A 72,089-nucleotide genomic window follows, 5' to 3' on the forward strand; every position below is an offset into this window, starting at 1 on the left:
TTGTCATTGATGTCAGCACCTACTAAAACACTAGCACTTTGGAGATCCAGCAACATTCACCGGCAAGCAAGTAACTATTGCATAGTTACCGGCATCTGGTACACCGGCAAGATATAATGATCACCGACACTTGGAATGGCATGGAAGACACTTGGTAATATCAAAGACATTGTGTGGAAATCTTGTCTTAATGAATTGATCATTGGTATATTCATATTTGCATATTTGGTGTTACCAGCAAATAGGTCTAGGGTTACACCGGCAGGTTTATCTTTTCCAGATCAGCACGACACACTATGAAGATGATTAATTATTATTGTAAATGCATTAAGCTAACATGTTGAATCGGTTCTTGCATCGGATATTGTATTGTTTGTAAAATATTTTTATTGTAATATCTTGTAGAGCCGACCTACTAAAATTGGTCCTAGGTTATGGTATAAATGTAAGATCTTATTTGTAAGATCAAATGTGGAATGCGAAAAAGGATTTTGTGAAGGTATATGCAAGAATAAGTAGAGCTATACATGCAGACATCATTTGAAGATTGAAGGAGGGTTTTTGTGAAGACAATCAAAACTACACCGATACTGAATCCAGCATATGAAGATGCTATTTTGTGCAGTTTATTCTTATTGGATTTAACCATCCAATTGTAGTCAGTGTGACTCCCATTTGTGTTTGAGCAATGAGCTCTAGGCGCTTGGCCTTTCTGCATGTGCAGACCCCATTTATGTACACTTACTATCTGTAGTAGTATCATCTGATTGTGGGTAAGGTTTTCCACCATGGTTTTTCCCCTTACAGGGTTTCCACATACAAATATTGGTGTTATGTGTTGTGGATGACTTTGTGTTTATGTTTCATGCACTAATCCTTACCGGCATAGCAATTAACTGTAAAACTGTCTGCCGACATACTTAACTAGTTTACCGGTATTAACCATTAAGTTGGTTAAGTTGTTTTTGGTTTAAATTTATTTGACAACTGATTCACCCCCCCCCCCTCTCAGTTGTCTTCGGGACCTAACAATGTGACAATGATTAGGATAGGGTTAGGCTAATTAGAAGGAGTTAGAAGAATCTAGAAGGGATTTAGGCATGCAAGTGGATTTTGTAGGAGAATGCAAGTGGGAGGAATTTTGGGATTTTCAATTAAAATAAAATCATTTATTTCAATTAAATGGTGTAATTTGCATTTGGATAGATATTTAAATAAATATTAATTTATTTAAATGTGAATGTGAATTTTGGATTTAAATAAATCTTAATTTATTTACATGAGAAAAAGGAAGATAAAGCATTTAAATGCTTGAAGACTTTGAAGGAAACCATTAAAGGCTTAAGAAGACTCTAGAAATAAGCCATTAAGTTTGAAGACTCTAAGGGAAACCATTAAAGTCTTAAGAAGACTTTAAGGGAAGCCATTAAGTTTGAAGACTTTAAGGGAAACCATTAAAGGCTTAAGAAGACTATAGAAGGAAGCCATTGAGTTTGAAGACTTTAAGGGAAACCATTAAGTTTGAAGAATTTAAGGGAAACCATTAAAGGCTTAAGAAGACTATAGAAGGAAGCCATTGAGTTTGAAGACTTTAAGGGAAACCATTAAGTTTGAAGAATTTAAGGGAAACCATTAAAGGTTTCAAGTGGGTGAGGATAAATAGGATTTTAAATAAATAATTTATTTAAAATAGTTGTGCAACTTGCATTTGTAGGAAAATGCAAGTGGGTGGAGGATAAAGGTGATTTAAATAAATATTAATTTATTTAAATGTGAGAGATGGGATTTTGGGGGTTTCAAATAAATATTAATTTATTTAAATGTGAGAGAAGATTTAATTAAACAAATATGATTTATTTATTTAATTAATGGTCTGAATTTGGTTAAGTGAATTAAATCAAATAAATTGAATAATTTATTTAATTAATAGGAGAAGAGGGTTAAGATGAATTAATTAAATATTAATTCAATTAATTATTGATTTATGGTTAAATAATCAAATAAATACTAAATATTCATTTAATTAAGTGGACAAATTTATGTGACTACACACTGCACTTAGGAAATTGTGATATAATTTCTAAGCCGACATGAAATCTAAATGTCTATATAATGACATTATGATTATCTATTTCACATAAGATGATTTGATTTGAAGATAGAAGTGTTAAGTTGATGAAGGCATTGCAGAATATGTTGGTGATGCAGTTTTGAGTGCGCAGAAGAGGATCTATTCAAGCAAGTTGTGCTACTTTTAGATCACACAACTTGTTGTTTTCTAATCACTACAACAATCAAATCCCCTAACCGGGTAAGCTCTAACAAGATTCATTGTACAAATCCTTTAACAAGGTGATCCATTAGTTTGGATTATGAAATCCTCTACTGAGGTTACTCCTAATAAGGTACTACCTTTAACACGGTGTAGCTCCTAATAGAGCTTTGGGATCTTTAACAGGATTCGCTCCTAGCAGAGCACTTTTGTAAACCTTAATCGGTCAGTTACCTATTACTGTAGATAGTTAACTTGTGAGTCCCATCTCACCGTGGTTTTTCCCATTTGGGTTTTCCACGTATAAACACTTGTGTTATGGTGGATGTTTTACTTATTGTGGATGCATTAATATCATTTTGGATTACATGCATAGTGTTTAGTAAACTTATTAAGTATATCTATCGATCAATTTTTAAAGTAGTATTGTTTTTGTTGTCGTTGATTCACCCCCCCCTCTCAATGCTTTATAAGTCTATCAATTGGTATTAAAGCCTAACTTCTTTTAGTCTTAATTGCTTGGAAGGAAACCCTAAATCCACCATGGGGATATGAGCTACTTTGAGATGGATAGAGTGCTTGAAGCTACCAAGGAAGAGCTTGAAACCCTAAGGGTCAGATTTAAAGCTTCACAAGTCAAAAGGAGAGAGTTGACTGAACAACTATTAGAAATATTTGATAATAGTTCCTAAGATGAAGCTAACATTGATGCATTGGCTGAAGAACTTGAAAATTTGAACGGTGAAAAGCTAAATCTGAGAAGAGAGTTAGAATCCCTAACTATCCGCATGAGCCAGGAGTTGGAAGCTAGGAGGGCAGCTGAAGACCTTGTCAAAGAAAGAGATCATGAGATTGTTAAGATCAAACAAGAGAATGCAACCTTGTATGAGCATTGGCATGTTGAAAAAGAAGAAAAAGAGGCTTTGCAGCTAGATCTTGAAATGGAATCATCCCTAAGAGAGACTCTTACAAAACACAATGAAGATCTTACCAAAGATCTCACTGAGGCTAATAGAAAGCTGAAAAAGTTCAATAAATGTTCTACCATGCTGAATGAGAAGATCTAATCACAAAGGATGAAAGGTGATACATTTGGACTAGGCTTTAACACATCTGAGAAAGGAGAGTCTTCTGGTACAAAGAGAAACATTCACAAGGACAAAACTACTCCTAAGGCTAACAAGCCTACCGGTAAGAAAGTTTTTAAACCTATTTGCTTTGTTTGTCATTAACCTAGAGATACTGCAAATGTGTGTAGAAACAGACCCAATGAGACTACAGGCTACAATGCAAATACTAGGTATGTATCTAGGAGATTTGAAGGTCATTGGTTTACATGCAAAATGTATGAACATAGATCAGTTGAATGCAGATATGGAGAAAATAATCCAGTACCTCACATGAATCCAAGACATAATGGTAACTAGAGGAGAACCTATGATAACCAGGGTAACATGAACTGGCAGAAACCCTATGTCAACCGATTTAGTCCATTTGAGATAGAAAAGGTAACTAATGTCATTTGCACCATTTGTAACAATTATGGTCATGTGGCTATGAATTGTAGATGGAGAACTGGAAGAGGTAATGCAGGACCTTGAAGATCATCTGGAATGGCATGCTATCATTGTCATAAACTGGGACACATGGCGAAGTTCTGTAGAACTAGGAAGAACAAACTGGTTAATCATTTTGTAGATCAGAAAGGTAAATAAAAGGTAAATATTAAGGAAACCAGAGAAGATATGAACTGAATCTGGAAAAAAAAGAGTGATAATATACCTGTAGAAGAACCTAATCCTTCACCCAGTGTGGAGAATCCTGCACCGGTGAATTGAGCCTTTCAACAAGGCTAAGGGGAGTATAGTGGTAAATCTACTTCCCGACCCCTTAAAAGATGAGTGGTAAGAGAGTTTGCATTTTGATTTATTATGTGTGAAATCTTGATATCTTTTGTCAATCAATTTTTTGAAAGTTTATCAACTGGTTTTTACACCTGTTAATATTGTATGCATTGTTAAGTAATGTTGAAGTGTTAAGTTGTTGAAGGCATTGCAAAATATGTTGGTGATGTAGTTTTGAGTGCGCAGAAGAGGATCTATTCAAGCAAGTTGTGTTACTTCTAGATCACACCACCTATTGTTTTCTAATCACTACAACAGTCAAATCCCCTAACCAGGTAAGATCTAACAAGCTTCATTGTACAAATCCTTTAACAAGGTGATCCATTAGTTTGGATTCTGAAATCCTCTACTATGCTTTCTCCTAACAGGGTACTAGCTTTAACGGGGTATAGCTCCTAACAGAGCTTTGGGATCTTTAACAAGATTCACACCTAGCAGAGCACTTTTGTAGACCTTAACCGATCAGTTACCTATTACTGCAGATAGTTAACTTGTGAGCCCCATCTCACCATGGTTTTTCCCATTTGGGTTTTCCATGTATAAACACTTGTGTTATGGTGGATGCTTTACTTATTATGGATCCATTAATATCATTATTAGGTACATCTACCAGTCAGTGTTTAAAGTAGTATTGTTTTTGTTGTCACTGATTCACCCCCCCCCCCCCCTCGATTCTTTATAAGTCTATCAATGCCCTAGTCCCTAGAAACAAGGATCTAGATTTGAGACTAAGTCTACACCCATGTGTTCCGTCGGTCCCAAAATTCATGCATTCACCAAATTTCTATACCTACACCAACAACTTGAAAAATGGTGTCTAGGTGGCTATATAGGGATTTGCCTTAGTAAAACCCCTTGTTTTGGTGGTTTCCACGTCCAAAAATAGTTGCCAATGTATTGAAAATGTCTATGCAAGAATCTTGTGTGTATGCAAGATCCTAAATAAACAAGAAAGTAGATCTAGAGTTTTACCCTACACTTTGGAGAGCAAACCCTAAATGATTGTAAATATAAATGCTTCAAATCAGAAATGAAATAATAGATCTAAAGAATGATTACAAATATGAAAATGAATATTATGAAGCTCATACAAATACATGAAAATAACATGAAACCATACCAAACCCTAAGGGAGAGGTACAATCCAATCAACAGTCAGTGATCTCCTATGATTCTTCATTGTCTTCAAAGCTCCTAATTGATGTAGACTTGATAAATAATTGATGAATTCTTTATTTCTTGATTGTAGACTCCACATAACCTGTAATTTCACTTCATAAGAGGCTCCTTCAATTGCTTGTAAATGGATCCCTCAAATGAGGAAAGGAAAGGCTATATGTATGAAACACCAACTTTGTTTTGATCCATAGGCCGACTTAGAAATTATTATTTTCACCAATTTATTGTATTTAAACATTAAAATACTGCCAAAATATGCTCTCGAAATTCAGGGAGAAAAAGTTGGGACTAGGTAGTCTAACTACCTAGTCTGACCAACTTTTTGCCAAATTTTTTAGGAAGCAATATATTGTGATTTTAAAGTCAATTCTATGAGTATATGGTAATTTGAGATGTCTAGATATGAGAAATTGGACCTTGAAAGTCGAAATAGGACATAATTAGGGCTTTTGATGAAATAATTAATTGAAAGAATAAAATATAACAGGGCATATTTAGGGTTAAGGGTCCAATTTTATGATATGTAGAGTGATAAAAGAAGACTTTAGATTTAATTTAATTAATTAATTAAATGCTTAAAGAGAATTTGAAATGCAAGATGCGAAGACACTGAGGCGGGTGCTAACCTAAGCATGGAATTGTACCACCCAATTAAGGGTGTACAATTTACGACGCTACACTTCTTAAAGAATAATGCATATTTGGGCATATGTCCCCATAAATTTGGCTTCCACTATACCTTCCACCATTGCATAGGATCCTAAACTATTACCAATTTTTGCTAATGTCTCAATAGACCAATATTCTATAGGAAGGTTGTAAAGTCGGATCCCTATCAAGTTTGCACTAACTTTATACTTCCATGGATCAAAATTAGGGCTCCAATCTATAATATAAACTTTATACCCATTGACAGGATATAAGGGCTTTTGGCAATAAATTTCCTTTTATCTTTACTACTTCTAAATTCAATTAGAAAAAAATCCATTCGCCAAGTTTCGAATTGATGTTCCTCTCCCCAATTTTCTATTCCTTATTTTCTAAATTCACTAATATCAAGCCATTCACTTCCCCATTTAAGAATCATACCAACTTATTTTAATCTCTCTAATATACATTTACTTTAGGGGTTTTGGATATTAATGATTTTTTTTAAACATAAATTAGGGTTTGGATCATTAACAAGGTTTTTTGTTTGATGGATGTTTGGATTATTCTTATATTTGACTCTCTAATGCATGGAGGATCTACCCCAAATTTTACCTCTACTATTTCTAAGATTATTTCCTCTCCAATTATTCAGAGATTCTATATTATTATTTTGTCATAATTTCTCATTTCGCCTTCTCTTGTTATAAAAAGGTTTCCAATAGAAATTTTGCTTGAATTTGCTTTGGTTTTTCCATCTATTCCTATCCTAAGGAAATTACTTCCTAGGATTATGCTTGAACCAATTCCTATTTCAATCTTCTTGAGTCTATAGCCTCTTATACTCTAGTTTCAAGGAATATGGTTCCTTCAAATGTTCTTTGTCTGTGTTCACACTTGTCAACCCATTGGCCATTTTCATACACCCATTATGGGATATGATTTGTCTCTGCTACGAGTTCTTCTAGAGATTTTCCATTTTTCTATTCTTCTTCCATCATTCTGTATCCCCATCTTCTCCTGGGTTCTCCATTCTCCTTCATGCCTTCGCATTGTATGCACAAATCCTCTATTCTTCACCCAACATATCCAGCCCTCTCCCACCTCTACTCTCGCTACCACTCCATTACACTGTGGCATTAATAAATATTATGGGTATTTTATAGCGATTTTAATTTTTTTGTGTAAAAATATATAAATATATATTTTAAATAAAAGGAGAAGATTTAAATAGGCATAGTATATTCTAGACTAACTAGAATTGGGTCTTCAATAATAGCATTTTTTACTTTAGAAAAATATTTTGTGTTGTGGTTTTCATTAATTATTAGGATCTTATTTGAATATGGTGTTAAGAGGATTCCTAATTTAAACTTTTTGTGATAAAATTTGTTAAAAAGTTAATATAAAGCTCCTTTTTCTCTTCTTGGCAATATATTTTTTAGGATAGATTTAAATAGTTATGGTTAAATAGATATCCCCTATTATAAAATAAATATAAAATATTTGGTATTTAATGAATTTCCATATTCCCTACACCTTTCGATAATATTTCCTAAGTCAATGTAATGCCTTGCTAATGAACCTTTGAAGAAACAAGCCAAGAAACCTAGATAAAAAAAATTGTGAAATATTCAAAAAGATCTATAAAAACTTCAATTCCAAAGATAAAACACAACATGTCACACTTGCATGAAAAAATGCACCACAAGTGTAACAAGAGACCATAATACACAATTACAAATACACAATATGACACCATTTCATAAGAAAGGCGACAATAGAAAAATACTAACAAATGCCAAACCACTCACAGTGGTGAAATGACAATAGAGAAAAAAGAATGACTCCTCAACAATGATTAGCACATGCCATGATTGTAGATTCTCTCATAAAATTATTTTAGGATGGGATGAAGGAATAATCAACATCCAATTTATATCTAAATAGGCTGACCAACTAGATCCAAAGTAGTCTTGACACATGTAGGAGTTTGCTAGCTCAAACTACAAACATACATCATATTGTAACTCAACTATACACAAGTGGGAGGATGAGGTCTCTAAATTTTATCCAAGCATATGGGAAGGATTTTGACACCTTGGGGATGACCAAGAAAGAGTTCCAATCTTTACAATACTTCAAAATACTTTACAAGTCTTCTCTCAGCAAACTCTACCATCTCTTTGGTAATAGGTGCAACTCTCAACCTCCTACAAACAAGGATACACAATTTTATAGAATTTACAATGCAACCAAGCATTGGATATATAAATTTACCCCCTTAGATGTTCCCCAAATGCTTTAATACCTAATGAACAAGTTCCACCCATCTCAAGCCTCCAAAACCCATTGGCAAACAATTGAGGACATTGGTGCCCCATGTGAACTTGAGTGCTCAACTAGGACACTAGCACACTAGAGGGACACTAACATGGCATTATAGAATCATCTAGCCATGATCGTATCTTTTTTTTATGCTAGTGTCCAATTTTTATGCTAGCATCTTTGAAGATTGCCACCCACATTGCCATCCAAAAGACATGTATCTATCTTGACTAGTGAGCTTCTCAACTGAAGCAATTGGTCAATAGGATGTCATGAATACATTGGACTATACCAAACCCATAAATCTTTAGGAATATGAAAATACTAGAAAGAATCAAGGAAGAAGCAAGAAGAATGACTCCCCTAGATATTAGATGTCATCTAAATATCAAAGGGGAGAATGACTTCACCAACATCATAAACTCCTTCACCTAATTTGACACTCAATAATTCACCAAAAATAAGGAATCAATTAATAGTTTTTGTGGTTTCAAGAACCACCAAAAACTAACTTCTCCATACTTGGCCATTTTTTCCCAAAACTCAACCAAATTGAAACTAGAGACACCCAATAATCTCATCTATATGATGAATCTCTAAAAATGCCTTAAATTTTCTTATTTTGGCCCTATTAGTGGTTCCAAAGCCACTAGGAATTCCATTAACCCTTTCATGAGGACTAGGAACAAGAACACATCCAAGGTTTAATGATTCTAGTTATAGTTATTGGCATTGATGGAGATTCCTAAAAGCAACAAAATCTTTGACCAACCATTATTTGGTCATTTTAGCTCCAAATTTCCCCTAATTTGATAGGGAGAGGGCCATTAAATGTTTATTCTACAACATAAAAAATTTAGCATACCTCATGCTTAGTGAATATTTGGGTTTTATGACAATAAGTATTTATGATAAGCACATGGGAGAAGAATACACAACTAGCAACATATTTTAACATGGTGAACCTTGTGAAATTTATTTGACGAGTTATTATCAAAGGGTATAGAACCTATGGGATAGAAAAATACAAAATCATATATTAAAAGGTGAGGTGGAAACAACAATAATAAAATAATTTGACTTGAAAGTGGGCATAGGACACTAAAAAACCACAAGATGGGCACAAAAACCAAATAACCCTAGCGTATTTTATATGTACTCAATACACAAAGTGATGATCACCATATAAGAGAATGCAAGGCTAATGAATAAAATACAAGTTGTCACACTATTAACTTATGAGAAAGGTAAAACATAAACAGATATAACATTGTTTGGGGATTGACCATGGTGTAAAATAAGGCCTCACATGGTAGAAAGATCTAAGAGACAACAAATAACGAATAGAAAAATAGTTGCAAGAAATATAGTGTAACTAAGAAAAAATGAAATAATTTTTTGATGGCTCATCCAAGGGCAACTCGAATCAAGTGGTTGGGGGTGGTATCATTAGATATATAAAATACAATATGGTTCTTTCCTACGTGGCTAATCTTGGAATCCAAACCTCAAACTTTGCTAAGGTGGTGGTGGCCTTCTATGACATATCTCTCACTAAGGACAAATATTTTCAGAAGATCATTATTGAAAGGGACTCCAAAAATGTAGTCATGATTCTTTATGGTGAATCGTTCCCAAGTTGGCTTGTGAAAGATCCCATTCTTAAATTTTATCTCATCTATTAACCATTAGAAATGTCAGACTCTTCCCACAGGGAGGTGAATAAGTAAGATGATAGGTTGGCTAATTTTGGACCCTACACCAATTCTATTTAACTATGGACTACCTTGGATGAGCTCCTAGGAGATCTTTGTGTCACAATATAGGATAGCATACTTACACAAGTGTGGTGTAAGTATTTGAGGACTTCCATTTTAATCATTTCCTTCTCCATCGCTTTCTATAGTCATCACATGACCAGGAGATAACCTTTCACTTTATGGAAAATGACTATCTTTCAAAATACCATTGTTGTTTGTCCTATTTCAATTTTATACTTGTATTATCCTTTTTTGGTCACTATCATTACTATTTTTATGAGAATTAGCCTACCATGGATGGAGATCTCATCCAAACTAAGCATAATAATTGTGATAATTAAATTATAAAAGATGAATTTATTTTGTTTGTTATTAAAAAGGGTAAACTTTCCACCTATGTTGAGGGTATGAAAGGCTTTGATCCCTCTCTCTCTAATCAATTTTCCCATTACTATAATGAAGGGAAGGTTTGTATTGAATGGTTCCTTTCAATGTTTTTGTGGAGCTTTCTATAACTAGTATTAGGCTTTCAATGGAAGGAGTGGTTTTCCCTAAAAAACCCAAAGGAAATTACAAAGAGGACTTCAAGACATTCTTGGAGGCTGGTGAGAGAATCTCTTGGTTGAAAAGTGGGTTCAATAGGGAAGACCTCCCAAAGTGAATGGAAGTATGTTGTGTGGGTCCTAATGAAATATATCACTCTCAATCCGATCCTATGTCTAAGTTGGAAAAAGTAATTCCCCTTCATCAAGGATTAATTCTCAAGCTTTACAATTTTTATTTTTCTTTGTTCCTTGCTAATGGCCCTAATATGAACTCTACTAGATCCCTTTCAAACTCTACCCCGGTTATGGAGTTGTCAAATTCCCTAAAGAATAATTGTAGAGGTGCCTTCATATTTTCTATGGTTATCCCCTTTCGAAACTGCTAACTACCTAGGTCAATCCCCAACATATTGCTAAATTAAAAGTATTGAGTCTCATACCCAACCCTAGAAAAAGAAAATTATCAAAGGGCCTATCATTAAGGATGCCATCTTTGAGGACTCTTCTTCTTCTTAGACTATTAGATCTGAATGGAACCTAGATAAATCCCTCCCAAATATTGCTATGAATACCCTTAATCCTTCTTTGTTGAGCTTATATTCTCCTCCCCCTCCCTTATTTTGTTCCCTAGTATTTGGGAGATTTAAGTTAACAAACTTTGCATTGTATATAACAAGAAAAAATAAATCAATCGATGGTTCCTAGCCCAAATTCACACTACCCAAAGGAAAACTAATATGCTAGAGGATTTGGTTGAGGCAAAGGTGAGGTTTGGGAATTGGTCTATAGAGTATAAAGATAATAGAGTCTGGACTATTCTAATGACCTAGTGGACAGACTCATGAGATGGGACAATTTGGATGCAGAGGTAAAAGTCTTAAGTGTGAAGGTGGTCTGAAAGGAAGAAAGAAAGGAAATGATAAGGGTTATCTTTTCTATCTAGAGAAATTAGGAAACACTGAGAAGAAATTTGGAAGAGATTGTGGCTTTTAGTAGGGCCATGGTGAGCAAAATGTTGGCTTCCATCTAGGTTCTACAAGAAAAGATTGAACAAATATATGCCAAGAGGAAGTGATCAATAGAGATTGGAGTTGGTACTACTTTGGAGCTATCTAGTTAATTATTAAGGCTAACTTGAAGTCCCTTGATAAGGGTATGATTAAAAGACTCTCTTTTCAAGAGAAAATAAAGGATCTTATCCAAGAGTGGCAAGATATTAAACCCCCACTCTATAGACCATTTGTTTGTGTCTACTAGGGGGTAGTTTTTTGGTGCTGGTCATATTTAGTCTATTGTTGCTTAGTGTTTGGTCTTAGTTTTGGTCTTTTTCTAGTTCTAGTTTTTGAGTCGTATTTTCTCATTTTAATTATGGATTCTCTCACTTCTCGTGAGACCCCTTTCATCTACCTTTTAATTTATATGTAAGGGTATGAGCCCTCTCCCACTTTATCTGATCAAAACTTAGACAAAATAAAGCCTAGAACACACATCTAGTTCAATATAGAAAAACCCAAAATACCATGGTTTACAAATAAAATAGAAGAAATATTTTTAAATAAATGTAGAATAATGTTTGATACTTTCATAATCTAAATTATTCCACACATATAATTATCCTTATTCCTATACAATACAAGGTATCTCCAAAATACAAAAGGATATTTAAAGGGGTATTCTTTGCATAGGTCAAGGAAAATTTCTCCTATCTTGATAAATATATAGTCAATCATAAGTTTTCTAAGTCATCTAGAAATTATGGTAATGTTTGAATCAACAAAAAAAATGATGGCTAGATATTAGATCTAACAAACACCTCCCAAATTTAAAAAACCTTATAGATCTAGCCTTTGATGCCAACTAGGACATGACAAAATAAAATTATATTGTATTATATACTATGAAATCAGTGGTGTGCTATTATTTACTCTACCAATCACAAAAATACAATTACAATACAAATTCACAATGATAAAGCTCAATATAATCCATTATTTCTATTGAGTTTTCTTAATTATTTATATTTTTGTTTACTCCAAGAAAGGAGCTTACTATTTTTTAATAGAAGATCTAAACTTTTAGATATTCAAAGTAAACCAACTAAAGGCTATGAACCTCTCTAATCTAATGAAATATTTGACTATGGATATAGCTACTCAAAGTCAAGAAGGACTAATATAAAGTACAAATATGAGAGCAAGAGGTGAGTATATAGGACCCACAATTCTAATCAAAGGATGTGATATAATCATATTATGTAAAAGATGTATAGTTATGAGAGCAAGAGGTGGGTATTTAGGAAATGCTTCTAAGAAATGTGAATGAATAATAAAGTTAGGATAAAGGACATGTAGCCACATATGTGTAGTATATTTCTACCAAAAAAGAAAATTACAAGTCACTTGAGGCAAGTACAACCTACCAAAGTGATTATCTTATTCTACGTGCATATAAGACAATAAGATAAATAATTGAATTCAAGAAAATTTGGCACAAACAAAATGAAAATGTTTTTGTTCTATATAAATTGCATATATTTATACTTAAATAGAAATCATGTTATTGTATAGGAAAAATACCTATTTATGCTTTAACTTCTCTTTTTTATGATACATTAAATGGATCTTAATCATGGTCTTAGCACCTAATTTAGTTTTTTAGTGCACCCACTCATTCTATCTCTAAATCTCACTATAGCATGCCAATTTCACTTTAGAATAGTTTTGGATTATTTCATAGTACTTTTAACTTACTAGATTGGGTTCCACTTGTGGTATTTTGAAATAGACAAAATTACATGCTTATCTTTGTCTTCTAGTTTCAAATATGGAATATCCACCTTTCAACGATGACAATATCATAATATAATTATAACATGTTTTTGATTAAGATAAAATGGACTTTACAAGGACTGGAAACCCAACTCCAAAAACAAAAAAAAACAAAAAAAGTAACAAAACAGTCCAGAGCCAATAGCCAAACATAGACAAACAAGGGAAACACCCCACAAAGCCCGACTAAAAAACAACATTAAAGCCCTGGGAAAATCTACAAAAAACTAAGCAGGAGCATTATGACTTGTTAGTGACCTTTCACAAAAAATTAATTATGTGTATAATTATAACTTGTTAGTGACCTTTCAAAAAAAAGTTAATTATGTGTATAAAAATTTGTATTCAAGAACATTATCCTAAGTCATTTTATAGACTAAAATATCGTCACAAAATTGGGATTTCATAGCACAAATTTACATTACTCACTAAATTAATATCAACTTAGTCACAACTTAATCAACAACTATTATTTTAAGTATGTTACAACCCCATTTAAACTTTCAAGATGTAAATATTCACACCCATCTTTTTTTATAATATGCATACATTTAACTTTGAATTAGTAATGTATCTATTTTCCAAGTATGTACTACAAAATGATGCACAGATCATGTAAGTAATAAAACTAACAAAAACATTAATTGTCCCTTGTTTTGACAAGAAGAGACATGAGGGGAGAGAGAAAAGAGATGTCTCCACTTGACTGCATTGTTACATTTATACATAATTATTTTGATAGAAAAATAATTTAACCAAAGCATCAAAACAAATTTGCTCCAGATGAAAGAAACCAGAGCTTAATGGAGCGACCCAAGTCGTCGACCATCCATTGCACCCAAATTTTGAGCAAATCCCTAAATGGTCTCGAGCATCTCAAGAGAAAACACACGGTTAGACACACTCCTCACAAATTACCCAAAAATGTGTTGCCCATTTGGAGGAATTGATTATGTGTTGCATTGATGTTTTGTCATTGATATCAACACTAGTTGTTTGGATGATTTACCCACACCCTTATGGTCCTAGTAGGTTGAGTAGTTTCTGGTTGGTTTGGATCTGGCATGATCTGGTATAGTCTAGTATGATATGGTTATGGAATTGGCTTATTCATGATACTCATGTTCATATTCAGTTAGTTAGTTTTGGTCTGGTGATCGAATGCTATCCTTCTTGTTTGGAAGCTTGGCTTGTGGTTCCGGCGAGGGTTTCATCGGTAGAGATTTTGATGAAGATCTTTGATGAATTGCATAAGTGGTGTTAGTGCAGCTTCTGGTATAGATTCGGGATGTTGATGGTGATTATGTTCGAGACTTGGCAAATGGAGATCATTGCCTTAGCGTGTGGACCTATATTGGGTCCCGATTGATCTAGGTTATGGAACGACTTAATGTAATGTGTGGATTGGACCTCTCAATGTGTTTCTAAAATGTCTTATGTGTTTGATATTGTTTGCTTAGTCTAAGGCCAGCATGTTTTGTAATTATGTAAATGGTTTATTGTCTGGTGGTTGACCTGATTGTTTATGGTTGAGGGTTTGTATATATATGATGTAAGATCTTATTGTAGAAAAATAGGATATAGGAATGGGATATGAATATGTAATATGCAAATAATGTAATATTATTCAAGTAGAGGATTTGGTCGATCTTTAGAGATCGAATTGGGTTTATGTAAAAGGATATAGTCCTCCGGTATTGAGCTAAATTGGAGCTATACTCAAGCATAGGAGATGCTATCTTTGCAGATCATTCATTCTTCCAGATTGTAGTATGGATTTCTATGTAGTAAGTGAGACTCCTTTTGTGATAAGCAGTGCACTCTAGGTTGTTGGCCTTTTTGTAAGTGTAGGCCCCTCAATTGTAATTCACATACTTATTGCAGAAGTATTATCTGACTATGGGTAGGCTTCCCATAATGGTTTTTCCCTTTACGAAGTTTTCCACGTATAAATTTTGGTGTCATGTGGATGGTATTTATTCTCTTATTATTGTTTATGCTTAATTGGTTTAACTACTATTCTAGTATTTGGTTTAATCATTCTGGTATTAATGTTTTGGGTTTCGGTATTAAAGTTTTAATTGCTAAATGTTCTGGTAATATGTGACAACTGATTCACCCCACCCCACCCCCCTCTCAGTTGTCTTCCGATTATTTGAATCGTCTAACAATTAGTATCAAAGCTCTAGTCCTCTCTGCAGAAAGCTTAACTTCTTGAGGAAGATCCTATGGCGACTAACAGTTCAAGTTCATTCTGTTCATCTGGAGCTATCTTTCAGAGAGATATTCCTAGGCTTGATGGAACAAATTATACAGTATGGAAAATTCAGATGGAGACTCATTTGAGATGTCTTGGTAAGGAGATTTGGGACATCACACAGAATGGTGTTACACCTCATAATCCAACATCTAGCAATCCTCCTCCTACAAATTTGGATAAGGAGCTTGAGAATAATTGTGGAGCAAGAGAAGCCCTCTTGTGTGCACTTTCTAATTAGCAAATAATGGGATTAACTGACAAATCATCTAGAAAGGATATATGGGATAAGTTGGAGACTCTTAATGAAGGTGACCCTACTATGAAGATTGCTAAACTTGATGGTTACCAAGTGAGATATGAAAACCTGAAGATAGAAGAAGATGAAAGGATTACTACATTTATTGGAAAGGGTAAATGAGATTGTTATGGGAATTCAATGTTGTGGTGGAACTCTGAGTGAAGATGAAATTGTTTCTAAAGTTCTGAGAGCCCCACCACTAGCTTACAAGATGAAGGCTACTGCTATTAATGAGTTGAGAACAATGGCTAATACTTCTATCAACAGAGATACCTTGGTTGGGAAATTATTTGCTTTTGTGCTTGAAGAATTTGGACCTTCTGGAACCGTGAAGTCTAAACCTTCTTTTCATGCATTTGCATCAACAACGAGCAAGAAAGATTGGAAAGATTTATATGCAAAGGAATTGGATGATATGAAGAGAGAAGATGATGAGTTTGAACAACTTGAAGCACTGTTTGCTAGAAGAGTGCCTAAAGGACCAGTAGGAAGTAAGTATGAAGGGAAAACACCTTTTAAATGTTTTGCATGTAATAAGATTGGTCATTTTGCATCTAGATGTCTTGAAAGGAATTCAAGATTTGAAGACAAAGAGGAGATCTTTTAAGCCCAACCCTGGATATCAGAACAAGTATAAGTACAAGAAAACTGGAGACAAATAATGATACATAGTGGATGAGGAAGGCATTACTGATTCTGATGATGAACCAACAGAAGATTTTGCTAGTGGTTCCAGAAATGGGAAGGAATGGGTGTCCCTGGCTATAAGGAAGATGTTCCAGCAATGGAAGAAAATGTATCTGAAGAGAAGGCACTTGCTGCTAAAATTGAAGACAAGGATGAATGGGTAATTGACATTGGTTATTCACATCATATGACTGGAGATAAAGGGAAGTTTCTATCTTTGCAAGAATTTGATGGTAGTCTAGTTAGATTCGGAGATGATAAAGCATGTATGATCAAAGGAAAATGAACTTTATCAGTGGATGGTAAGAACAATATTGATAATGTTTATTATGTTGAAGGTTTGAGGCATAATATTTTGAGTGTAGGACAATTGGTAGATAAGGGATTTCAATTATAGTTCAAGGATGGAAAATGCAAAATCATTAATAGATCTGGTTTGGAGATTGCAATCGGTACACAGACAAAAGGTAAAATATTTCATTTGAATTCTGGTGAGAAGACATGTTTGATTGCACAAATTGATGAGAGTTGGCTATGGCATAAAAGGTTGTGTCATGTGAATTTTGATTGCATTGTGAAGATCAGTTCAAATAAGGTAGTTAGAGATATACCTAAGATTGTGAAGCCCTATAATCAGGTATGTAAAGAATGTCAAATGGGTAAACAAGTTAGAACCTCTTTTAGGAGTATACAAGATAAATCTAATGATGTTCTTGATCTTATTCATATAGATTTATGTGGCCCTGTTAGAGTTAAAAGTTTTCAAGGTGATAGATATTTCATGCTAATCATTGATGATTATTCTAGAATGATGTGGGTTACTTTTCTAAGGGAGAAATATGAAGCATTTGAAAAGTTTAAAATATTTAAGGCTAAAGTGGAAACTGAGACATGATTGAAGATTAAATGTTTGAGGTTAGATCATGGTCAAGAATTCACATCCGGTGAGTTTAATAACTTTTGTGAGAAGCATGGTATAAGGAGACAATTTTCTGCTCCTCGGACACCTCAATAGAATGGAGTTGTGGAAAGGAAGAACATAACTATCTTGGATGTTGCTAGAGCAATAAAGATGGAAGCTAGTCTACCTTATATCTATTGGAGAGAAGCAGTGAGTACAACAGTTTATACATTCAACATAGTAGATATCAAAGGAGAAACCGGTAAGACACCTTATGAATTATGGTTTGGCAATACACCTACAGTTAAGTATTTTAGAATCTTTGGTAGTAAATTTTATATCAGGAGAGATGATATTGTTAGGCCCAATATGAAAATCTAATGTACTGAGAGGGGAGGGGTGAATCAGTACTTCAAATCCTTTCTTCAACAATAACTTTACTGTTATGCATAAACCAAAAACTGTTGTAACATAACAAAAAGCTGAAACAAATAAATAACAATCATACATGATTCACTCCATAACACATATATTTTGGTTACGCAGAAACTCTTGGTTAGAGAGAAAAACTATGGTGGGGATGGCACCCACAACTTCACTACTGCAATAATAAAGGGTGCTCGGTTAGAGCTACAAGTTTATCTATTTCTGATAGCTTACCCTGTTAGGAGTATCAAGATTGTTAGATCTACCTTGCTAAAGGATTTTACAACACTTATTCTAAATGCTGCACCTGGTCAAAGGCTTTACAATTTATAGACTTTGTTAGAGTCTTTTACCCTGTTAAAGGTTTCTCTTACAACTCAAAATATTACAATAAAATCTTTACAAATATCTACAACTTTACATTTGAAATGTTATAGCAGATTCTATGTGCTCAAAATGAGATTACCTTGCTTATAGCATACCTCGGTAACCCATAGATTAACTCTGTAAACCCTTCTGTTTACTCTGTTCCTTGACTATTCTCTGAAATCCTTCTTGGTGACCTTTGTGTCTCTAACAGTCACAATACTCAGTGCTTCCTTATGTATTACACATGTCTTGCTTCATACACCTCTATTTTCCATATTTGATCCTTAAATCATTGTTGTATAAATAGATCTCTTATGTTGGGGATCTAGTTCATTGCTTCGATCTTACAAACATGATTTATCGAATGAATGACCATACAAAATATTTCATTGGATAGATGACTTCAAAATCATACAAAATCTTTAAGTGCAATTTCCAATGTGATAATGGTTCTTTGTTCCTTGATCTTGTAACATGTTTCCACACATGTGTCCAGGTTCAATGAATCTGGTAACACGTTTCACTCGGTGTATATCAACTCAGTATATCATTATTGTTGGTCGGTAGACATAGAGTGTTACTCGGTAGACAGCTCGGTGTATACTAGGTTCTGTGACTACTTTCTTCTATAATCGACTGCTCTGTGCTTACTAACTGAATGTTTCGGTAGTAGTAACCGGCTAGAGTATATAGAATGACTTTGGACATAAAACTAATGGCAACTTAGTAAGTAGTAACAATCTCCCCTTTTGACATTAGTTGAGATGTTTGACAAAACTTCTTTCAAAGTCATAACTCAAAAATCTATATACTTACAAAATTTGACTAAACTGACAATATATACATTTGTTGATAAAATAGTATATTCAGATATACTCCCCTTATCAATATACTATACAAAACTCTGATTTTGCATGCTCGGTGATCAATGTTCACTATTAACTGCTTTGTTGTCACTACTCGGTTCACTGCTCCCTTGTCAAATTCAACTATGCATTTGGATACTTTGTTCTGTTTGGTATACTCCCCCTATATACTACACTCCCCCTTTGATACTTTGATACTATACTCCCCCTTTTTGACAAACATCAAAACTTAGTTACCATTCGGTGGAGGCAACTAATCAAAAATGGATTTGTACTTTGTCCTTGCATCAGTGAGAGCAGTAGAGAGGGCATCCTTGACACTATCCATGAGTGAATTTTGAGCTGTAATGTCAGCTAATAGTGAAATTAGTCCATCTAAGGTGCTTCCCTCTTGTTTAGTGGATAGGGAGGTAGCCTTATTGATTTTCTCTTGAACGGAGGACAAGTGTGGAATGAATAAGGTTTGAAGAGTCATAATGTCCATCCTTATTTTGTGCTCTTCATTCCTGAGTTCCAATTGTTGAGCCATGAACTTTTGTAACTTTGTATAGAAGTGCTGAATAGAATTTGGCTCAGTGGTCAACTTATTTGAGAGATCAGTGATCTGTTTCTCAATCACTTTTGTTTTATTTATGATATCTTTAATGAATAAAGAGAATGTATAGAGTTTCTGAAATAAATAAAGAATATGCTTGAGTTGAGGGGACAACTCAACAATAAATTTGACAAGTTTTACTTTGCCAATAGAAATGACTTTCTGTACCTCTTCAATCATTTTTGCAGTGAGCTCTTTGTCCTTTAACTTGCTCAAATATTTAGATGCGTCTACTCCAGATGTCTCTATTTTAGTTAGGAGTTCATCTAGTTGAATATGGATGGCTGCATCTGTTGTCAATGCAGCTTCAGGTAGCATATCTGTTAATAGTGATTTCACCTTCTGAAGTACTTTGTTTTTCTTTTGAATAGCCATTTACTTCTCCTATTCTGCTTTGGCTTTGCATAGTTCACCTGCTTGCCCTTTTAATTTGGAGATGTCTACATTCAGCAACACCATTGGTTTTGACAAATCTTATTTGAAACTATGCTTTTTCATTTTCTTTTCTTTATCTTTCACTGGTTGAACTAATACAATGTCTTGGGAGGCTTGTTGACCCTCAGTAGGTTGCTCAGTAGAGGCAACACTTTTGTCAATTTCTTTAACCTCTAATGTAGCCTTTGGTGAATCCTTGCTTGGGGTCTCAGTTGTAACATTTTTAGTGCTAGAAGGAGCTTGAGAGGTCTGTTCCCCGGTGGCCTAAGTAGCTTCTCCTTCTATAAACTTGTGACCCTTTGTTCCTTATTCAGTATCCTAAGGGGCCTCAGTTGAAATAGGCCAAGTGACCAGAGGATAGGGCTGAACTTGTTCCAAAACTGACTCACTGGATACCAGTTTGGCATATGCATTCCCTTCTATCATTTCTTGTTCTGGTGCCTCGATGTCCATGATATCTTCATCAATTTGTATAGTGTCAGTAGGGTCTTGCTTGGTGATATCGAGATCTTGCTCAGTAACATCTGTGACGCTTAAAATGTGGTTAGTACAAGAGGCATACACATATAATGAGACAATAAAATCATAATTAAAAAGCTTAATTGAAAAACTAAATCAAAGATGCAAACCATAAGCCTTCCTTGAAATGTCCCATTTTCCTCTATTCTTGAGGACCTTGAAGGTGTTGGATTGATGGACTCTTAGCAGAACAATGACCTCCAAAGTGGCAACTCAAGAGTTGAGTAACTATTTGATCATGATTGACTATGAAAATGATATGAAATGCATGATGTAAGAAACTATATTAACATGTTATGATAAATCTAAATGCTAATTACTAGATAATTGAAATGCAAATTGCTTATAGTAACAATGCCTAAATTGATATGAGATGGGATCCTTATTGTTCCAAAATGAGGGGTATTTATAGGAATTCCAAGGCCAAAGTTGAGGTGGCAGGAATCGACGGTCCAGATTTGATCTGAAGATATCAAGGGCCAAGATTGAGGAAGTTGGAGAAGAGGTTGGAGGAAGGGACACTTGTCATCTCTATGGTGACAAGTGTCAAGGAGCCTTGCTCATGAGAGGGCAAGTGTCCAAGGGAGGAGACATATGGAAAAAGTTCTATGTGTCTCAAGGAGAGAATATCCACACCATGAGAGGTTAGGATAAGGAGGTTAGAATGTGCAAGATAGGATAGGTTTAGTTAGACCCAAGATTAGATTGAATGGTTTAAGTTAGGGGATGGTTAGGTTGGGTGGTTAAAGTTAGGAGCCATGTGCTCATTTGAATTTAGAAATTCAAATAATAGAAAAATGGTAATTAATCTCAATAAACTTGAGTTTCTTAATCTTAATTAGGGATTAGAAGAATTGATTAGAATGGGGAGACATTAATTAATTGAGAATTAATTAATCAAAGGGGGATGTGAGATGAACTATATAAATAATTCATTTAGATTTATTTACTAGTAGATGAATAGAGAAATTAATTAAATTGCTTGTGAATTCAATTAATTAGGAAGGGGAATTAATCAAATATCTGCGTATTTAATTAACTATCTTTAGACCATTTTTAGGTGTATACAACATCAACTGTTTCAACTTCAACTTGCTCACCATCATTCTTGATTCGAAAGATTTCCTGCCATTTTTCCTTGGTCTCATTCTCTACATCCAAATAAAGGTCATTCATCAGTTTCAAGGCTCTTTGCTTGACTAGGAAGTTTGAGTGGTAGTTTTTCAGATGTTCACTTATTTCATCTACCGACATGTCTGGAAAGAGATGTACCAGACTTATTTCTCTCATCTTCTTTTCCGAGTCCATGGCATATTTCCACCTGTTATCAATATGCAAATACAATTCTTTTGGAAGAGAATTAGTTACTTCCAATGGGACCAATCAAAATTTTAGAAGTGTGCAGATGACAACTTCTTCAAATTGTCTCTTTTCTGCATCAGATCTGGAGTCATATTTTACATATCTAAATGATCCAAATCCACCATATAGCTTCAGATTAGCATAAAAGTTGTCAACACTATGTACTTCTTCCTTTTTGCTCTTAACAATCTGAAATTTGCTTGCATCTTTAGATTCGGTGTCACTAGACTCTTTAGTCAAAATGAGTCTTCGAGTAGATTTCTTATAAGTTTTTGTTACCTTTGGTGTGGCAACATTCTTTGGTTTCTTACTCGGTGACGCTGCAGATGATCTTGTGTTTGGACGCTTGACTAAAGGAGTCGGTGATACCTTTGATGTATCCTGTTTCTTCCTTTTCAAAACTTTCCCTTTAGGCAATTCGGTGCTCAATGTAATAGCTACCTCTTGGGCTTCAGATTCCTCCTCGGTGATGACTAGAGTGCCCTTGATAGTTGTGGAGGAAGAACCTTCACCAAATTTCTCTGTTAATGCCTTGATCATTTTTGTTGCTTTCCTTGTAGCCTTGCGTACTACAATACTCATCTTAACTTTCTCTTTAACTTCTTCATATGTACCGTATCTCAGCTCGGTAGCATGCCTTGCTAATGTAAGAAAAGCATTTATCCGTTGTTGTGTGATGTCAAAATCAATCTCATAACCTATAGGTGGCAAAGATTAAGTTCTTGGTTCCACAACATTAACATAGCAGTAGTCGGTGTCCACTTCAAAGCATATGTCACCCTTGTATTTCTCTACTAACTGGGGTGGAATTCTATACCTGTTATGCATCCTTTCCTGAAACTTGCTAAACTAATCATCCATAATATCATTAAAGTTATCACCTAGCCGTTTGATGAAGTCATTGATTTGATGGGTGATTGGTCGGTGTAGCTCTCAAACTACATTACTGACTGATGGAAAGAATTTCTCAAAATAGAAAAACATGCATACTAAAAGTGATCCAAACTTCAGTGTGTTAGCCGAGTTGTTCTTCTTTGGCTTCCTTATGGTGTTTAGATTCTCAAACAGGTTTTTCAACAATACTTCGCATAGATCAATTTTCATTCCTTTCTTCACAAATTTATATGCTAAATCGATTGCTGTACAGGGTACACTGTTTTCCCTTGCCAATTGAAAGAAACAATAACCTATTACTCTAATGGCAAACTTCAGCTCTGCATCTGTGACATTGTTTAGTTTTAGTCCTCTACAATCTAATTCAACTCCGATTAAAGTGATCAATTCCTTTTGTGATATCATTTTCTGAGCTCGGGCATGATCAAAAATAGGGTAACTGGTGATCAAATGAATGATTTCCTTGGTGATTTTAAATGGTTGCTCTTCTAACCACATGAAATCATCATGAACTCTACTCAGAACAAACTTGACCCATTGGGGTTTGAAGACACGGGGATAGGTTAGGGCTTCGATCAATCCCTTGATTTTAATGTGTTCATACTTGCTATCCAATTTCCCATCGGTACACAATTCATCATATGTGTCCTTGATCTCAACATGACCTTAGTTCCTCAGCATGACACTTAGTGAAGAATCTGACATCCTCAACTAGTAAAACCCTATCTGGAATGAGTGAAAATGCAATTTTATCATCCGGTTTAGATGCTACTTTGGGAGTTAGAGAGTATTTCAGTGAGGGCTTTTCAATGTTCTCAACAACAACGGGCTTCTGGATCTTAGGTGCCATTGCAGATTTCGGATAATCACTTAACAAAAGATCCTTAGGGTTTGAAAACTTTCAAATGGTAGACGCTTCCCACTTAGCAAATGTAAAACAGATATTTACAATTGATATGATCAGTAAACTAGTTTGACAATGCATTGTTATTGATGTAAATACCTTGAATTTCGCTTTGGAGGAGGTTTGATCACCTTTGAATCGCTTTGCTCTACTTTCCTGAAAACTTGGTAAGTGTAAAATGATCGTGTAAAAGCTTTAAGTACACAATATACCTTATCGGGCTTCATGTAGTTAGGTCAGAAAACATTAAATGCACTCGGTACCACTTCCTTTTTATGCTTTTACCAAGTAGCCAGTCTTCCTGTATTTACCGACTAGACAGGCTTCCAAAAGACTTGACAAAATTTCAAATTTCCTAATGCATCTTTTGTTATGCAAATTTTGAGTTAAGTACATGATAAAATAGGAACTGTTAAGATTTAACCTTGAGAGAATGCAGTCCCTTCATACCTTTACCGATTAATTTGGAATAGGTGCACCTAACTCGATAGGTAAGGTGCTTTCTTTATTTGACACAATTTCCTTCTTTTTCCAAATCATCTGTAATTTGCCTTTTATTTCTTCAGTGTCTCCTCTAGGTTGATCTCTGCAATCTCTAGCCAAGTGTCCAACTTTGTGACAATGAAAACATGCCATACCAGGATTTCTCCATGATCTTCGGTTGTTCATTCCAAACCTTATAAAGCAGTTGGCACTTATATGTACATATCTTCCATAGCATTCACACCATATCCTTGTATTGTAATCCCATGGTACTGCAGAATACTATCGGTTAGGATCTGTGTGAGTTCAGTAGCCTCTAGTATTTGCTCAGTGTGCAGACCACATATAGTTCTTTTGCTTAAACCAACACTTCTTGGTACTATGTCCATATCTATTGCAGATTTTACAAAACCCTTTGAATTTTGCCTTCTGATAATTGCTAACAGACTTTGTCCTACATTGGTTAGATGTGTGACCATATTTATTGCAATTGTAACAATAACCATTAGACCTAATGACATTCAGTTGCTTACCTTTTCTGATTTGGCACATGTTAGTAGTATGTCCTTGTTTTCCACAGTAGTTGCAAATAGGCTTCTTTCCTTTGATGTTCTTCTTGTTTCTAGCTTGCTTTGATGATTCTCCTCTCTCAGTAGTGTGGATTCCCTTCTCGGTAGAGTCTTTTCCTTTGTAACTGAGTCCTGCATCTTTGTTGGGTCTTCTTGTATTCAGTTGCTCATCCATCATTTTTGATACTTCATAACTCTTCTTCAATGTTTCTTTGGATTTCTTCTTAGTTTCAAGTTCATCGGTTAACTTTGATACTTCAAGTTTCAATGCTTGATTTTCATTATCCTTCAAATTTGCTTCATGATGTGCATAACCCAATTGATCTGATAGATTTTGTTGAATCCCAGTCAACCTTGTGATTTCATCATTCTTTTCAGATACTGATGCTTCAAGCTGTTGTTTTTCTCTTTCTAGATCTCTTACTTTATCCTCGGATGTCCTCAATGCATCCAGATTTTCAGTCATCCGTGTGCTGAAATGTTCATGTCCTCTTTTCATTGCTTTTAGTTGATCAGTCAGTGCTTTGTTCTTTTCTTTCAGTTCTCCAATCATCTCTTTAGTCTCTTCAGATATACTATTCTCAGATGATGTCTCAATTTGTTCCACCAACTCTTGTGATTCTATAGATCATCAGATAACCTTCTTCTAACTTTCAATAATTTTTTCATTTGTCTTTGCATGTCTGCAATCACTTGATTAGCATGATCTAACTCTTCTTGCAAATACACAATCCTCTGAGATTTTTTATAGCCTTCCATCGATAAGATCTTTTTCTTTAGGTTGTTAAACCCTTTTCCAAGATTCAAGCTTTGATACCAATTGTTAGGCCCAATATGGAAAGCTAATGTATTGAGAGGGGAGGGGTGAATCAGTACTTCAAATCCTTTCTTCAACAATAACTAAACTGTTATGCATCAACCAAAAACTGATGTAACATAACATAAAGCTAAAACAAATAAATAAAAATCATACATGATTCACTCCATAACACATGTATTTTGGTTACGTAGAAACTCTTGGTTAGAGAGAAAAACTGTGGTGGGGATGGCACCCACAACTTCACTACTACAATAATAAAGGGTGCTTGGTTAGAGCTACATGTTTAGCTATTTTTGATAGGTTACCCTGTTAGGAGTATCAAGATCGTTAGATCTACCTTGCTAAAGAATTTTACAACACTTATTCTAAATGTTGCACCTGGTCAAAGGCTTTACAATTTATAGACTTTGTTAGAGTCTTTTACCCTGTTAAAGGTTTCTCTTACAACTCAAAATATTACAATAAAATCTTTACAAATATCTACAACTTTACATCTGAAATGTTATAGCAGATTCTATGTGCTCAAAATGAGATTACCTTGCTTATAGCATACCTCAGTAACCCATAGATTAACTCGGTAAACCCTTCTGTTTACTCTGTTCCTTGACCATTCTCTAAAATCCTTCTCGGTGACCTCTGTGTCTCTGACAGTCACAATACTCAGTGCTTCCTTATGTATTACACATGTCTTGCTTCATACACCTCTATTTTCCATATCTGATCCTTAAATCATTGTTGTATAAATAGATCTCTTATGTCAGTGATCTGGTTCATTGCTTCGATCTTACAAACATGATTTATTGAATGAATAACCATACAAAATATTTCATTGGATAGATGACCTCAAAATCATACAAAATCTTTAAGTGCAATTTCCAATGCGATAATGGTTCTTTGTTCCTCGATCTTGTAACACGTTTCCACACATGTGTCCAGGTTCAATGAATCTGGTAACACATTTCACTCATTGTATATCAACTCAGTTTATCATTATTGCTGGTCGGTAGACATAGAGTGTTACTCGGTAGACAGCTCGGTGTATTCTAGATTTTGTGACTACTTTCTTCTATAAATGACTGCTCTATGCTTACCGACTGAATGTTTCAGTAGTAGTAACCGACTAGAGTATATAGAATGACTTTGGACATAAAACTAATGGCAAATTAGAAAGTAGTAACATATATCATTGGAAAATTTGATCCTAGATGTGATGAAGGCATATTTATTGGTTATTCTAATGAAAGCAAAGCATACAGATGTTATAACAAGAGATTGCAGAGAATTGTGGAGAGTGCTAATGTCAAGGTGGATGAGCTGAATAAAGGTCAAATCAGAGTTTATGAGAAGTAACCGGAGGTGGAAATGATTATATCTGAACTGGTAGCACCTTTACCAGAACAAAGTGTTGAACCAGTTACTCTGGCAGTATCAAAAAATTCTAAAGTAATTGAAGAACCAAGAATAGGAACAGAGAGTCATAAGACTCTTAGGTATGTGAGATTGAATCATTCAAAAGATCGGATCATTGGGGATAAGAACAATGGAGTGATGACAAGAAGAAGACTGGCAACTAATGAGGTATGTTTAATTTCTCAAGTTGAACCGGTATCAGTAATTGAGGCATGTAAAGATGAATATTGGTTGAAAGCTATGGAAGAATAATTAGATCAGATTGAGAAGAATAACACATGGACTTTGGTTCCCCAACCTAAAAATAAGAATTTTATTGGAACTAAATGGGTTTTTTAGGAATAAATTGAGTGAGGATGGTCAAGTTGTAAGGAATAAGGCTAGATTGGTTTGTAAAGGATATTCTCAAAAGGAAGGAATTGATTATGGAGAGACTTTTGCACCTTTAGCTAGGATTGAAGTTGTAAGATTATTTCTTGCCTCTATTGCCCATAAAAACTACAAGGTTTCTCAGATGGATGTTAAGTGTGCATTTTTTGAATGGGGATCTTGATGAGGAAGTTTATATTGAGCAACCTGATGGTTTTTCACTATCAGATGATACAAACATGGTTTGCAGGTTAAGGAAAGCTTTATATGGATTGAAAGATGCACCTAGAGCTTGGTATGCAAGGCTGGATAAATATCTTTTGAAGCTTGGTTTTACTAAGGGTAATGCTGATAGTAATTTATATTATAAGATCATTGATGATGATATACTAATTATTGAAGTATTTGTTGATGACATCATTTTTTGAGGTGAAGATAAGTTGTGCATGGAATTTTCTAAAAATATGGAGAAGGAATTTTAAATGTCTATGATTGGGGAAATGAAATTTTTCTTAGGTCTGCAGATTACTCAGACTGACAAAGGTATTTTCATTTGTAAAACTAAGTATGCTAGGGAATTGTTGAATAAATTTGGTATGGGAGATTCTAAACCGGCAAGTACTCTTATGGTTACAAGTGAGAAATTGACAAGGAAAGATGTTTTTGCACTGGTAAATCCTACAAGATACAAATCTATGATTGGAGGTCTGCTTTATTTGACTCAGACTAGGCCTGACATAATGAATGTTGTTTGTATTGCATCTAGATTTTAGAGTGATCCTAGAGAAAATCATGAGAGTGCGGTGAAAAGGATTTTTTAGATACTTGCAAGGTAAATCGGAATATGGTTTGTGGTACCCTAAGGATGATGACTTTACTTTATGTGCATATACATATGTTGATTGGGTTGGAGATGTTGATGACCGAAAAAGTACTTCTGATGGAGCTTTATTTCTTGGAAAGAATTTGGTTTCATGGATCAGGAAGAAACAATCATGTACTTCTTTATCTACTATTGAAGCTGAGTATGTTGTTGTAGCTACTAACTCTACATAGGTTTTATGGATGAAGCAAATGTTGAAGGATATCAAAGTGCATTGCACTGGACCAGTAGTTATTCATTGTGATAACTCTGTTGCTATTGACATATCAAAGAATCTGGTATTTCACTCTAAGATAAAGCACATATCTATCAAGTATAACTTTTTGAAGGAGAAGCTGGAAGAAAATGAAGTCATATTGGTTTATGTGAACACTAAAGAGCAGATTGCAGATATTTTCACTAAACCTTTGCCTAAAGAACCATTTGAGTAATTGAGAGACAGGTTAGGGGTTTCTGCCCCTCCGACAGAGAACTAATTGATGCTTTTTGGCATCAGTTCGATATGCATTATCAGAGATATTTTTAATTCCAACACTGATGTGGGGATACTGCTCAGGGGGAGTAGTTATCTTTGTGATTTAGTGGTTTATGTTTTTACTTTGATATTTTTGTCAGATTTCTAGCATTGATGTCAAAGGGGGAGAGATATTGATGTGAAAAAGAAAAACTTAAGGATTTGTATACATTAGGGGGAGAGAGATATATGTAATTTAGAGCTTTACACAAATATCATTCACAAGGGGAGTCTAGTCTTTGTTTCAAAACTTCATTGCTATATCTTTCAGTGGGAGCTTGTTGGTTGTGCTCCATTGGGGGAGACTTGTTTGACATTTCTTGGTACTTAGATATTTTTCACATCTAGTATTTCCATTAATGCCAAAGGGGAAGATTGTTAGCCATTTGGAGAAATTGATTATCTATTGCATTGATGTTTTTTCATTGATGTCAACACTAGTTATTTGGATGCTTTACTGGCACCCTTTTGGTCTCGGTAGGTTGAGTAGTTTCTGGTTGGTTTGGATCTAGCATGATCCGGTATGCTCCAATATGATTTGGTTATGGAATTGGCTTATTAATGATACTCATGTTCATATTCAGTCAGGTAGTTTTGATCTGGTGATCAGATGCTATCCTTCTTACTTCCAAGCTTGGCTTGTGGTTCCGGCGAGGGTCTCATCGACAAAGCGTTTGATGAATTGCATAAGTGGTGTTAGTGCAGCTTCTGGTATAGCTTCAGGATGTTGATGGTGATCATGTTCAAGACTTGGAAAATGGAGATCATTGCCTTAGAGTGTGGACCTATATTGGATCTCGGATGATCAGGGTTATGGACTGGCTTAATGTAACATGTGGATTGGACCTCTTGATGTGTTTCTGGGATGTCTTATGTGTTGGATATTGTTTGCTTGGTCTAAGGCTGACATGTTTTGTAATTATGTAATTGGTTTATTGTCTAGTGGCCGACCTGATTGTTTATGGTCGAGGGTTTGTATATATATGATCTAAGATCTCATTGTAGAAAAACAGGATATAGGAATGGGATATGGATATGTAATATGCAAATAATGTAATATCATTCATGTAGAGGATTTGGTCGATCATTGGAGATCAAATTATGTTTATGTAAGAGGATTTAGTCCTCCGGTATTGAGATTAACTGAAACTGTACTTGGGCATAGGAGATGCTATCTTTACAATTCATTCATTCTTCTGGATTGTAGTATGGATTTTTATGTAGTCAGTGAGACTCCTTTTGTGATGAGAATTACACTCTAGGTTGTTGGCCTTTCTGCAAGTGTAGGCCCCTCAATTGTAACTTACATACTTACTGTAGAAGGATTAGTTGACTATGGGTAGGCTTCACACCGTGGTTTTTCCCTCTACTAGGTTTTTCACTTATAAATCTTGGTGTCATGTGGATGGTATTTATTCTCTAATTATTGTTTATGCTTAATTGGTTTAACTACTATTCTGGTATTTGGGTTAAGAATTTTGGTATTAATGTTTTGGGTTTTGGTATTAAAGTTTTAATTGCTAAATGTTCTGGTAATCTGTGACAACTGATTCACCCCCCCCCCCCCCTCTCTCAGTTGTCTTCCAGTTATTTGAACTGTCTAACAAAATAAACATATCCCACTCCACCAAGACAACCTCTCAGTGAATTCCCAAAAGAAAAACCACAAACACTATCCACTCATGGTAAAAGAATACAAACTAGAAGACGAAATAGGCAAAGGAGGAAGCTCAATAGTTTACAGAGCCCATTGTCTTCCCTTGAGAGAAATAGTGGCAATACAATGCCTGGATTTGGACAAATCCAACTTAGAGTTAAAAGCAAAATGGAACATGAATCCCAGACACTAAGCCTTATCTCCCACCCAAATGTTGTAAAATTTTGTAGCTATCTCTGCAAAATAAATTGATCTAGCAAAAAAGAAAGAAGCAAACTTGCAAGTAAAATAGAGAAGGAAATCAAAAATGAATTAATGCAATTCAATCATCTCTATTATCAAATCTAAATGAAGTATAAATTATATATAGATCACAAGAGTAGAAATTATGCACAAGATGCATGGAATTTATGCAGATCAAAAAACTAATTGCATGAAATGAAAGTGGAAGATGAAGAGGGAGTTAAAAACAAGAACTCCTTTGTTAGCTTAAACAAGAGAAACGGTCTTAACCATAAATCATAGAGAGAACAAATTGTCAAAGTTGCACTAATAGCCCCCTTAATCCCAACTAATGAGAGATAGGAGAGATATGCGTTTTGGCAATAAATCCTAATTAGGAACCAAATTACAAAGAAGAAAGGAGAAAAACAATTGAGAAAAAACTCCTAACTATTATTCAAACTAAAGAAGAAAGATGCAACTGTTGATGAAGAACTGCAAATGAATCCACACTGCAATAGGATTGTGTCTGAGTCATAGAAACCACTACATGAGTACCACCGGGATACTTTGATTGTGTGTGTGTGAGTATACATATATGTATATACATATATGTATACATATATGTATATACATGTATACATATATACATATACATGTATAGATATATATATGTATGTATTTATATAGATATATGTATATATATGTAAATATATATGTGTATATATATAGATATATACATATATATAGATACATATATAAGGATACATACACACACACATGTGTGTGTGTGTGTGCACATATGTAATAGCATAAAAAAAATGGAATGATGGTATGAAGGTGTGTGATGTGCGAAAGAAAGTTAGCAGTGAAAATAGCAGTGTGTGAAATGTTAGATGCGGATAGCAAAGGCATAAAATGTTGCAATGGTTTAGTAGTCCTTCATTGAACCTGTTCCAAGATAGTTATACAGAGATCTCTAATTGGATTTGCAGTAAGGTTTGTGAATTATAATTTGAGCTTGAACCTAGAACTAATCTCCTGCATTTGGAGATGCAATCCTTTTCAGTTCAACCTTTTCTATTGTAGTGACTGTTTTGGCAGTAAGTCCTCCCTTGTATCTTTGTAGTGAGTAGTCCAACAATGAGTCACTTTTGTAATCTGGCAGTGAGCCACCCCTTTTGTAAACACCATATAACTAGTTGTATTCTCCTGAGAGTTAACACTCTCTGTGCTTTTTCCCATTTGGGTTTTCCAAGTATAAATCTGGTGTTTTATCTTGCAGTTGTGTTCTTCATGTTTATTTTGCATCATATGTTTTATATTAGTTAAGTTTTTTTGATATTTCAGTAGAAGGTTAAAGTTAAAAAGAATTTTTTTAAATCTATGGGAATACTGATTCACCACCCCCCACCCCCCCCCCCCCCACTCTCTCAATATTCTAGTGCTTTCAACTTGATCAACAATTATCAGAGAAGGTAATTTTCTTGTTCAAATCCTTAGTAGAATTAGAGGTACCAAAATCTAGAGTGTCCTTGACCATTGAAATTGGGGGCTCCACCGATGTAAAAGGCAACAAAACGTGTCTCTTGTGTTTGGAACTCCCTTGATCAATTTCATCTTATATAGCTTTAAGAGAAGTTGAGTTTTTCAGCACCATTTCCTAGCTTCATTTATCCATTTCCTTATTTTTCCCTTTAGGATCTCCTGGCTCTCCTTTAGTTCCAAAACAAATTTATCCTCCTTTTTCTAAGTCACCCTTTTTGAGAGCTCTTTTAATCTCCCCTCAACTTTCTCCCAATTCTTCAAATTCCCATCTATATTACTTATCACTTCCCAAACACATTCATCCTTGATATCCATAACCCATTTAGCCACTCTCGCCCCTACCTCATCCACCACTTCAAATATATTGATTATTCTAATTGCCACATCGAGCTATGAAAAGAGCCATTAAATAACCACTTTATGTTGCTTCACATTCTCTTCCATCTTTAATATTGTTGCCTCATCATCGATGGGAGGTTTTTTAAGGTTAGAGGTCTCTTGATTAGAGGGAAAGGGGGGAACCTCCTCAGATGCAATAGGGGACAGCTCAAATTCTGAATCATAAGAAGTTTTAGAGTCCTCAACCTTGTTCTCTTTTCTACACTCCAACACGTCCAATTTTTTGGGAGGTGGGATAGAATAGGGCTTTTTCTTCGCTTCTCTACTAGGGTTAAAATAGGTAGGGATAGGTTTGGGCTTGGTGGAGGAACTAATAACCAAGAAATTTTTTTCCAGAAGGGCCCCAAAGATCTCAATCACCAGATTTGGGTCTAGCGGGGGATTAATAGGGTTAGATAGGGACCCAACTGGAGGGGTTAAAGTGAGATAAAAATTATAGAGCTTAAGGATCAAACCCTGATGGAGGGGCATACATTTGTTGGTTTTGGCTCTAGCAATAGACTGGGATAAAGATGAACAAACCCGGAAAGAAAAATTCATTCAAATTTAATGCCCTAGGTGGATTAATCATGGGGGAAGATCTAGGTATGAAATCTTTTAAACTGACCAGTAAGGGTGATAAATTTCATCAGCAAAAGGGCCACATCCTTTCATTTGTTGAGGAGCTCTTCCCTATTTTATCCACTTTGCAACTCTGACACTCATTTACCCTTCTTGAAGAATCGTTTAAATTCTTCCTTATATGATCCCTTTGTCTTCTTAGGGAATGTAATACCATCTTGTGGGAGTCTAGCAATGGTCACAATCAAATTAGGAGTAACTTTGAAAGAAACCTTGCCAATCTACACCTCTCCCTTATGTTAGGCCTATGCAAAGTTTTTAAAGAGCTCTCAGATGAAACCATGCATGCCCTACGCATACCTATCTAGATTCCTTTTGATGGCTTTTTGCCATAGCTTTGGTTTACATGTGAATTCATCATAATTATCAATTTCAACTTGGATTAAGTCTCTCCCATTTCAAACAAAGTGAGTTTTATAAGAGAAACCATGTGGGTGAAACTAAAACCAACTATTTAGACACCACAACACTTATGAAGAAAAATGACAATGCTTTTGGAAAAGGACATCCACCACTCTAGTAGAAAATGACTAGCCAAAAGGGTGAAGAAGATAAGAAAAGGTAATATTTGAACTAACCCCATCACTAAAAATTTTGTCCTTAGAGATTGTAGCACAAACCAAATTTAGAAGATCATAGATATTAGTCTATATTTTAAAATCCTTGAAAAACAAACCCATAGTTGTTAGCCTGTCCATAAATTTATTTCCCTCCCTTCTCATATGATTGCGGTGGATGTGGAATACCTCAAATAAGTATTTTACACTTGGCCACCAAGTCTTCACATTTCCATCCGAAGCAGCTTCATATTTTATGAAAAGGATTGTATTTCTCGAGTCACCTTCTATAATAATTCAGTTGTACTTTCTTTCACTGATGATGATCAACCATACTAAATGACAACCACATCCACAAACCTTGAGGTTTATAGTTAACAATATTTATAAAAATTCACATTATATATATATATATATATATATATATATATATATATATATATATATATATATATATATATATATATATATATATATATATATATATATATATATATATATATATATATATATATATATATATATATATATATATATATATATATATATATATATATATATATATATATATATATATATATATATATATATATATATATATATATACACACACACATACATATATATATATATATTAAAATATTTTTAAAAAAATACATTGGTAACACAAATATTTAGTGCATATATATTTTTCATAATTTTCTATTACATTTTTTAATAATTTTTTAAGACTAGTTATAATTTTAACATAGGCATATAACATATCACATAACTTTTATGTATATATATCCAAATTAAATTTTTTATCTTTTTTGTTCAAATGAGGAGACCAATACCTAGTGTACAAATATTTTCAATATTTTTTCTTTTTTATTTATTTTTTTATGTGTGGAATAGAGACTTTGATTTTCAATGAAAAATATACATTCAATAGAAAATAAAATTGAAATATATTAATCAAAATAAGTTTTTAAAAAATTATACTAGGGGCTAATTACTTAAAAAATATATTTTTTAGATGACTTTATTTGATCCACCAAAGCATTAAGTAAAGTTTAATTTTTGTCAATATTTTGATATGTTTGAAAAAGACTTCATCAAGGGTTTCATTTAAAAATAGTGTGTTCCTATCCAATAGGGTTTTATCTAATCCCTATTAGTTAAATCCTTTTATAATGAACTCATCAAGGCTTAAATTATTAACCTCTCTAAAACAATATATGATTTCAAGAAAAAAGTATAATGTCTAATAAGTGAGACAAACTATTGTGGTAGCACCCCCATCTTTGTTTTGAAATTAATCTAAACAATACACTTCATAAATCCTTGGTGATCACAAAAGATAAAATGAACTAGATTAAGAAGATTGGTTTTGAAGTTGTTCCAATTAACTATTGTGCATGTCATGAATATAGATACTATACAACATGATATCAATATGTCCAAATATGATATTTATCTCTCAAGCTCAAGTAATAATCACTCTCGAAATCCTTCTTTATAAATTCAAATATCATTTAAGGAAGGAGAGCTATAATTCCTAGTCATCTTGAGATAAATGATACAAAGCATGAGGTGTCAAATACACATGTAGGAGTAGACCTTATCATTAATATAGAAAACCAAAAAAAAAAAAAATCAATTCTATGTCAAATCATATGCAATAATTAGGAGAAAATTAATATGGTAAGAAGAAGACTCCTCTAATAATAGGGTTTCAATAAAAAAAATACCAAGATTGGAGGTACTAATAAGGTAACAAAGGTAGGAAGTCAAAATGATCAATAAAAAGTAACATTGATAGGAGAATCACTAGTGCAATCTAATGTCATTAATATGATAAATACTTTATTTTCTAACCCCCTAAAATTATTTTGATCTCTTGAAATACAAGGGATCTAAATATTATTAGGAAAATGGTGTCTTAGCCTTGCAATAATAAGAGGTTATTATTGATAAATAAGTGTAAGGATTTGCAAGGGGAGGTAATCTCCTTGTGGGGTCTGGGTGTTGGCCCCCCTGATAGGGGGTCTAGGGGTCACGTGCCTTGCAAGGCCCTAATTTCAGGGGTAGCACCCCCAGAGCCAAATTTTATCTATAATTTGTCATTGTAAATATTGACCATTTATCATTAGGTCATAGATCTAACAGTGAATATTTTATGTTCTTTGTTTTCCTTAGATGGCAACCATATTTTATGGTGGCATTGTATTATGAATGAGTTTTGTGATGTATTTGAAGAGTCTGATAAATAAATTGACTTGCCTCTAGATCTCATTTATGGTACTTTTGTAAGAAGCTTTCTTTAAAAGTATATTATAATCTGTTGTTTATTTATGAGTAATATATTGGGTGGCTTTCAAAGTGTTGATTTTTTCTCTTGAAAGGGTTTTCCCCACATTAATCATTGTGTTGTGGTATGCATGCAATTTAAGTTTTTTTTGATAAGTTTTTGTAACTATTGTTATGATCTATAAAAAAATTGCATTATCCTCCTATCAAGGTTAGTGTAGGAATTTGTTTCGCTACCTAACTTCCTTACAAATATAATCCCTCAATAAATGGATACTCATTATCTTATTCAAGACCATAGACTGAGCATTGTTTTGATCAATTGAAGAAGAAAATATTTCAAATAAAGATATCACAAGCATATCTTCAAATATTTGAATAGGATGGAAGTATTTTTTTTATGAGAGTTTAAGGTACTTCTAGAGGGGTTTTTTTTACTTTGGAGTCACCACAAATTCAATCTATCTTGGTGCATTTGGAGTAGAAACTCAATCTCTAAGGTTCCTTTATGATTTAACTCTAGGGAGTCTATGTTACATACAAATGAACCTATGCTCCTTTTTCACAAGTCTCATAGTTGATTTGTCTATTCTATTATTTATTTCCTTTCCTATATTTTAGAAAGTGAATTTAATTTTATTACTAGCCTAAGTGATATAAGATGGAGGACTAAGCATCATAGCTCATTTTTTCATTGTTTAAGGAAAACATGTCTTATCACAATCTTATAGATGTGGTGCTAAGAAATAGATTTTTCACCTAGATTAATTATAGGTGTGGAATTGACATTATCTTAGAAAGTCTAAAGAGGTTTCTTATTTAAAACTTTGGTTGACAATAATGTACTCTTAATTTTGAGATATTTTAGCATAGAGATAGTTTGACCATTAGCCTATCATACATATTCTACTACTTATTTCTCTCAATTTTTAAAACACATCCCTTTATGTTCCAATTTACGTGGCTTTAAGACCTTGAATTTTCTAACCTTATGGAGAAATTTTAGATGCAAGTGAAGCCTGTATTTAGTATATAAATGCGCTCCTTAATGTGTCTTCAATTTGTTTAGTATAGTAATTAGAACTAAAATAGATTTAAATTTAGAAATATATTCCAAAATAACATACTCCTAGAAGAGAAGTTACAGAGATTCACCTATCAAATTCAAAAAGAATACATGACTAAGGAGCATATGAAGAATATATTTATTCTTGGGAACTCTCAAAATGATAACTTTGGGAGGAGATATATTAGAAATAAAAATATTAGATTGACTAGATTTAAGGTGACGATGGTACCTCATTTTTTAATAATTTGTTGAAGCAACATAAAAGTTAATTTTTTTTATTTCTCAATTCAACTTAGGTGGAATGATTATCTTCTTTTTAGGATACCTTAAAATAGTTTGTTTGTAACTTTTATTAATTATTTTCTAATAATGTTACTCGGGGTCTATTGAATGAGTGCCTCATTCATAAGTATAACCCTCCCCTAGTTTTAGAGTAAATAAATAAAATATTCTAAGAACTCGTCTTTATGGAGGAGCCAATGTCCATTATTTTCAAGATGAAAAATTGTAAGTCTCTTTGTATTAATAGAATTTTTCTTTGTTTTGAGAATTTTTAAAAGCTATATTTTTAAAAGTGATTTGGCAGTCCTAGGATAATAAGTGGATGCTCAAATCTATACTACCATTCTTTCTCTAATTCTAAAACCTACAAAACAATCAACAATATTATTACAAAGCAATTCAAGAAGTGTTTTATCTCTTTGATCTCACCTAAGAAAGGTGGTTTTGTGAAAGGGAGCCAAATATTGGATTGTATTATTATAGTGGTATGATTCATTAACTCCATGTCCACTTTGAATTAAAAGACCATGTTCATCAAATTGGACATGTCTAAGACCTATGATAGGGTTAGCTAGTCTTTTTTTTGTAATATATTACAAGCTTTTATACTTTTCTAAATTGAGTCAACTAGGTTATTATTTGTGTTACTTCAAACTTCTTTCTATAAGCTAACCAATGGTACTCCATCAACATTGTTTTCAACTTCCAACTCGGTCTTGGACAAGAGGATCTATTATCCCTTTATATATTATATTTTAATGGTAGAAGGTTTAGATCAATTGATAAATCACTATCATGGCATAAAATCTCATTAATGGTTGATATCGAGCTAGGAATATTATTTCTTATTTCCATATTTAGTTTTTATATGACAATTAAGGAGGCAATTAATTTACAAAAAATCCTAGATGTTTACTTATCTACTTTAAGTCAACAAATCAATGGAGATAAATCTTTAATATTTTTTCTATATTCTTGAGCTCATCTAGAGTAAAACTATATATATTCTTCATTTTCAAATTAGGAATTTTGTAGGGGAGTATTTTGGAATTTCTCTTTTTTCTATACATTTGAGAAGAGACCAATGAAAGAAGATTCTAGATAGATTTCACCTAAGGATTATCCATTAGATTTTCTAACAACTATCATTTGCTAGTGGATTGGTTATATTAAAGCGTATTATTTTATAGTCTCTACCTGTTTATAGATTTTTAATCTTAACTAATCCTAAGTGTTTCCTAAAGGAATTTGATGCTCTCTCAATTTTTTACAAATTTGGAAAATAAAAAATGGAGTCTTACAAACTAGGATTTTTTTTGAGTCTTAAGGAGGTTGGTGTCCTTTGTATCAAGGTTTAATTGTAAACTTATATATGAGATGGTGAAAAAATTAAAATAATCCATGAATGACTACTCCTAATTCTGTATATTTAAGAGGGGTGGTTAATGAAGATATTTTTTGGATTGGTTTGACTAGAAAAGTCTCCTTGATCTAGAATACTATAAAGAGTGTGCACTTCTCGAAAACTAACAAAGGTAATAATGTTTTATTTTGGGATGAATCCTAGGATAAAGATTCCTTATCATCTCATCATTTCCCTGTATATGACAGCTTTTGGGGGCAAGTTGGTCCAAGTTTGTTTATTTTAAATCTATTGTTCAAATAAGAGGTCTATGGTCTAATTATTAAAATATCCCTACACCTAGCTAGTTGGAGGATCCTTGGAGGATTGTGATATGCTATATTTAATTTTGGCTAAAGTACCTTGCATTTTCCCTTTTAGTGGTTCATATTCCAATGTTTAGATGAAAGAGGGTTTATTCCTAGTGGAGTTGAAAGCTTGTTTAGCCTATCCCTTTTTCACATCTAATATGTATATTGATGACATGAGCTTCTAGTTCAAACTATATATGACTAGTACTAGGGGCAAAAAAAATTATATTTTTTTTAACAAATTTAACATCAATTTTCATTTCTCAGTCCTCTTAGATACAATGGTCTAGTAATTTTTTAGCTAGATAGTCACTTGTGAAATACCCCTCCAAAACCCTCACAATAAACAACCACTAAAAAACCCTTTTTCTAAAATTAGATTCAAACCCCACATCTACAGTAAAAAACCATAAATATGCAACTTTAGTACACTACACCATAAAAATAAAAATAAATGAAAATACTTGTCAATACCTTGAAATGTTCAAAATCCTATTACATTTAGATGGCTTCAACTTTGCATCAAATCTACTCATCCAAGGGTTATACCACTACATGGATCTAAAACCCCACAACCACAAACATGGATCTGATACCAAATATTAGGAAAATCAACCATGAAAATAAATGAATTTCCTACATAGCCCCCTAAGAGAAAGCATGCATACAATTATACAAGTAAGAAAATTCATATATCAAAGACATATCACAAGATAACACATGATATACCTTGGAAATCCTTCATAGAGGAAAAACCTATCCTCCAAAAGCATCCTCGGTCAATGTTTTATTCAACAATAGAATATTTTAATACACTTATAGAAACTCCATGAACACCTCTAAAATTTCAAGCCTCTACAATGTTTCCTCCATGTATCCAAGCATGTAACCAAATATCCCATGACATGCTTCACATATGCACTCCTTGAAAGAAGAATCAATACAATGACTACCAAGCCAAAACCCCAACTAGCCAACCTTAAATCATTAATCATGTGCTTGTCTTTAAAGATATAATCTCACACAAATACAACCAAGTAGTTTTGTAAAACCGTGACCCCACATTTAATATTGGGTGATAAATTTTTACTTTATTAATGTCTTTCTTCAAATTTTAAATTAAATATTTTTCTCAAGCATAATCCACATAAAGTATATCCAACCTAATGTTATAACTTTACAAGTGGCCCCAAATAATTATTAAATGTGGCTACACACATCATGTAGGATGCACCATAAATAAATTAAAGCAATGTTATATACAAGGTGTACACCACATAATCATAATAGCTATGAAGGATACTTGGCTTTCATAAATTATAAAACTTATGATCTAGTTGATCTAATTGAAGGAGAAAAACTCATAGGTTGTAAACAGTTTTTTTAAAAAGAAATTCAATGTAGATGATAAGTTGAGAACAATCAAGACTAAACTAATAGAAATTAGTTATCCTAGGACACAAGGAATTCAGTTTTTTTGAAATTTTTCTCCTATTACAACATTAAGTTCCTTCATTTTATATATATTTTAATTTTAAGGTAGACAAAATGGATGTAAAAGCTACTTTCTTTCATTGATATTTAGAAATATGGTAGTTATATTTCATATCTAAAAAAATTTGTCAATGAGAAATAAAGACTAGTCTATAGGCTTAGGAGACACTTGTATGGTTTTAAATAGTCTCCTAGGAGGTGGTGCCAAAAAAATTATACCTATGATTTGGATTTTGAGTTCATGATATTTTCAAGTATTTAGTTTTAAAAATATGTTTATCATAATGAGGAAAAATAAACTATACTCTACAGTTTCAAGTTATAAATATGAAACTAAAATTAAAAGAAAAATAAAGAAATGAAAAAAATGTGGAGACCCACTTAACCTCATTTTTTATAGTTTTTAAGCAACTACATTATAGTGTCAATTTCACAAAAGAAATAGTATTCATATAATTTTTTAATACTTAAAATAATATGAACATAAAATATAAAGCATACATTTCATTAGTTTACATAATTTTAATATTCAAAACATATGTAACTTTCGAACAATTCAAGTTAAAAAATTAGATTAATATTTATAATTTTATTTATAATAGTAGGATGTATCTTTGAAGCTTCACCTTATAATATGAAGTTTCTTAGTTATTAGTTTTAATACTAAGATCTTCTATTAATATTATAATAATATATTTGTGTAAATGGTCTCCCTAAGGATCCATAAGATTCCTCTATAAATTTTGAAGGAATTGTAAGATCATTTAGTGGGTTGACAAGTCCACGAGAAAAAAACAGCCTCTAAAGTCATAGGAATATTTTACTACATGATGGTATTAAAGAGGTGAATGTCTCTTGCATGTAACTCCCTTGAAAGTTGGGTGAGTAGCTTTACATTCACAAATTGACAGAAGATTTTTGGGGTTTCTTGTATCCTCTAATAAATGAGAGGTTGCCACTCTATGAAGAGTTTTAGATTATACAAGTATACTTTAATATCTATTATGGATTAATATTTCGGTAGATCATTCTTTGGTCATCTATTTTTTTCTTAAAAGGGTTTTTCATGTTATTCAATTAGTTGATCTTTTTGTGGAGTTATCTTTATTTTCATTTGTTGCATCATTTTAATTTGATATAATTATTATTATTGATTTATTTAATTCATAAAGATCAAAATAATATTATATTTTATTATTCTTAATGGAAGGACATATTCAACATTTTATAGTCTTGATATTTATCACAAATATGAAAACTAGACAAAATTTGTCGGATTTATTTCCTACACATATCTAAAGTTTAGATACCTTGTTTTCCTAGGATACCAACATCCCTCAATTCTCATCCAATTCTAAAACCCATGGGTTCTCATGCATATATTTAAACTTAATTATGGGTCCAATTAATTGTTAAACACCAATTGTTATTGTGTTTTCTAGTCATCCTTTGTTAAGGATTTTCTTATAAACCTAATTTTAAAATTATTTTTCTCTTCTTCCTATTTCTTCTTGACTTAATATTCTCTTGTTCTATTAACATGCAAAAATACTAAGTTTTTAGAAAGAGTCTCTACTAGTGTAGGGAGTTAACCTTCGTTGATCCCAAATAATTTCAATTGATTTTTTTCTCCTATCCCAATTCTATATCCACGTTCATTTTCATCCTTTCCATTTTTCATTACATTTTTTCCATTTTTTTATGGCAATAGCTTTGGAATCCCTTTCTCATCCTCTCTATATTACAAAAATAAAAAAATTTCCCTTTCGTCAAACTTTTCCTATAACACACATTACTTCATTCATCACCCTTTCATCCTTCATCATACTTGCAAAAACCACTTTAGATAAAAATATACTAAGGTTTTACCTTCCCTGGTTCAAATTCTAGTACATACCACCATTTTTACCTTACTAGGGTTCAACAAACTCAAAAAAAAAAAAAAAAATCTATTGTAGTGGTTGAAATATGCTAAATAATATATTGAATGAGGTACTATTCTAAATTTATAAACCTTGTCTTCATTTCCCTCAAAATTTATTAAGAGAATATCCTATTTTTTGTGGATGACATGAAACTTACATAAGCATAGTGTTAATCAAAAAATTAAGGTGGGTGTTCAAAGAAAAAATTATAGTTTATAAAAACAATAAATATGAGTGTCAAATTGGGTATCAACATTTAGGTGTGGATACATGCACTATATTTTTCAAAGTTCTCATAATCTACTCAAATTTTGTAAGCATGTTCCTCAAGATAATGACATATTTTGTAGCATCAAGTTTTGATTTTAAGAGCATTTTTATCTATTTCTATATATTTTTTTACTAGTGTAGTTCTTTCGCTTATTAATCTTTGTTTAGTGTATTTTATACTATATCATATTATATTAATTATAATTTTAATATATAAATAAAAACTAGTTTTTTAGTCTAGAATATAGAAAGTAAAATTAAAAGTATATTAAACTTTTTTACAATTAATTGAAAAACTAAATAAAAAATTAAAGATATATGAAACACTACCAAGACAAGGCCATAATTTTGACCACTAAAATGGCACACAAGAATAATAACTTTTAAAATCAAATAGCTATTAAAAAATACATGCAACTTTAATTATGACAAAAAAAAAATATAGTTCACAGATACAACATAAGATGAAGGTACTTGAGACCAAAAGTTAGATTAAATAAATGTGCCTATAAATTCTACCTCTTTGACATATCCAACTAGAGTAGTCCCCAAGTACAAATAGTTATTATATTATATTCATTATATAATAGTACTTTGTTTGAATGATGCAACAAGCATTTGAAAATTACACTAATTTTTAGTTTTACTTTATTATGTGCCCCCAAGAGGGATCATGTAGTCGGAAACATATAGCTCCAGTCACATTGGAAATGGTGATTATGCATATTACCACAAAGCATACATGCCACATAAGAGCGATGCCCCTATTTCCAAGTTCAGCTAACGATCTTGAATCATTTGTTTTTTCAGATTGTTGATCCATGTTGTATCACATCTTCTAACCAATTCACATCATTTCTATATTTTGTATATATAAATAAGTCTAATATGATCTGGAACAATTTTTACAAGGAAGCAATTTAAGATAAGTAGAAAAACCAAATTGATGTTGAGATCTTTAAGATCTATTTTATAACCAATGACTAATGCCTAACATATATTAAATTCCTAATACTAATTTGATTGAAGTAATATCTTTAATTTATAGATAATCTTGCAAATTGCTCCAGCATGATTATTACAACATATTACTTAATCTGCATCAATAAGAATGGATTCTTGGGACATGGTCGAAGTGTTGCTGACACGCACCAAAACCCTAAGGCTCAAGGTGAATTTCCCTTACTATAATTAGACATTTGACCATCGATATAATTATAATAATATGATATTACGAAAAGAAAAAAAAACAGTATAAATAATTTGGAGATGGTTCTTGTTTTTCTTCTTTTCTTGCAAATAACGCGTACCAAGAACATGTTTGTGCAATTTTACAGAGATATTGAAGATCATGGCATCGGCAATATTTTTATAAAGAGAGTCGATTATTTGAAACACAACCAGAGAAAGAGCTTCGAGCCGTTGCAAGCTTCCCTATTGCTTCCAACACTTGACAACACATTTCTCCTCTTGTCTTCTTGATTTGTTGCTCCAAGGGAACCAACTTATCCAACAAATTGGCCACAATATACTGCGGTGTCTGTGCATGTTTTTCAAAGAATCGATGCTTAAGCAGCAAACTCGCAGTGGGTCTTTCTCGTGGATCATCCACCAAGCACATACCCACAACATCTTTGAAAGCCAGGGAGAATCTACGCTTCTCATCTAATCTTGGAACAGATCCTTTTCTCACACGATCAATCATTTTCTCTGAGTGATTGCAATACAAAGGAGGGCCGCCATGGCCAAGCTCGATGGCAAGAACACCAAAGCACCACATATCTGCCCTAAAATCATACCCAGATGAAGAACTTATCATAATAGATGCTCCAAAGTCTCCTAATTTAACAATCCCATCGCTATCCAGATAAATGTTCCCGGCCTTGATATCCCCATGAATTAGACCTTCGCCGTGAATATAAGCCAAGGCATGGAGAACATCTTTGAGCACAGTTGCAATAATAGGCTCTTCTAGGCCACCAGGGTAAGCTTTCTCCATTAGGGTTTTCAATGAACCGCCACCCATGAACGGCATAACCTGCCAAATGTAGTTGTTGGACATGAAAGTACTGTAATAGTTCAATATGTTATCATGGGATAACAGCATTAGAGCTCGCACTTCGAAGCGCACTCGATTCCAATCAACTTTTTCTTTATCCAGGCATTTGATGGCAACTGTCTTGCCATTGCTTAAACACTTGGAGAGATAGACAATGGAATTTGTGCCCCTTCCTATTTCATCCACTATTTGATATTCCTGGGCCTCCCTAGGAAATTTCCCAGCTGGGTTTTCTGAATCTTCCTTAACAACTATGTCACCATGGGTCGGACTTGAACGAATATGGAAAGAAACATGTTTTTTGTTGATATTCTTGAGGGCTTTGCTTAGACACGACTTGCGACGAATAGGTTGGACTGTGGAAGATTTGGAAGAGTTGCTACCTTCCATTTGATCAAAGTATTAAATGCAAAAGGTTTCTTCTTCTCCTTGTTCTCAACTACAATATAAAATTATCTTTCCAGCAGGATGATCGTGTAATAAATATAATTGCATCCCCAAAGCAGCGCGTCTGTTTGGTTTCTTAGAGGATACAAACCATCTACCGTTCTTTTCGTTTCTAAGTTTGTTTACTCTAAAGACCAACAGACGCGCTCCTTTAGGGATACTATTCTATTACATACATGATCAATCTGCTTGGAAGATAATTTTATATTGTAGTTGAGAACAAGAAGAAGAAATCTTTGGCATTTAACATTTTGATCAAATGGAAGGCAGCAGCTCTTCAAAATCCTCCACAGTCCAACATGTTCGTCGCAAGTCGCTTCTAAGCAAAGCCCTCAATAATATCAACAAAAAGGATGTTTCTTTCCATATTCGTTCAAGTCCGACCCATGGTGACATAGTTGTCAAGGAAGATTCAGAAAACCCATCTGGGAAATTTCCTAGGGAGGACCAGGAATACCAAATAGTCGATGGAATAGGAAGGGGCACAAATTCCATTGTCTATCTCTCCAAGTGTTTAAGCAATGTCAAAACAGTTGCCATCAAATGCCTGGATAAAGAAAAAGTTGATTGGAATCGAGTGCGCTTCGAAGTACGAGCTCTAATGCTGTTATCCCATGATAACGTATTGAACTATTACAGTACTTTCATGTCCAACAACTACATTTGGCAGGTTATGCCGTTCATGGGTGGCGGCTCATTGAAAACCCTAATGGAGAAAGCTTACCCTGGTGGCCTAGAAGAGCCTATTATTGCAACTGTGCTCAAAGATGTTCTCCATGCCTTGGCTTATATTCACGGCGAAGGTCTAATTCATGGGGATATCAAGGCCGGGAACATTTATCTGGATAGCGATGGGATTGTTAAATTAGGAGACTTTGGAGCATCTGTTATGATAAATTCTTCATCTGGGTATGATTTTAGGGCAGATATGTGGTGCTTTGGTGTTCTCGCCATCGAGCTTGGCCATGGCAGCCCTCCTTTGTATTGCAATCACTCAGAGAAAATGATTGATCATGTGAGAAAAGGATCTGTTCCAAGATTAGATGAGAAGCGTAGATTCTCCCTGGCTTTCAAAGATGTTGTGGGTATGTGCTTGGTGGATGATCCACGAGAAAGACCCACTGCGAGTTTGCTGCTTAAGCACCGATTCTTTGAAAAACATGCACAGACACCGCAGTATGTTGTGGCCAATTTGTTGGATAAGTTGGTTCCCTTGGAGCAACAAATCAAGAAGACGAGGAGAAATGTGTTGTCAAGTGTTGGAAGCAATAGGGAAGCTTGCAACGGCTCGAAGCTCTTTCTCTGGGTGTGTTTCAAATAATCGACTCTCTTTATAAAAATATTGACGATGCCGTAATTATTTCAATACCTTACTGGTCTCAATTCCGTATTCTCCATGATCAAATTGTACTAACTTGTTCTTGGTACGTGTTACTTACAAGAAAAGAATTAAAAAAAGAACCTTCTCCAAAATAAGGGAAGTTCATCTTGAGTCTTGGATTTTGGTATGCGCCAAAAACAACCATTAGCATGATCCAAATGATCTACTCTTATTGGTCGACATTAATCAAACGAATTGTAATCTTTAAAATGGAGCAATTTACAAGATCATCCATAAAATCATAGAGATTCTACTAAATTTTTAGATATGATTTTTTAAGTTATTAACCTAAATAAATAGATATTATTGAATCTTATGAAGTATTACTGTCCATTAAAAAACAGTTTCTATTTATTGTCATAATTGTAAGATCTTTGATTTTGATATTTATTTTTTATTAGGTTGTAGGAATACTCTTAATTATATAACAAATGTATCAAATTGTAATGAATCAATCTATAAGAATAGAGCATATTTAATATGGTTATGATTAGAAAGTAGTACTAAAGATTATTAATGAAAAATTTAAACTTATGCAAAAGATAATAATAAAAATTTATTTGAAGAACTTAAATTCTATTGATTTAAATTAAAATAACTTTATGAGCTTGATAAATGTTAGTATATAATCATTTGTAACAAAATTGATCTTAAAGATCTTAATATCAATTTAATTTTCTTACAAATGTAAGGTTGCTTCCCTCTAAAAATTGTCCTCCAACCAGGCCAGCCTTAAACCACACACACTAAGCAACATATTAAGTCTAGAAGATGTTAGTCAACTCTGAGTGTTTAACACATTTAAACCTAGAAGTGTATTCTTAGTGTGAGAACATACATTAAGCAACATATTAAGTCTAGAAAATTTCAGTAAACTCCGAGTATTTAACACTTTTAAGTCTATAAGTATAAGCTTAGTGTGTATGATTTAAGGCATTCCCTTAGTCATATAAGATGATCTAATATTTTCTAATGGACTTGTCTATTACTTTTCTTGATAATTGATCTCATATATATATATATATATATATATATGAATGTATTTCATGAGGTGCAAAAATAAATGCTACAAGCTCAATTAGAATATTTTTTCGCATAATTAAGAAACCCTAAATTTTAATCTACTAGAGTTTTTAGATTTCTACCAATTAATTTCTTTTGTCATTTCTATTGAGTAGGATATGTAAAATAATAAATTTCATGAGACCTTCATAACTTTTAGAGCTTAATATTTTAAGCTTAATTTGCACTAATATTTTCATGGGACTATCAACTTTAATATAATTATAAAATATCTTCAACAATACCCACTAAAGTTTTTTAGGAAGCCCCCTTCCATGAGACCATAGCCTAATTATCACTCACGAGGAATTAGTTTTGTAATTGTCATCCCCTGAGAATTTTTCATGCGGGATGTTACAAAAAATGCAACAGAAGATAATTGTTTCAAATTAAGCATTCAAAATATTACATCATTTATGAGTGACCATTTTAATGAACTGTGCCATTTTTACAAATATTTTTTATATCAAAAGAAAAAGAAAATTACATGAACAAAACAAAACATGAGAAGAGGGTCATGAGTAATATTATAAAAGATATTTTAAATAGAATTTATTTCCAAAATCAAAATATTGACAGATAGCATTTTCATTGAGAACAACTTTCCATGTTTTTATAAGATATTTGACATAGCATTTATTTACAAAATAAAAATCAGATAACTAGTTTAGATAAAATGTTCATTGAGAACAACTTTACATATTTTATTCAATTTAACATTTATATCCATATCTATTATTGTTTTACTTTTTAAAGCACTGCCATTATAGGGTAGCTCTCTTTTATTAATGAAAAGGGATTACATTATGTGAAGTGGTGAAGAAAAAAACTAATTCATTCACCATAGGCTGAAATCCTTTTAATCTCTCTTTTATAGAATAGATCTGGATTCTTCACAATAAAGTGATTCAGCTCAATAAGATTTTTTTATTTGCCTTGCATCTCTAGATTGAATGTTCTCGACAACAAACCCGTGACCAGGTCGACTCAATTTTGTCCAATGTTACAAATATTGTTAGCTAGTTATATTCCACCACCAGTTTACTTCTAATTTGGAAACCCTATTCCCTAGAGCCCACCATTTGGACGATTGGAGAGCAAAAGTATTTGTAGATTAGCCCATCGTGTATGTATCCCTATTTACCAGAACCATCTCCAACCACCAAGAATATTTCCTACCAGACTTTATTGTTCTCACACAGGACTAATAGTTGGTATTGCTCTTTCTTCATTTTGTATGCACAAGTGCAGTCTGCTGCAAAGATGAATCCCATTTCCACTTATTTAATTTCTCCCAACACTTCAACTTTCAATTTGATACAAGATGCCTATGTCATGTCATCCCTATATATGTTTTCTCTGCAACTAGGAGACCTATGGTGTTTTATCAATCAAATCCCAATGGATAGAACTGAAGGAATCACAATCCATATCAACTGTCTAACTGGATTCTTTGTGTCCTTCAAAAGTCTACACTACTTTGTTTTAATTTCTTATGGTTTACAGTGTCTTTGTTATAAGGTATATACATTGAGATTTGCCACACATTATCCAAAGGTTTATCTTGTTTTTGGATTTATTCATGGATCCTCTTCGTATTGTAACCTACCTTTGCAAGTCGTAATGATACCATATAATTAAAAACCCAAAGGATAACCAAAATGTGGTTGCAGCAGTCATGGCAATCATTTAAATCAAAACATGAGGAAATGACAAGGAGGAGAGTATTATCTTGCATACATCTGCCAAAGCTGAAAATTTTCATGCAACGCACGTCCTCTGAATGATCGATCCAATCAATCCACTACCATCCCAAGAGAATCTTTGTACTTATCACTAATACTATCATAATATAATGATTTCATGGCTCCCATGTACTTGACTTCATAATTCTACATCATCTCTTAATCCAAATTAGGTTTTTCTTTCTTTATTAAGTCTTCGATATTGGGATCCAAACTGTTAAAGTTGTAAATTTCCCTCATCGAATCCTACAACACTCTAATGTTGGACAGCATGTCAAATACACCATCGGCTTCTCAATAAACGTGAGAAATCGAGTAATCACTGATCCTGTCAAGATTCTTCCTTATCTTTGATATCCACTGTTTCAATTTCCAATTCTGGATGTGGTTTTTGCAGAATGTGTTAATACAATCCCACGGGTAACCCTCAACGTCTATGTTAATCATTTTCTTTTCCACGCACAAACGTAATCCTCTAGCAAGTGTCTCCAATTCTACCTCATTATTGGTTGCATTCCTCAGCTTTTAGGAGTAAGGCCAAATACAATCACCCTACTCATTCCTAATTATGTATCCTATTACAGCAAGACCCAGGTTTTCCTTTGTAGTCCCATCAAAATTGAGCTTCAATCTGCCCCTCGGAGCGGTCAATCATTTTGTTTCTTTTTTTTTTCATTTTTGGATGAAAAAACTATTAGGGATAAAAAGATTGCCCCTCTTTTTTTGAATTTTACTATCCCAATAAGTGAAGGTTAGATTCTTTCTATTTATTTGATTTGCATTGGCCTTCTTGCATATACCTTCTTTTATTTTCCATATTAATGTTGTTATTCCATCGGCTATCCCTTTAAAATCATCTTATTACACTCTTTTTTAAATTGCCACATGATCATTGAAGGGACAAAAGTTCATATATCCCCCCACAAACAATGGCAATTCAAGGGTAGCCAACTTTGTATGAAGCAAATGAAATCTTCGTATCTAGTAGAGACCCAACCAACCTCCCTCATAAACTAGACCCAACATTGAGAAGCCACACTATAATTAAAGATTAAATAATTTTCATTTTCCTCATTATTCATGCACATTAGACATCAGTTTGGTCCTTCAATGCCAATGGTTTTCAACCTATCTATCATGGAAATCCTATGATGTATCATTGTCCATAAAAAGGCCCTAGACTCTGGTAGTATAGCATCATAAATTATTACCATTCCAATTTACACCTCATGTTTGTGCTCCTAATTTAGCATGTCCTATCCTCATCCCCTTTGTAGGTTTGTTCAGGCATAATTATCCAAATTTGATGTCATGTACACCCTTGGCTGGGTCCACTTTGAAATGCCATTCTCTTTGGCTACTTATTTTGGTCCTCTTTACAAAAAGACCAAGGCATGGAATGCCCTAGTCTAGACTAGGGCACCCAAAAATGCCTCGGCCCCCTCTCAAAGGGGCTCCATTTTGAAATGGGGTAGGTGCTATATTTCCCCAACATAATTTGATCCTAGGGGATAAACATGACCATTGTAGGTCGACCTAATCGATAATTTATCTAGGGAGCCCTATATAAAGACATCTTATCAATTCATCTAGACCTAAAAGAACATCAATTAGATCATTCATGCATCTGTGAAGCATTTGTTATCAAGAATCTTCAGAGATTCAAGGATGCATATTCTTCATTCAAGCATTGTGGAGAAAAGTTACATCAATGTTAATGCAAGAATGTGTGTGTGATTAGGATTTTTCATGTTCATGTGTTTGTCATGATATTACATTCAACATTTGTGATTACATTAAAGGGAAAAAACATGAAGCTATGTCACACTTGGGGCTAATTGGGGGTAGTCCAATTAGACTACCAACCAGCCATGTGGCACCCCGTATTGTTGACATGGCACTTAAATGGCGCCAAGGGTTCGATTGAACTCATTTCAGCCTAACTATTGACAACATAATCTTGATTTGTGAGCGCTCAACCTTAGAATTTTTCAAAAAAATTAAAAATAGTTTGGTTGAACTTAGTTCAGTCGAACTCAGTTCGACCGAACTCAGTTCGACCGAACTCAGTTCGACCGAACTCAGTTCGACCGAACTCAGTTCGACCGAACTCAGTTCGACCGAACTCAGTTCGACCGAACTCAGTTCGACCGAACTCACCTATGTGGCAGGTGATGTGGCAGCCAAATCACCTATTTTGTCTATATTTTTGAAAATTTTCACTTCTATTGAATTTTTCTTCAAGCAGATTTTTTTTACAAAAATCAAAAAATGCCCTTTTGTAGAGATCGAATTCACAAATCTAGACATAAGTTTTTTAATATTTTGATTAATTCTTATATTTTTTATTAATTAAACATTGTGAGTAGGCTTTTTAAGTTCAAAAATAAGTTGATTAGAAATTTAAAAAATATATTTTTCACTAGATGAGAGAACCCTCTCCAAAAGGGTATATTTTTTTTTTATAATCGTAAATTCAGTAGACAAAAGGTGATGTAAAATGAAAACTACCAAACTCAGCTATGTTGGACTTAAAAATATTATTATGAAAAAAATATAGATCAAAAAAAAAATTAACACTACATATATATGTCCTTTGTTTGGAAAATTAAAATCAGAAAAAAAATAGTTCATTTTCATTTTGTTTGGTGACACCGACAAAAACCCCTGATTTTCCTCTCTTTAAATATATAAAACAAATGTCAAATTTAAAAAAAATAAAAAATAAAAAGTAACAGACATAATTGTTGGCAGTGGGCTTGCATCCCTCGTGGAGATTCGCGACATGGTTTAATAGCCTCCTGTGAATTCTATAAGTCTAGTGGTTGTATCAGGCATTGAAAGGTCGATCTTTTGGTGCAACGACAACCCTAGCTAGTCACGTAGGCCATGACGAGTGACGTTGGGAGGGGGATTGTTGGTAGTGGGCCTGCGGCCCTCGTGGAGATTTACAACATGGTTTAACAACCTCCTGTGGATTCTATAAGTCTAGTGGTTGAATCGGGCATTGAAAGGTCGATCTTTTGGTGCAACGGCAACCCCATCTTGTAACAATAATTTTCATTAATATTTCTATATTTTATCAGTTTGCATCATTTTAAAATTCAATTTAGAAATGTCACTTTTATGCGATCGAAGTTAAACAATTTTAGTTGTGTTGGCCACTTCCTTTATAAAAGTGTGACACAACATTGTGTTTTTACCCTAAAAGAGCATTTCATCATCATCAACATTGTAGATTTGAGGTATATCTCCATAATATTTATTTTAATATTTTCATTATTTCATTCATAGTTAATTCCAAAACTGGGGTTTGACCTAAGGCAAACCCCTATTCCCAACATCTTTCCCTTTCTTTCTGTGTGCATAAAATAGGTGTGGAGTTGTACTGGAGAAATCTGACAAAGTCAATAGTGATGAATAGGTCAGCTTTTGACAGTGGAAAATTCAAAGGACTAGGGTGGATTTGTGCTACCTAGTCCAAAAAAATCAGGCTAAACTTTAGAGGATGGGTTTTTAAAAATCTCATTTTTTTCAGATCCAATTTGGTGGCTCCGTGGTACATCTGTAGCTTACTATTTCTATCATATCACTTCAATAATCCCTCATTTTACCCTAATCTCATAAATTACATTACAATTCAACTTAGAAAGAAGGAAAGTACATCCTCACACACAATTGGGTAAATCTAATCAGCATTCTCAACCCTCTTTCTAATCAAATTAAGGCTAGATCTATTGGATTCACCCCCTTCTTTCAATTTTATTGTGTTAATTAGGGTACTTAATTGTTTTACTTATTGAAACCCTAATTCCTAATTTTCACCACATTACATTTTCATGAACTTGACTCCTTGCATGCTTATTTCTAAATTGTTTTCTTAGACTTGATATTTAGGCATCTGAAAAATAACTTTTTCTTTCATAGATCATAATTACTTAAATTTAGTGGTTGATTTTGTAAAAACCCTAATTTATTTTGGAAATTTTGGCTTTTTGGTTGCATAATTTTTCACTTGTATTCAGATCTAATTTTGAGCACTCATAACTGAAATTACTAAATTTGATTTGTTTACTATTTCACATATGATTACATTACTTTTTAGTTACATTTATCATAATCATGTGTTGGATAATGGCTTCTTTCATTTTACATTGCTTCTTTTCATTCATATTACTTTTGCATATTGTATCTTTAGGGTTTCAAAGATATTTCCTACTTGCAAATAATATCTCAAAGCTTTTATCCATGTTATATATTTCTTTATAATGACATTTTTAAAAACATTTATTACATGTGTAGATCACATAAAGGCTCTTGTAAACAATCATAATCCTAAAAATAGAATTGGAAAAGCTAACACTTGTACCTATCCTAGAGTATCTAATGTGAAGGAGTAAAAATTCAATACTCCTATCAATGATATCTCTAATGAAGAGAAATCATTGAAGAGAAACATGACACCATCCTCTTCTCATAGGCATACTCTAGTGCAAGAGGGGCAAGATCAACATGTTGGTTTACCAATCTCTTTAGATCCTCCTTATTCTCCTAGAGCTTATCTTAGTCATCAAAATATTTGTAGGCAATATGATGTTATATATTTTATTCTAGACCTATATCCTCATATAAAATTAAGAAAATATGAAGCCTTAGATGATAAGGATCTTCCCTCTCAACCTATTAAATAGGATATGAATAATGACAATAGAAAGGAGTGTTGGTGTAAATTATGTCTCATAATTACACTTCAATTAAGTTGACTTAGGATAATGCATCTCATCATAGTTTGCATAGGAGACACTTACGGAAGTGTGCACATAGGGAAGTTACTTGTAGGAGAAATTCCACCTTTTGTGGTTTTATCTTGTTGTTACATTCCACCTTCAATGGGTGATCCACCTCTTGTAGAATATTTTATTATTTATCTTACCTAACCTCACCTACCCTTGTTTATCATTGAGCCACATGTCATGATTGTGTGCACGCATATCAATATGGCCTTGCCTTTTAGAAATCTCATCTACATTGTATGTAATTTTAATGATCTAGTTGATCTTATTTTGCATCTTGATCAGAGTATAGTTTATTCTTATCAAATCTATTATCTCTCTTTTGTGCTATTCACTATACTCTAGACATTCGCTATATTTCACAAGTTCTTGCATGGTATCAAAGCCATTGGGGCTTCTTTGAGTAGTCTATTTGGAGAGATCTTGGAGCATTCATTTCTTCGGATTTGGGGAGTTGTGCATTTTGGGGGCATCCCATGCCGATTTCAACCTCACCATAAATTTTGAGTATAAATTTTCCTATATTTGGTGAAAATTAAATTTGGGGCCTTGGAGGAAAAATTTACCATATTTGGGTAGTATGGTAGAATTTTTCAAATATATATATTTTTTATTTTTCTGCCAAAAAGTTTTTAAAATCCATATTATTTTATATTTTTTGCATTTTTTTATTTTATACGTAAAAAGTTTAATTGGAAAATTAAAAAATGATATTGTTTATTGGGGGGTTTTCACCCCCCTCCTACCACCATACCCTACATTGTACATTCTAGAGGGTTTGTACCTCATGTTCGTCACTGCTATGTACCTTTTGAGCCACCACCCTTCCTGTCGATCATCTCTACCTCACACCGATGTTGGCCTATGTCTCTCTGAAAGCTCCAAGCATTGCAACTACTTTTCAATTGCCAGTATCCCAATGGCACCACCCTCCACCTCAAACTCTTGGACTCCTCTAGCGATTTCATCATCCATCAGCTCTATGTGCTCCTAGAAGCCCTAGCCAGGCCACCGCCACTCCCCTCTACCCAGTGCCTTTCATCAACTATAGGTCGAGGTCCACTACCCCTAGATCTCCCACTGCTCACCGTTGTGGCTGCCCCTCCCTACTGCTTCGTAAGCTCTTACATGGTGATCATGTTTGCCACATGGTAGGCTACCACTAGTATGCAGAAAATAATACTCTAATACGCGGCAAAACTCCATTTGCTCCTGCATTCACTGTAGCTGCCACATGGTGACCTTTCATTAGGTTGTACTACCCACTCACTGCATAATCAGTGGACACGTCATCTCACAATCAGTGTTGCACCGACACATGGCATTCCCTAGTTGGTTCATATAGTCCAATCATCTACACAGATATATGTATGGATGTCAGGTCACTTCTGAGTCAGCCTACTGTATGACACATGTCAACTTTTGATTGGGCCACGTCAGCATTTTTGTACTATACGGATAGCCGCATAGCCATGTAGGTGAACTTTTTTTAAGAGCAAACAAGCATCAAATTTAAGCCTATTAAATATTGACATCAGCACTACATCTACTTTTTTGGGAAAATTTTGACCCCCTCTCCAATGAGCTTTTTTTTAAAGCAGTCAAACTTTGAAGGCTCATAACTTGGTTTTTTTTAAGGCCTTTTTTAGTGAAATTTTTTTTATTTGCGCTAATTTTCCATGCTCTTCGTAGTTGTGGTGGTTTTTTCTAATTTTGGTGGATAGAGGTTTTATAATTTTTAGTTTTTCACAATTTTACCTATCCAATCCTTGATTTTGCAACATCAGAGGCTTCGTTCGGGCTCACACGACCTCCTTTTCAAGTGTTTTTTTTTTTTTAAGTGCATAATTTTTTGTCTACTTTCACGAGGTGCTATTAAATTTTTACCATTTTGAGTATAAATTGTACTTTCAGTATTTCATCATTTTTGGCCTATTTGGTACTTATAATTTGCTTGGATCTTAGTTTAGATCTCTTTTAGTATTTGTTTGAGTCTCTTATAACCTATTTGAGGCAGTTGTAACTTTGAAATCATAATTCCACTTTGCCATTTTTTTCCAAGTGGCCCATTGTACACGCACTAAGTATAAAGTGTCAAATCGTCATTTTGGGGGGGTTCTTTGATTGAGTGAATTTGGGGGGGGGGGGGGGGTGTCTTGAGTGATTGTGTCTCTCTTTTCTTTGTGCTCTTTCATTTTTTCTATGGGTTCTCCTAAATTTCCACTTTTAACTCCACATAACTATCTTTCATGGAAAATTGATGTATGGAGTAAGATAATGGAAAATGGATTAACTCATTATATTGATGGAACTATCATTGTACCATATGAAATACTCACATGGAATAGCTCACTAAAAATGTTATGGAAATAAGGACATTGAGGAAGTATATATCGAAGGATCTCATCTTTCACATTGAAAAGTGTCAAATAATAAAGGATGCATGGGATGTCTTGGGAAAATTGTATGGCCAAACTGATAAGATTAGGGGCTATCAATTTGATAATGATCTCACCATGTTGGATCCCAAGGAATTTGATACAAAACTATGTCACTAAGGCAAATGAGCGAAGAGCACAGTTTAAGGATTGTGACATTGATAAGAAGGATGTGTAGTTGTTTTATAACCTATTGGGACAACTTCCATTAGAATATGCAGCATTTGTTTCTAGCTTCCAAACTCATCACTTGAACGTGGGTAGTCCTTTCACTGTGTAGTACCTCTCCTCGTTGGAACTCATTAGACTCATATTTTATTATTGTTTGTTTTTAGTGGATACATTACCATGATGTGGTTTTCAAACTTATATGACATTATTTCATGCTTTATCTAGATATGAGATGCATAACTTATTTGTAGTATTTCAGTATTTGTGATTTATGGCATTTTTATGGATTAGTGCTATGTATTGACACTTTACTTTATCTATGCAATGTGTAATTATATGTTGTGTGTCTGCAAGTGTATTGGATGCAAGGGGAAAATTTTCCTTCACTCATTTCAGTGGGATAGGGAACGTCGCAATTCTCCTTCATTGGTGTGTATGCCATGTTTTCTATATTGTATATATGCATGTGTGGTTCGGTGATGCAAGATATTGTAGGTACAAGTACCAGGTAGGTACGGGGTATCGTCTCCACCTGGCTTCACAGGTCTGAGCGTGCCTTATATTTTCTGATGGAAGTGGAGGAGATAGTAGTTGACCCTATTTTACTCAGTTACACTTGTGTGAGTGTCGTCAGTTTGTCGTCTTGTTAGTTTGTTTGGCCTTCGTATTTTATGGTTTGATCTTTTATGAGTATTTGCTTGAGATTTGTTCTATTGTGTGTGTTTTAGTGGATTTAATTAATTTTTTTTTTTTTTTGGATAAGTGCTAACAAGTATGGGGATAGCACCCTATATTAATATTAAAAAGATTACATAAAATGTCGAAACAAAATGGCATAAACCAGCCCTCGTATGCCTATCTACTACTAAATGCCATGCAGGGCTTGTAGAATAGCAGAGGTACATTCACCAACATGGATAACATTGTTGGTCGATTGGACAGAAAGCCACCACTCCTCTGAATGGGTAACTTTGCGGAAGGGCTCCATGTTTCCACTCATAACTGTGCAACAAAACACCTCCCATGCATTCTCACTAAAGATTCTCACTTTTTCCTTCTCAGCCATCTTTGCCAGATATTTTTCCACAGCATAGTTGTGCCTATCATTGTCCGACTCCTCCCCATCCTTCTCAGATGACTCATCATCAGAACTGTCCGAAGGCAGGTAAAGTTCCATCTAGAAATAGACTTTTAGGATACTAATCCTATGGTCAGATGGTAAATTTAGAATACAATTAGCCACTTCATCCACCACTAAGGGTTTAACAAACCCATTGAGAAGCCCCACCAACATTTCACCTAACTCCAGGACATCCACCATCGGGATTAGCGTGGCTTCAAGGATCTTTGAGTTGCACTAGTGCCTTTGATGATTGAGGACCACACCTATCAGTCCCTCCATGGTGTCATAGGTCGCATCCACTGTGAAGAACAAATTTTGTAGTTGTCCCCTCAGATCCTCTTCATAGTTAACACACAAAATGCTTCCAAAGTAGGTCATATTTTCATAGTTCCCACTCATAAGAAGACCATTCAGATATGGAAGCATACAGAGAGCGACCGCATAAATAGCAACATACATCCAAATCTAGAAGCTTCAACCAAACCACACTTTCCTCAATGAGGATTATACAATCTATTATGTAACCAAGAAATCGGAAAGTGTCAAAAATTGTCTTCAGGTCTACTGTGTTTTCAGGCCAACTGCCCTTAAGGGTGCAACGATCGAAAATAGACCCCGAATCCTGATAGTGTCCTATCAGGCAGCCAAAATTGAGGTCATCGGTGCAACCTTACTGGGTGTGATCGGCTTTGATTAGATCCTAGATTGATTCTAAGGTTGAGTGAATATCAAAAGTGACAGTACCATGAGGGATGTCAACACCTATATTGGCAACATAGTCCACCACCTGATTACCCTCTCTATATATGTGAGCAATTTCATAATGGCCGATATCTGTGAGAAGACTAGATATGCATGGGACCCATTTGTTTAGGTTCCTACTCAGGAAACCCCTTTTAATAATCCCTTGAATAATGACTAAGGAGTCCCCTTCAATGACTACCTTGAGCATTTTAATGGTGACACATAGTTTAAGGCCTTCCATGAGGGCCCAAATTTCTACTTCATTATTAGTGGCCACCCCCATGGCCCCATAAATTCCAAATAATAACTTTCCTTCACTATTACGTATTATAGCCCCATAACCAGAAACCCTAGGGTTGCCTCGACATGCACCATCAAAATTTAGCTTCAGCCATCCCACAGGGGGAGCCTTCCATCGGATAGCTTAGGCAACTAAGAAGGGGTGCCCAAGAACCAATTTTTCTCCATACTTTTGTCCCAATCATTATAGTGTTGGATCTACTTCCTCTGCTTCCCATTGATCATTTCTTCTATTGCCACTTTGATACTCTCAATGAGTCTGTCCACTAGAAGACGCTTTTCTTTGAAAATTCTTCTATTCCTTTCCTTCCATACATGCCAAGCGATCATTGACGGGCCTATAGTCCAAATGTCACTCCACATTGAAGATCTATTCAAAGGCCACGAGGTGAGGAAATTCTTCAGTTTCAAATTCCTAGCTGTAGTGTAGTTTATTTTATTTAAAAACCAATTCCAATGGGCCTCTGCCATTGGGCAAGTATATAGTAGATGGTCAACAAACTCTTCTATGTTCTTACATAAAACACATGCTGTTAGGCCCAATATGGAAAGCTAATGTACTGAGAGGGGAGGGGTGAATCAGTCCTTCAAAACTTTTCCTCAACAATAAATTTACTATTATGCATAAATCGAATAGTGCAGTAAATAATATAAAGCTAAAACAAATAGATAACAATCATACATGATTCACTCCATAACACATATATTTTGGTTATGCAGAAACTCTTGGTTAGAGAGAAAAACTGTTGTGGGGATGGCACCCACAACTTCACTGCTGCAATAATAAAGGTTGCTCAGTTAGAGCTACATGTTTAGCTATTTCTGATAGCTTACCCTATTAGGAGTATCAAGATCTGTTAGATCTACCTTGCTAAAGGATTTTATAACACTTAAACTAAATGCTACACCTGGTTAAAGGCTTTACAATTTATAGACTTGATTAGAGTCTTTTACCCTATTAAAGGTTTCTCTTACAACTTCAAAATATTACAATAAAATCATTACAAATATCTACAACTTTACATCTGGAATGTTATAGCAGATTCTATGTGCTCAGAATAAGATTACCTTGCTTATAGCATACCTCGGTAACCCATATAGTAACTCGGTAAACCCTTCTGTTTACTTTGTTCTTTGACTGTTCTCTTAAATCCTTCTTGGTGACCTTTGTGTCTCTGTGACAGTCATAACACTTAGTTCTTTCACATGTCTTTCTTTGTATATTTCTATATCTTCCTTTCTGTCATGCTACATGTATATTTCTGATCTTAATCCATGTTGTATAAATAGATCTCATATGATGGTGATCCATTCATTTCTTCGATCTTACAAACATGTTTTATTGAATGAATAAGCATGCAAAATATTTCATTGGTTAGATGACCTCAAAATCATACACAATCTTTAAGTGCAATTTCCAATGTGATAACGGTTAGATGTTCCTCGATCTTGTAGCATGTTTTCATATGTATGTTCAGGTTCAATGAATCTGGTAACACGTTTCACTCGGTGTATAACAACTCGGTGTGTCATCTTTGCTGCTCGGTAGACATGGAATGATACTCGGTAGACAGCTCGGTGTATACTACACTCTAAGACTACCTTCTTCTATAACCGACTAGACTGTGCATACTGACTGAATATCTCGGTAGAGATAACCGACTAGAGTATATAGAATAACTTTGAACATAAAACTAATGGCAACTTGATAAGTAGTAACAATCAACCCTTTCAACATTAGTTGAGATGTTTGACAAAAACAACTTTCAAAGTTATAACCCAATAATCTATATACTTGCAAAATTTGACTATACTAACAGTATATACAATAGTCAATGAAATAGTAAATCCAGATATACTCCCCTTATCGATATACTATATAAAACTCTGAATTTGCATGCTTGGTGATCAATGTTCTTTGTGTTGCACTTGTTCTTTGCTTACTGTTATGTTCACTACTCGGTACACTGCTCTTGGATACTCTGTTTTCTCTGCTCGGTGTACTCCCCCTGTATACTATACTCCTTTTGTTTGATATTATACTTTGATGCTTTGAATACTATATCACTCCTCATCACTCCTCTAATACTATATCACTCCCCCTTTTTGACAAACATCAAGACTTAGTTACCATTTGGTGGAGGCAATTGGTCAAAAATGGATTTGTACTTAGTTCATGCTTTAGTGAGAGCGATAGATAGGGCATCCTTTACACTATCCATTAAATAATTCTATGCTTGAATATCAGCCAATAATGATATTAAGCCATCTAGAGTGCTTCCCTCTTGTGTAGTAGATAAGGAGGTGGCTCGGTTGATTTGTTCTTGGATGAATGAAAGATGAGGAAGGAATAATTTCTAAAGTGTCATTATGTCCATCCTGATCTTGTGTTCTTCATTTCTTAGGTCCAATTGTTCAGCCATGAGCTTTTGTAACTTTGTATAGAAATTCTGAACTGAATTTGGCTCTGTGGTCAACTTGTTTGAGAGATCAGTGATCTCTTTCTCAATTGCTTCTGTTTTATTTTTGATGTCTTTAATGAATAAAGAAAATGTACAGAGTTTCTGAAATAAATAAAGAATGTGCTTGAGTTGAGGAGTCAACTCAGCAATAAATTTGACAAGTTTAACTTTGCCAATAGCTATAGCTTTGTGTACCTCTTCTATCATTTTTGCAATGAGCTCCTTGTCTTTTAGCTTGCTCAAATATTCCGATGCATCTACTCCAGATGTCTCTATCTTTGTTAGGAGTTCATCTAGTTGAATGTGGATGGCTGCATCTGTTGACACTATAGCTTCAAGTAGCATATCTATTAAGAGTGCTTTCACCTTTTAAAGTACTTTATTTTTCTTTTGAATCACCATTTGCTTTTCTTGTTCAGCCTTTGCTTTGCATAGTTCACTAAAATCAATGAGTGCTTGCCCCTTTAGTTTTGATATGTCTACATTGGGCAACACTATTGGTTTTGACAAATCAACTTTAAAACTATGCTTTTTCATCTTCTTTTCTTTACCTTTCATCGATGGAACTAAGACAATGGCTTGTGAGGCTTGATGACCCTCGATGGGTTGCTTGGTAGAGGCAACACTTTGGTCAGTTCCCTTAGCCTCTGTAGTGTCATTTGGTGTCTCGGTACTCGATGTCTCAGTTACAACATTTTCAGTGCTAGAAGGTTCTTGAGACATCTGTTCTTGAGTAGTACCTTCTTTTGCTATAGACTTGTGACCTTTGGTGCCTTGATTCGTATCCTGAGGGGTTTTGGTTGAGACAGGTTGATTAACCGGTGGATAAGGCTGAACTTGTTCTAAGACTGATTCACTGGATACAATTTTTGCATATGCATTGCCTTCTATCATTTCTTGTTCCGGTGCCTCTATATCCATGATATCTTCATCTATTTGAATGGTGTCAGCAGGGTCTTGCTCAGTAACATCAGGATCTTGCTCGGTGACATCAACAATTTCAATTGTAGCTTGCTCACCGGCATCCTTGATTTTAAAGATTTCCTACCACTTTGCTTTTGTCTCATTTTCCACTTCAATATACAGCCCATTCATAATTTTTAAGGCTCTCTGTTTGACAAGAAACTTTGTGTTGTAGGTTGTCAGATGTTCTTTTATTTCAGCTACTGACATGTTAAGAAAGAGATGTACCAGACTTCTTTCTCTGATCTGTTTCTCTAAGTCCATTGTATACTTCCACCTATTATCAATATGCAAATAAAGTTCATTTGGAAGTGACTTAGATAGTTCCAATGGAGCTAACCGAAATTTTAGAAGTGTGTAGATGACAGCTTCTTCAATTTGTCTCTTTTCATCATTATTTCTGGTTTCATACTTAACATATCTAAATCCTCCAAATCCACCAAATTCTTTCAGATTAGCACAGAAGTTTTTAACACTATGTACATTTACCTTCTTGCTCTTGACAATCTGAAATTTGCTTGCATCCTCAGATTCAGTGTCACTAGACTCTTTTGCCAAAATGAGTCTCCAAGTAGATTTCTTGTAGGTCTTTGTTACCTTGGGAATAGTAACACTCTTTGTTTTCTTACTCAGTGAAGCTGCAGATGCTCTAGTGTTAGGTCGCTTTACTAGAGGAGTCGGTGAGGCCTATGATGAATCCAGTTTCTTTCTTTTCAACACTTTACCCTTAGGCAATTCAGTACTCAGTGTTATAGTTGCCTCTTGGGCTTCAGATTCCTCTTCAGTAGTAGCTATAGTGCCTTTGACAGGTGTGGAGGAAGAGTCTTCTCCAAATTTCTCTGATAATGCCTTTATCATCTTTGTTGCCTTTCTTGTAGCTTTGGGTATTACAATGCTCATCTTTACCTTTTCCTTTACCTCTTCATAGGTTCCATACCTCAGCTCGGTAGCATGCCTCGGTAATGTGAGAAACGCATCAATTTTCAATTGCGTGATGTCAAAATCAATCTCATAACCCATAGGTGACAAAGATTGATTTCTCAGTTCCACAGCATTCACATAACAGTAATCAATGTCTACTTCAAAACATATGTCATTTTTGTATTTCTCCACTAGCTGGGGTGGAATTCTATACCTATTATGCATTTTCTCTTGAAACTTACTGAAGTAATCATCCATAATATCATTAAAATTATCACCTAGCTTCTTAATGAAGTCATTAATTTGATGAGTGATTGGTTGGTGTAGTTGCCAAACAACTTTACCAACTGATGGAAAGAATTTTTCAAAATAGAAAAACATGCATACAAGTAGTGATCCAAACTTTAGTGTATTAGCCGAGTTGTTCTTCTTCGGCTTCCTGATGGTGTTCAGATTCTCAAATAGGTTTTTCAGCAACACCTCACATAGATCAATTTTCATTCCCTTTTTCACAATTTTGTATGTTAGGTCTACTGCTGCACAAGGTACACTGTTTTCCCTTGCTGATTGGAAGAAATAGTAACCTATAACTCTAACGGAAAATTTTTGTTCTTCATCTGTGACATTATTCAATTTCAGTCCTCTGCAATCAAATTCCACTCTAGTTAAACTAATCAATTCCTTTTGTGATATCATCTTTTGAGCTCGGGCATGATCATAAATAGGGTAACCGGTAATCAGATGAATGATTTCTTTGGTAATCTTAAATGGTTGCTCTTCTAGCCACATGAAATCATCATGAACTCTGCTTAGAACAAACTTGACCCACTGGGGTTTGAACACACAGGAATAGGTTAGGGCTTTAGTCAATCCCTTGATCTTAATGTGCTCATACTTGTTATTCAATTTACCATCTGTGCATAATTCATCATAGGTGTCTTTGATTTCAACATGACCGAGTTCTTCAACACGACATTTGGTGAAGAATCTCACATCCTCAACTAATAACACTCTATCCGAGATGAGTGAGAATGCAGTTTTCTCATCCGGTTCAGATGCAACTTTGGGAGTCAAAGAGTATTTTAGTGAGGGATTTTCTACATTCTTAACAATGATGGGATCTTGGATCTTAGATGCCATTGTAGATTTTAGATAAAAGCTAACAAAGGATCCTTAGGGTTTTAGGATTTTCAAACGGCAGACGCTTTATACTTAGCAACTTGATAAGATCGGTAAACCAACTTAACAATGCATTGAGATTGATGCAAATACCATGAATTTTCTTTGTAGGAGGTTTGATCGCCTTAGATTTGCTTTGCTCTGCTCTCTTGAAAACTTGGTAAGTAAAAATGATCGCAAAAATGCTTTAAGTACACAATATACCTTATCGGGCTCCATGCGAGTTAGGTCAAAAATATTAAATGCACTCGGTTCCACTTAACTTTCTTTCCTTTTTCTGCTTTAACCAAGTAACCAAACTTCCTTCATTCATTGACTAGACAGGTTTCCTATATACACCGACTTGATAGGTTTCCTGTATAGTGCTCCAAAAGACTTTGATAGAATTTCAAACTTACTAATACATCTTAATTATGCTGATTTTGAATTAAGTACATAATAAAATAGGAACTGTTAAGATTTAACCTTGAGAGAATGCAGTCCCTTCATACCTTTACCGATTAATTTGGAATAGGTGCACCTAACTCGGTAGGTAAGGTGCTTTCTTCATTTGGCACTTATTTATCCATAGCTTCCACAACATTCACACCATATCCTTGTATTGTAATCCCATGGTACTACAGAATACTGTTGGTAAGGATTTGTGTGAGCTCGGTAACCTCTAGCATTTGCTCGGTGTGCAGACCACATATAGTTCTTTTGCTTAAGCAAACACTTCTCGGTACTATGTCCATATCTATTGTAGTTTTTACAAAACCCTTTGAATTTTTCCTTCTAATAATTGTTAATAGACTTTGTCCTACATTGATTAGATGTGTGACCATATTTATTGCAATTGTAACAATAACCTTTGGACTTAGTAACATTTGGTTGCTTACCTTTTCTGATTTGGCACATGTTGGCAGTGTGACCTTGATTTCCACAGTAGTTGCAAATAGGCTTCTTTCTTTTGATGTTCTTCTTGTTTCCAACATGCTTTGATGGTTCTCCTCTCTCGGTAGTATGAATTCCCTTCTCGGTGGAGTCTTTTCTTTTGTAACTGAGTCCTGCATCTTTGTTGGGTCTTCTTGTATTCAGTTTCTCATCCAACATCTTTGATACTTCATAACTCTTCTTCAGTGTTTCTTTGGATTTCTTCTTTGTTTCAAGTTCATCGGTCAACCTTGATACTTCAAGTTTCAATGCTTGATTCTCATCATTTTTCAGATTTGCTTCATGATGTGCATAAACTAGTTGATCTGACAGGTTTTGTTGAATTCCAGTCATCCTTGTGATTTCATCATTCTTATTAGATACTAAGACTTCAATTTGTTGTTTCTCTCTTTCTAGATCTCTTACTTTATCCTTGGCTGTGCTCAATGCATCAACATTTTCAATCATTTGTGTGCTGAAATGTTCATGTTCTCTTTGCATTGCTTTTAGTTGATCAGCTAGTGCTTTGTTCTTTTCTTTCAATACTCCAATCATTTCTTTAGTCTCTTCAGATATACTATTCTCAGATGATGTCTCAATTTGTTCCACTAACTCTTGAGAGTCCTGCAAATCATCAGATAATCTTCTTCTTACTTTTAGATATTTTTGCATTTGCCTTTGCATGTCTGCAATCACTTGATTAGCATGATCCAGCTCTTCTTACAGATACACAATCCTTCGAGATTGTTTATAGCCTTCCATTGATAAGATCTTTCTCTTTAGGCAGTTAAACCCTTTTCCAAGATTGAAGCTCTAATACCAATTGTTAGGCCCAATATGGAAAGCTAATGTACTGAGAGGGGAGGGGTGAATCAATACTTCAAAACTTTTCTTCAACAATAACTTTATTGTTATGCATAAATCGAATAGTGCAGTAACATAATATAAAGCTAAAACAAATAGATAACAATCATACATGATTCACTCCATAACACATATATTTTGGTTACGCAGAAACTCTTGGTTAGAGAGAAAAACTGTGGTGGGGATGGCACCCACAACTTCACTACTGCAATAATAAAGGTTGCTTGGTTAGAGATACATGTTTATCTATTTCTGATAGCTTACCCTATTAGGAGTATCAAGATCTGTTAGATCTACCTTGCTAAAGGATTTTACAACACTTAAACTAAATGTTGCACCTGGTTAAAGGCTTTACAATTTATAGACTTGATTAGAGTCTTTTACCCTGTTAAAGGTTTCTCTTACAACTTCAAAATATTACAATAAAATCATTACAAATATCTACAACTTTACATTTGGAATGTTATAGTAGATTCTATGTGCTCAGAATAAGATTACCTTGCTTATAGCATACCTCAGTAACCCATATAGTAACTCAGTAAACCCTTCTGTTTACTCTGTTCTTTGACTGTTCTCTTAAATCCTTCTTGGTGACCTCTATGTCTCTGTAACAGTCATAACACTTAGTGCTTTCACATGTCTTGCTTTGTATATTTCTATATCTTCCTTTCTGTCATGCTACATGTATATTTTTGATCTTAATTCATGTTGTATAAATATATCTCTTATGACGGTGATCCATTCATTGCTTCGATCTTACAAACATGTTTTATCGAGTGAATAACCATGCAAAATATTTCATTGGTTAGATGACCTCAAAATCATACACAATCTTTAAGTGCAATTTCCAATGTGATAATGGTTAGATGTTCCTCGATCTTGTAACATGTTTTCATATGTATTTCCAAGTTCAATGAATCTGGTAACACGTTTCACTTGGTGTATAACAACTCGGTGTGTCATCATTGCTGCTCGGTAAACTGGAATGATACTCGGTAGACAGCTCGGTGTATACTGCGCTCTGAGACTACTTTCTTCTATAATCGACTAGACTGTGCATATCGACTAAATATCTTGATAGAGATAACCGACTAGAGTATATAGAATAACTTTGAACATAAAACTAATGGCAACTTGATAAGTAGTAACATATGCTTGGGCCAGAGATGCATATCAATTTGAGCCTATCCCTTGTGAGGACTCTGTTATGTAGAGAGATCCATAGAAAGGCACCAGCTTTGGGGAGAAGTCTGTTGTGCCAGCACAACTTCGATGGCCAATCAGTGTAGTAGCCTTTTCTCTTTGGACCTTATATCCCAATTTCACACTATACTCACCTGACTTTGAGCTGCACCATAAGATACTATCTTCTTCATTGGACACTAGAATATTTGTTCTGCTAAGTATGGATCTTAGTTGATCGCAAAGTACCTGACAACCAATATCCACCTGTTTCCAATTTCTGATGCTACCATTAGAGGAGTCTATGTCAAAGTAGTCCCCAACATAAGAATCGTATCGATCTTTTAATATATTAATCCACTCCTGATCCACAAATAATTTGTTTAATGCTAGTTCACCCTCCCATGAATCCTCCCAGAATTTTGCTTTCTTCCCTCGCCCGATGTGCCAAGAGATGTGGTCTGTTATCACAGGTCTACAATCCCATAGAAAATTCCAAGAAGTAGAACATCTGTCTGCATTTTCCATTGTAAGGATTCTATCCGGTTGATCTGTATCAAGATACTTCTTCTGAAAGATTTTGCACCAAAGTTTTTGAGGTTCCCGATACATCTTCCAAGAATGTTTTGCACCAAGGGCAACGTTTTGGAGGTCCATTTTCCTTAAACCTGCCCCACTCGATTCTTTGTTATAACACATCATTTCCCAATTGATGAGGGGAATTCTGCTAGTATCTTTAGCCCCTTCCCACACAAATTTTCTCAACATGTTATCTAAGTTCTTCCCGATCGCCTGTGGCATTCTAAAGCATGACATGCTATAGATTGGAAAAGCAGACAGAACGTATCGGATCATTGTGAAGCGCCCAGCCTAAGATAACCATCTATTCTTCCATTGTGAAGATTTGGCCATGCAGGATTGTTTCACATCATCCCATGTGTGATTTTGACAACATCCCTTGTTGATTTTAATGCCCAAGTACTTCATAGGAAGTTCCACTATTTTGATCCTCAGGAGCCCTGAGATTCTTGTCTGCATTTGTCTGCAAGTGTTAAAAAGAAAAAGTTGTGACTTCTCCCTATTCATTACCTAGCCCGAGAGTTCCGAGTACTGGTCCAAGGTTTCTTAAATGCATCTAGCTTCTACCATAGAGGCCTCCCCAAAAACCACCATGTCATCTGCAAATTGAGAGTGTGTGATGGCACTTAGTTGATCATGAATGCAAACTCCTTTCCATTTCCCTTGCAAATATTTTTTCTGAATTAATCTTCCCAGAACTTCTGCCATAATTATGAAAATTGAAGGGGAGAGGGGGTCGCCTTGTCTCAGGCTATTAGTGGTAGGAAAAAAACCACAAACACTCCCATTAACCGACAGAGAGAAATTGACCGTAGAGATACAGAACTTAATGCAAGCGATCCATTGGGGTGGAAAGCCAAATTTTTCAAGAACACAGAGGAGAAACTTCCATACTACCCGATCATAAGCTTTTTCCACATCCAACTTAACTACCATTCCTCCAATCTTCTCTTTATGCATGGTGTGTATGACTTCTGAAACTAGGATAATACCATCGACAATCTCCCTTCCCAAGGTAAAACCGTTTTGGTGCTCCGAAATCAGCTTGGAAAGCAAAGCTTTAAGTCTCTCTGCCAGAGCTTTGGAGATGATCTTGTACAGTGTGTTGCATAGTGGTATCGATCAAAAATTCTTCATAGAGGTGCACTCTACTTTTTTGGGAATAAGGCAAATTAGGGTATGATTTATTTCTTTGACAAATTTTCCTCCCTTCCTAAAATCTTTGACCACCCTCCAAATATCCACCCCCAAAAAGTCCCAGCATTTCTCAAAGAAATCAGCATTTAACCCATCCAGACCAGGTGCCTTGTTTGGGTACAGTGCCATCAACAACTTACCATCCTCATCAGAGAGGATCGGGTGAATAATGTCATCTAGAGCTAGGAAGGAGGTGGACTCATCTGCCCCACCATCACCCAATAGCCTCTTGAAGTAATCTAAAGCTACTTGTTCAATTTCCTTAGGAGAATGGACCCAAGAGTTATTCATATCTTGGATCGAACAAATTCTGTTGACGCATTTTCTTTCTTTTACAGAAGCATGGAAACATTTGGTGTTCATATCTCCCTCAGCAATCCAATGCTCCTGTGCTTTGTCCCTCCAATACAATTGTTCTCTTCACAGAATCTCAGAATACTAATTCTTGAGGGATTTTTCAACTTCGAATTCCACATTTGTCATTCCACGGGTCATCACAACTGAGTTGACCACTTCTAATTCTTCTTCGATCCTATCTTTTTTTGTGAAGACATTTTTGAAGGAGGTTCGGTTCCAGTCCTTTAATCTCCTTTTGACGAATTGTAACCTTTTGGTGAATTTGAAGCTAGGGGAGCCAGAGAATACATTACTTTCAATCCACCAACTTTTAATATGATTGAGAAGTGTCGGATCCTACCACCACATACTTAGGAATTTGAAACAATTCTGATGCTGCTCAGTGTCATACCCTATGTTTAATGATATGGGATAGTGATCTGACCCACTTTGGGGTTCGATAGCAGAATAGATGGAATGATGGCTTAACATCCACCACTCCCCTACTAAGAACCTGTCCAACCTTTCAATGATATTCACAAAATCATGCCTTTTGTTATTCCAAGTAAAAGACCCAGTCTTGGGGATGATATCAACCACCTTGCAATTGGTAACAAAATCCCTAAATTCTTCGACCACCTTTGAAGGCTTACTTAAACCACCTCTTTTGTCCTCTACACTAAGAATAGTATTGAAGTCCCCTGCCATGAGAACTTTCAAAATATCTAGCCTAAGAACCAACTCCCTCACCTCACACCATACCTTATGCTTGTCTTTTTGTTTTGATTGGTCCATAGATGTTGAACAATGGGAAACACAGGTTTGACTTTTTACATTTAACAAAGCACGCCATCCAAAACTCATGAGAAGCGATAAGACCTACCTCAATATATGTCAAGTTCCATAGGATCCCAAGCCCTCCTGTCAAGCCTTGAGCCTCCTGAAACATACCATCCCAGTAATAGCAATTTTTTTAAAATTCCAGAGCCTTCTCTAAATTTAACTTAGTTTCTTGCAACAAGATAATATCTGACACAAGCTTGGTCATGGTCCTTTTGACCAAGCGTCTTTTGTAAGGGGTGGCTAAACCCCTGACATTCCAAGAGGAAATTTTCATCTTTCTCCACGGGAGGGATTTCCTCCCTTGGATACTATAAGATAATCTAGAATGTTGACAATTCCCTTTTCATGGGCTCTTTGATCTCTGATAGCTTTGTGGCTTCTACGTCCCTTAGATCTTTTGGTTCTTCCCAAGAGTGCATTTGCATATTTACTGATGCATCTGGGATCCAGAATATCCAAATCATCCAAAATTTTCATTTCATCATCTGGCCATGAGGATTTAGACCCTTCCACAGAAAGCCTATCCTCCTTGGAAACGTCCTGATTGGGCATGGGGGGAGGGGATAAATGTCCTGATGGATCAAGGGAATGAATCTTGTTGTAGATGGGGGCTTCTGATGGAGAACTATTTTCTTGGGATAGGTCCTTTGGGAGTAGATTAGGGTCGGCAGAATTCGAGCCAATCAGTAGCAGTTTTTCTGTATTCCTTGGAGGCTTTTGGTTCCAAACTTTGCTGGATTTAAAGGGGGGCTTTCTGAATGCTTTCCTGACAAACATCCCGCATCTCTCGATGGGGTATCGCCTACTACCACACCCGGTACATGATGTAATGTCTTTTTCGATCTCCACCTGTTGAACCCATCTCCCCTCATTTGTTATAATGGAAATAGAATCAGGGATTTCTTTTACCGTCGTAATTTTTAATCTAGCATAAGTGTATAGATCCGTGTCAATGATTGCTTCATCGATTTCCAGAAGTGTGCCCAGAGTCCGACCAATTCGCTCTAAACAAGGGTTGCTCCAATATTCTGAGAGGAGATTAAATAAACAGATCCATAAGGGTTTATCATATATCGCCAAGTGACTAGGATCAAAATTAGGAGTCCAGGGCTGTAAATATATTGGGTGGCTATCCAAGAACCAGTTTTGAGAGCAGAGTATCCTATCTATATCTTCTGCCTCTGCAAAAACTGCAACAAAGAAACCTTTTGGTAAGAATTTAATGACAACATGCTTACCCCAATGCATCCACCCAGGACCTGATAGAAATTCTAGGAAATTTAGGGCCAACAATTCTCCCAATGATTGCAT

At 34.5% G+C, this 72,089-nt stretch overlaps 2 protein-coding genes across 2 annotated transcripts; one reads left to right on the top strand and one right to left on the bottom strand.

Annotated features, from left to right (window-relative positions):
- Positions 1-44,446: 44,446 nt before the first annotated feature.
- LOC131051779 (serine/threonine-protein kinase BLUS1-like) lies at positions 44,447-45,526 on the bottom strand. The gene has a single exon (XM_057986382.2). It carries the CDS (start codon positions 45,524-45,526, stop codon positions 44,447-44,449), a length of 1,080 nt encoding a protein of 359 aa, XP_057842365.2.
- Positions 45,527-45,842: 316 nt separating this feature from the next.
- Positions 45,843-51,946, top strand: LOC131051777 (serine/threonine-protein kinase BLUS1-like). The gene is made up of 2 exons (XM_059208676.1): positions 45,843-46,889; positions 51,797-51,946. The coding sequence occupies exons 1-2, from the start codon at positions 45,843-45,845 to the stop codon at positions 51,944-51,946; spliced, it is 1,197 nt and encodes a 398-aa protein (XP_059064659.1).
- The last annotated feature ends 20,143 nt before the right edge of the window (positions 51,947-72,089 follow it).

This window comes from Cryptomeria japonica, chromosome 7 (genome assembly GCF_030272615.1).
Source record: "Cryptomeria japonica chromosome 7, Sugi_1.0, whole genome shotgun sequence".
Taxonomy (NCBI): Eukaryota; Viridiplantae; Streptophyta; class Pinopsida; order Cupressales; family Cupressaceae; genus Cryptomeria; species Cryptomeria japonica.

Excerpts from the sequence above, each read along its gene's own strand:
- LOC131051779 (XM_057986382.2), bottom strand. The coding sequence starts at position 45,526 with ATGGAAGGTAGCAACTCTTCCAAATCTTCCACAGTCCAACCTATTCGT.
- LOC131051777 (XM_059208676.1), top strand. The coding sequence starts at position 45,843 with ATGGAAGGCAGCAGCTCTTCAAAATCCTCCACAGTCCAACATGTTCGT. Across the intron at positions 46,890-51,796 it reads GCTCGAAGCTCTTTCTCTGG|TTCAGTCGAACTCAGTTCGA; the intron begins GTGTGTTTCAAA and ends GGTTGAACTTAG.